Source organism: Myxocyprinus asiaticus, chromosome 41, assembly GCF_019703515.2.
Source record: "Myxocyprinus asiaticus isolate MX2 ecotype Aquarium Trade chromosome 41, UBuf_Myxa_2, whole genome shotgun sequence".
NCBI classification, from domain to species: Eukaryota; Metazoa; Chordata; class Actinopteri; order Cypriniformes; family Catostomidae; genus Myxocyprinus; species Myxocyprinus asiaticus.
Window position 1 is genome coordinate 33118634 of NC_059384.1, and position 72089 is coordinate 33190722.

Sequence of the window (72089 nt, forward strand, 5' to 3'; positions counted from 1 at the left end):
ACATTCTAATTTATTGAGATGCACCTGTATATACAGGGTTGGAGAGTAACAAAATACATGTAACAGGAATATGTATTTAAAATACAAAATATAAGTAACTGTATTTTATTGTCATTTGTGTCATTTAATATTTAGTCCTTTCAGATGGAAAACTTTTATACATATAAATGATGCGATCCAAAGTGCATTTGAACAGCGGTGAAACACTTTCTTATGATGTGTTACATTCATACGAGCAGACAGAGAAGTAAGTTTGAAGTTAGTTTGGAGCAGAAGAAATAGAAATAAACCTTGTGTAAATTGTCAGCTTTATGCTAATCTAAAATGCTATTTCTAGCCATTTTACATGCACATGTTACCAGGCACAATCATATTTTTTGGTCAAGAAAATTCACTTTATAATTTTTTTATTTTTTTTTCTAGTAAGACCTTTGATATTAGGGCAAAAATCATATTCTTGATAATAATTTTTGTATTGTTTTCCTGTAAAAATATCTAAACATCCTTAAAACAAGATTAATTTGATTGATCTTGTTTTAGAAACAACACTGCTTAAGATATTTAGGTTTTTCAGAGAATGTATTTTTAACATGTGTATTTTGTCTTACTGTACTGGCAGAGTTTTTATAGTTAAAACAAGTGAAAAAATCTGCCAGTGCTGAAGAAGTAATCCAAAGTATTTAGAATATGTTACTGACCTTGAGTAATCTAATGGAATACGTTACAAATGACATTTTACAGCATGTATTCTGTAATCTGTAATGGAATACATTTCAAAAGTAACCCTCCCAACCCTGTCCTGGTAAATATCAATATCAAACAATGTGAAAACAAATATAGTGATAATTTGTTTGGCCATATCGCCCAGCCCTAGAAGAGAGGCTGATTTAGAATGCAGTTTTCAGATTGCTCCTATGCCCCTGATTTTTTCTGCTATATTTTTTTCACCACACAATACATTTTTTCAGTGCAAATATGTGTTACAATACTCAGTCTCCTCTGCTCTCATTTTAAAAAGAACTTATACCAATATCTATATTTATACCATGGTCAGCCCTGCACCCCTTAATACTCTTTGAATGGACTCGGGACTGACAAACCAGTCTCAAACCCAAGAAACTCAAGCTAGTTCATGACTAGAGATGCATATGGGCAGTGTTCTCAATATGTACTGTGGGATGGATAAGATCTCCTTGCCTAGTCTTAGTTCCACCTAATGTTTTGTCCTCCTATAATCAAATTATTTTCTTTCTTTTGCTATATTTATTTTTAAGATGTTAAAGGAATTAAGGTAACCAAATGTATTTCTCTGTAAAACTACTTTGGAATGATGTGGTTTCCAATGAAATCCCAATGGACTCATATAAAAGACAATAACAAAATTATAGAAGACATTTACATTTCAATGACTGCATATTCCACTGATAACCCTTTTATTTGGTATCATCATGTACAAAAGGACAATAAGTGCAGTTTGATCAAAATTACATTCACATTGAAACATCACATATTAACGTTTGTTTTGTTCTATCTATAAAGGGACAGTTTACTGGGTAAAATAGTGTACTTCAAATCATGTCTATATAACAAAACAGTGTCTTTAGCATCAACACAAACAATTGCTACTAAAATCAAAGTAATGATTAACTATTGAAAAATATTCAAACCTCAACAGCTCAAATCATTTAGGTTAAACAATCATTTGGAGACATCTCTGCATTTGTCAATTTCTGCAAATGAGAACTTTTCACATTTGAGCTAAATAGCTTCTGTGTGAGATGCTGAGGGCACTGCTTGGTTTTTAAATTATTTAGAAGCCAAGACAAGTCCAATTTTCTTTTATTATCAATTTCGCTCTCATTTACTATAATACTAACTCTGGTAAAGTAGCTGATGAATACTGATTTGATTAATTCAGCTATTCCAATAAACCCTGTTTTCATTATACCAGCACTCATCACTATTAAACACTCAGAGAACGACCCAATACACTTAGAGTTTAATAACTTCAAGGTAAATCCAGTGATCAAAGAAAAGCAAACTGACTGGCTATAAAAACTCATTATAACTCGATTGAAAGGACAAATACAGATATAATGCAAAAACACGCTGCATTCATTAAAGTAATTAAAATGAAATAAATGAAGGTAAAATCTATCAGACTATGATTACATTAATACACATCTAACTGTACTTCAATTAAAATAGTTTATCTGTGCAAATCGGTTACATTTCAAAAATCAAATTAAAACTTTCAAATACCCGAATAAACAATTTGTTTTTAAAATACTCTCTAAAAATAGATGTTTCTGAGTAAAGAATTCAGGACCATGATGTTTCACACCAAGGCTGGCACTGCTTTGTAGCAGTGCTCAAACTGTCCTCCTCATAGCACACCCACAGAACATCCAACAGGTCTGGATCCATGTGGGTTCCATGTCCATTCTCAGCTGATGACACTGCATCAGTGCAGTTCTTTCCCCAGCCACAGCATGGTGCTCTATATTAGCTGTTCATCTCACTAACAGCTTTCTCAACTCTCTAACAACCACTGCTGGGACTGAGAGTCATCACAGATCGCCATGGCAACATATCCTTTGATGCTGAGAGGGTCAATAACAGCCAAACACTGACCCACTGACACCTGATACAGCCAGTTATTTTTCTGAAAGAACAACAAAAAAAGACACAGTCAAAGACAAAGAATAAGCATACACATGGACATTAAACATGCTAATAATGTGAGTAATTTTGCTAAACAAATTGTCTTAACAGCAAGAAGGTGATATTGTTTATTCTCAAATATTTCAACAAAGTGTGAGTGCATGGGTGTAAAAAAGCACAAATAATTTTAATTAAAATAATATAATATTCCCAGTGGGTCAGAAGTTTACATACACTTTGTTAGTATTTGGTAGCATTGCCTTTAAATTGTTTAACTTGGGTCAAACATTTTGGGTAGCCTTCCACAAGCTTCTCATAATAAGTTGCTGGAATTTTGGCCCATTCCTCCAGACAGAACTGGTGTAACTGAGTCAGTTTTGTATGTCTCCTTGCTCGCACATGCTTTTTCAGTTCTGCCCACAAATTTTCCATCGGATTGAGGTCAGGGCTTTGTGATGGCCACTCCAATACCTTGACTTTGTTGTCCTTAAGCCATTTTGCCACAACTTTGGAGGTATGCTTGGGGTCATTGTCCATTTGGAAGACCCATATGTGACCAAGCTTTAACTTCCTGGTTTATGTCTTGAGATTTTGCTTCAATATATCCACATCATTTTCCTTCCTCATGATGCCATCTATTTTGTGAAGTGTACCAGTCCCTCCTGCAGCAAAGCACCCCCACAACATGATGCTCCCACCCCCATGCTTCACGGTTGGGATGGTGTTCTTCGGCTTGCGAGCCTCATCCTTTTTCCTCCAAACATAACGATGATCATTATGGCCAAAAAGTTCCATTTTTGTTTCATCAGACCAGATGAAATTTCTCCAAAAAGTAAGATCTTTGTCCCCATGTCAGTTTTGGAGCATTGGCATCTTCCTTGCTGAGCAGCCTTTCAGGTTATGTCGATATAGGACTCATTTTACTGTGGATATAGATACTTGTCTACCTGTTTCCTCCAGCATCTTCACAAGGTCCTTTGCTGTTGTTCTGGGATAGATTTACACTTTTCGCACCAAACTCGTTCATCTCTAGGAGACAGAATGCATCTCCTTCCTGAGCGGTATGATGGCTGCGTGGTCCCATGGTGTTTATACTTGCATACTATTGTTTGTACAGATGAACGTGGTACCATTAGGCATTTGGAAATTTTACTCTCAAGGATGAACCAGACTTGTGGAGGTCCACAATTTTTTCTGAGGTCTTGGCTGATCTCTTTTGATTTTCCCATGATGTCAAGCAAAGAGGCACTGAGTTTGAAGGAAGGCATTAAAATACATCCACAGGTACACCTCCAATTCAGTACACATCCTGTCAGAAGCTAATTGTCTAAAGGCTTGACATCTTTTCTGGAACTTTCCAAGCTGCCTAAAGGCACAGTTAACTTAGTTTATGTAAACTTCTGACCCACTGGATTTGTCATATAGTCAATTAAATGTGAAACATCTGTTAACAATTGTTGGAAAAATTACTTGTGTCATGCACAAAGTAGGTGTCCTAAACGACTTGCCAAAATTATAGTTTGCTAATATGAAATCTGTGGAGTGGTTAAAAAATGAGTTTTAATGACTTCAAACTAAGAGTATGTAAACTTCTGATTTCAACTGTAGATTTAACCACTGGAGTCGCATGGATTACTTTTATTCTGCCTTTATGTGCTTTTTGAGCTTCAAAGTTTTGATCATCATTCACATGTGATGGGCAGTAGCTTCGCTACACATAGTGAAGCTATTAGCTTAACTATATTTCTGAGTAGCGAGGTTTTTTTTTTTTTCCCCTTTTCTGCCCAGTTTAGAATGCCTATGTCCTCGTGGTGGCATAGTAACTCGCCTCAATCCGGGTAGTGGAGGACGAATCTCAGTTGCCTCCGCGTCTGAGACCGTCAATCCGCACATCTTATCATGTGGCTTGTTGAGCGCGATACTGCAGAGACGTATCGCGTGTGGAGGCCCATGCTATTCTCCGTGGCATCCACGCACAACTCTCAACTCGCGACCACGAGGAGGTTACCCCATGTGACTCTACCCTCCCTAGCAAACGGGCCAATTTGTTTGATTAGGAGACCTGGCTGGAGTCACTCAGCATGTCCTGGATTCGAACTCATGACTCCAGGGGTGGTAGTCAGCATCAATACTCGCTGAGCTACCCAGGCCCCCAGTGAGGTGGTTTTTAAATTAAGTAGCTTTTCAGTAGCAAAGCTATATGACAAAAGCTACACCGCTATATCATACATCACACTGGTTTACTATCGCCAGTTTTGAATCAAAACTAAAGACGTCCTACTCACAAATGAATCAGTTGGTTGAATGAGTCGGTTCTTTACAATGATTGGTCTAGCAAAGCGTTCTGAATCAGGTATATGCAGCTGAATCATTTGGTGCATGCTCTGACTTGCCAAAACGCTCACGGAATATTTTAAAATACGGAAAATAAAGATAACGCTGGTTGCAGTGGATCTACAAATCAATGGAAACCAAACCTGCAAATGTGTTCTATCATTTGCCAGTGATGAAGAAGGTCTTTATTAAGTTCAACACATGTACAGCTTGAATGACACTGAAGGTAAAGACATTTTCCAACTAAAAAAGTATCAAAAGACTTAGTAGCCTACATGAAAACACATAAAAAAAGTACTATGGTATTACCATGTTTTTTGGACATGTACCATTACCTAGGAGCACCATGTTAATACAGTGGTATACGAATAAGGTCATATAGTGAAGTACCATAGTATTCTTTGAATTACCTTTAAGCACCATGTACTTTTAATTGTATATGGATGTGCTCACACACACAAGGAATTTGGCATCTGATCAGAAGATTTCAGTACATACAGAAATACAGCAACAAGACACAGAATTACAGGATAAGATGAATAGTATATGAACAGAGTTTTTATACACAAATGTGCAAAGGAAATTATGTTCAAATGGGTATGGATTTGTAGAGGTAGTAGTATAAATATAAAAAATAAAATGTAAAAATAGTAATTTTTCATATTGAACACATGGATTTGTAGAGATAATAGTATAAATATGAATTAACATGTTTTTTACATGAATATTATATTGCACCACACTGTATACTTGTATGCTGTACCATGGCTTTGATAAACATCATGTGAATAAGTCTTTTAGACGCTTTGTCTATGACAGTATGCTCCGTGCATCTGGTTGAAAAAAAATTATGAAGTAGCTTAAATGTAGCAAGTTACTTTTGGCATGTAGCTTGTAGTGTAACTTGCTACTTTCTCTGAAGTGTAGCTTTTAACTTAGCTTAAATCATTTTTCTGTTGAGTAGTTGTTGACTTAGCTTGCTAAATTTTTGTAGTAGCTTGCCCAACACTGCCATTCACTTGCATTGTATAGACCTACAGAGCTGAAATATTTTCTAAAAATCTCTGTTTATGTTCTGCAGAAGAAAGAAAGTCATACACATCTGGGATGGCATGAGGGTGAGATAATGATGAGAGAATTTAAATTTTTGGGGTAACTATATCCCTGCAATGAGATTTTTTTATTACAGTCTCTGGGTGGTTACACCATGTGACCAACTTCCAACATTTTATGTATTTTTTAATCATTCAAAAAAAACATGAGCGTCACATAATTGACATAAATGTCAATGAACCATATTTAATTGAAATCCTATAAAGTGACAACTTTTGATAAAAATAGTAAATAATGTGATTGCTCTGAAAACGTGAAAAGCTATCTGCACGTTATATAGTAACATTTATAATTTAAACCTTTGATTAAGCATACCATATTCCATTAAATGCACAGAATTAAACTGCTTTTTATTCGATAAATCAAAGAAAAAATTGATAGATTAATAGATTTTCAAAATGTAGATCTAGTGTACACAGATACAAGAGGTAAAACTCTCACCCCCAGTGTCCATTGCTGAGATCCACCTGATCCGTGACACTTCATGAGTCGTGGCGGGTCAGAGGAACGAATCTCAGACATGTCCAAACACAACAGACCCGCTAGAATCAACTCGTGCTCCTCATCATAGGCCCACTCCTGCAAAATAATAAACACAAACATGCCAATCAAAACTTATGGAGCTTAAAACAAGTTTTTGAACTGGGCAGTTATATCTAAAAATTGTGTCATATTGTTGTGACAGTAAAATTACAGACTGTGTTTTCATTCAATATTTTCTGTTAACGGAGTAGCTTTTGAAAAATTAGAAAAATACAATTATAATCTGCAGCCTGCACACTTCTATCATAAGGCACCAAGGAATATTGGCTCCAAAGTTATAAAACTAAGCAAATGAAGAAGACTGAACTACAGAAAAGAGAGTCAGATCATGATGCCCATGATTATCACAGAGTGACAGTATGATGTGGCTTGACCTAGTGATTGTCAATGCTCCTGTTGTACCTGCTCAGGGTCCCGTGGGTCACAGTCTCTCACCACCACAGTGCCACCCTTCTGGCTGGGACGGCCTTGTGCCACCAGACACTTATCAGCCAGCAGATTACGTAGCTGAGAGAGAACAGGAGAACATGAGTGAGCTTTAGTTTTGGAAAAGGAGCCCTTGACAATATTTTAAATGTTATATTGCAGGGTCTTGAAAAAGGTTTTACTGCAATTCATTTATCTTTAATGAATGGTTAATGTTAAAAAGTTGGTGAAAAAAACAAAGTAATGTTTTAAAAGTTTCATTTCAAATTAGGTAAGGTTGTTGCCAAGTTTGATGCATAACTGGACTCAAAATTCACATGTATATTCAACATGAAACAGCATTCGCAACCCATTTTACTTCTGTAACGGGTTTACGTAATGTGTGTACATTTAAGGCCTATTATGTGAGACAAACTGCCAACAAAAGATCTATTTACACCGAGACCAAAGTGAATAACCCCCCGATTATTGTACAAACATTTATTCTGGTTTAATGCATCGATCTTTAATATAAAGTATTTAATGCAGTTTCATTATGTTCTTTCCGTGTTTTTGATTAACAAAAAACACAGATTCTATATTCCTCAAAATGCGAGTCAGATGAGTAAAGAGCTCCGATGCATTCGTCCCATGTCTTCTGTCTCTATATTCATGCATGTATTTTGCTACAAGTATATTCCAAACAAACTCCCAAACCCATTTATTTTATTTATTTTTTTATGTCTGAATAATATAACACAAGATTTTGTGATGTCACCGGGAAAGTTATTTTAGAGACGACGAAAGTTATTACGTTTTGTTAAAAGAAATTAAGACAAACAGCTTTTTATTTTGGTTGGGAATAACATGCACCAATCAATCATTCACAAAGACCAGGAATTTGTATTAATAAAGGGCCACTTTTGATTTCGTGTTGACATTACAGTGTTTTGTTGTTAAAATCCTGTAATTTACCTATATGGAAGAATTAAATCCCCATTTACTAGTACTCCAATTATGACACATTACAGATATTACTATCACGCTAATTTAGAGTTGGAAAAATGACAAGAATCCAAACATGATGCTTTCAAAATGCCATCTTTGCATAATCCAGTACAAAAGGCAAGAGCTGCTCTACTGCCCTCTGCTGTTTAATATGAATTATTAATATGAATTATTATATCATTTCATTTTGCTTTGTACTAAATTTGGTCCAGGGGTTCAGAAACTTTTTGATGGCCAGGACCCCCAAATATGATGATCCCCTTGTGAGGGATCCCCTTTCTAAAATATAATGGCAGCTATATATTTTCAAGTATAAATAAATACTTTATACTGTGTCAGAAAAATAGTAAGCATGATACTATTGCAAAATTAAATAATTGGAAACTAAACACCTGATTTAGTAAACTATAATGGATTTTTAGAAACTCACTCAACTCTACAGGATTCAAACTTAAAAACAGCAAACTAATATTCATGCAGTTGTTTATTGACCATCAGAGCTCTGATATGCTACAAGCCAAGGTGGACGTGAAGGTCAGGGTCTTACTCGACCCCGCTGCAAGACTTTGGGTCTCTTCAAGCCCTTGTTGATGAAGACAGGCTGCTGGGGCTTGTGCGGGGAGGACACCTGCATCTCAGGGTAAATGTTATCCAGGTACCATTTGAAGGAGTGACACTGCTGCCGTTTACGAATGGCTACTCTCTCACTGATGTCTCCATAGTCACGATTCCTCAGCTCAGGACGCAAGGCAAAGTACTGTTCCTGATGCACACACACAAACGACAAAATACCAGTTTAGCAAAATTATGGAATGGTGGCTCTAGACATGACTGGTGAAAAGGATGTCAAATTAGACCCCGTAAAGGACATTTGGGTTCTTAGGTGGCTTATAAAATGGCAGCAACAAAAACATGATAAAAGCCAAACACCAATGTTTAATTAATAGTAATATATTTATTAATAATAATAAGAAAAATAAATTTTCCACTAAGTAATAAAGTCCACATTGAAACTGACTTCAAAAATTTTACCAGTCCTTCATCATTTATTTTTGGTACTTTTCAAATGCCTTTTATGTAATATTAAACAATGAAAATCCATTATGAAAGGGATAATGTACGGTCAGCTGGTTGTTATCGCAAAACAAACAAAAGAGGTTTATTATAGCAATATTACATAATCCGCTAGGCTGTGATTCGGCACAAGGCCACACGTAATCACAGCCGTGCTGATAGATGGACAATACAGCATGATTGCAAGTGTGCTATTGCCTTTATACAACAGTTCAACAAACAAATAAATAAATAAGTATGGAAAAACTAAGGACTCTCCCAAAAGAATGCTGCAGCTGTTAATTTAACTCTATTCCTCAGCTGTAGTGTGGAAGTAATCCGCTTCGATAGTGGAGTTATGATGCCATATGTGCTATCGGAATTATCCTACAAGTGTTTTGTTGTTGGAGAAAAAACATGGAGGAAGCCAGTTTCATTCTTGTATATTTCTTGGGGAACTCTTATTTTGACACAGAAAGCATTCTCTCATCCACAATGTTGAAAGTTTAACTCTCCTCACAACTTGGAGACTAGTATCAGGTAGGTGCCCTGAGCATGTTTTATTACTACGTCTGTCACGACTCTCAGTTGTGATCAGCAGTAATGCTGAAGCTGTTAGTTTAACTCTATTTCTCAGCTATAGTGTAATAGTAATCCAAGCGATCATGGAGTGAGTGACAATTCCGGATGACTTCAAAAAATTTAGTGCACTGACTAACACAGTTTGTCAACGTCAGCTCAACTCGCTCATAGCTCACACAAGACAGTTTTTTGCCATCACATGCTGGCTCAAATCTTTAATGTCACAGGGATAAATAATAAAATTCACACATCTAGCTGCTCTTACATGTTAGTTTGGAACGTCACGAACACAAGCAGAGTGATACGAACAGTAATGTGTCCCAGTGCACTCTTGGAACGCCTCTCGTCAAATCAGACTTGAGGACCTTAACTAACTGTTATATAATTTACGATAACAACAAGCGAGTCACTTCCACCACAGGTTTCTTTCAAACACAATACAGAATTTGAGATGTGCTGGAAATAAAACTGTGGTGAGAATTTTCATGATTTTCAGGAAAAATGACAAACATCTCCTGTGATGCATGTACACACACTGTTGGACATTGCTAGTAAACAAATTAAACAAACCAGAGAGAGTGTGCAAAATGTTTTAATCGAGAAGTCCACAATGTTAAAGTGCCTGAAGTTAAAGAAACACCCAATTACTCTCTTTGTTTAATTATGTAATAAGTACAGTGACATCATTCAGTCCAAAACAATTGTTTGAAATTAGCTTGGCTGAAAATATGAGTCCCTGCTGTTCACCTCTGATTGGAGTGTTGATAGAAAAGCACACACGCCCATCTCACTAATCAAAGCCACACAGGAAGTAATCAGCAACACAATAGTGCATCTGCAGACCACAGTTCTTCACTGATGAAAACAGACTCCAGCAGGTGAAAGAGTCGGAGGCACTCAGAGCAAACACTCTCACTCAGGTGCAACTATAGTGCGCTCACATGGCTGACACAATGTAATAGCATACAATAGATACACTGAAATATTAGATACTCTTTAGAAGTTAGCCTACTGTTTTCTGAATTTGTAATTCTAAAGATATTTTATATACTTTGTCTCGTTTGTCATTTTGGGATATTCCATTGCATGTAGCGTGTTTTTTTTTTTACAGAAACTTCGATTCACAACGCAAGTTAAAGGTGCTGTAAGCGATTTTGTCATGGAAAAGTATGCAAAAATGTTCCTACTCCCTTAAATATATTAATGAAATAAGTGTCCTGAGATATCTCACCGGTCTCTGTGACAGCTGTAGATTTTGTAAACAGCAAACAAAAATGTGTCCATGGACACTGACGCTTTTCACCTGTCAATCATTTTGCTCGTTCTCATAGTGTTGTATTTGAAGCGGATCATTAAGGCTATGATACATAATGTTGTCAGTTGAGGGCGCTATTGTGTCACTGTTGAATTTGACAGCCACAGGAACAAATAATGCTGCTCTTTTGCTCGGTTTTGGTCTCAAAGTTATCTTTTGAGGGTGGGGTTTTGGAATGAGGGGGCGTGGCTAATTCAATGTCTCAGTCACATGAAAGCTTAAATCGCTAAAAATCGCTTACAGCACCTTTAAACAACACAAGTTAGGTATATTATGACTAGCGAGTAACTTAGTTCAAGTTCACCAGTTCATTTGCTTCATTGTCTGTGCAGGTGTAAACTGTAATATTACATACATGATGTGGATATATTAATCTTATGTTTAAATAGGATGTGTTTGAGTGAGGTAATTAACCCATTTCAAAGTGATCCAGTTCAGCGAATTAAACTCCTGCAGCTCAAGTGGGGGAATTCCCAACATACTGGATTATTGGATTAGGTGAATCCATATCTGAAGTCTTCTTCTGTAAACAGATATTTCTCTAGATGTTTCTTCTTTTGTTTATATCTTGCACTATTAATATCTTTCAGTATTATTTTTTCTCGTCATATTTTAATCAACAGTATTCTTTAATAAAATCGTTTAATTATCATCATGATGCATCTTTTTCATCTCATCAAAAAACTCATCAACGAACGTTTTCGTCAGTGATTTCGTTGACGAGATTGAAGGGGCGGTCACGCTAGGCTTTGAGCAAACACATTTTTTTCGGATAACCCAACAGACCAGGATATGATGTCATGCGGGAGGGCTTCTGGTGTCAAGTAAATAATTCAACACAAATAACAAATAACATTAGATTTAAAATGTTAAAATATATTCTCTACTCACTTTCCTGCAACAATAAAGCATGCAACTTTGAAATATGTATAATATGTATTCTTTGTATTGAGCCTAGATGTCAACATGTGACATTCCTATCGTCATATGGATTCACAGGTCAGAGTTTGCCAGACTTGAATGTTTGTATGCAACGGAGTACAACATTTCTTCACATGAGCTTGCATTTCCGGTCTCTTCCATTTGGATGTGTTTGAATTGGAGTGATTAGAGCGTGATGTGTAGTGTGACTGCCCCTTAACACAGCACAGAACTGTTGAGATCTGTTCCAAAATCTACCTAGATGACATTTTAAGGCATCATAGGTACAAAAAGGCATCCCATATATACTTTACAGAGAAAAATCCTAGAATGCATTGTGATGAGCTCAGTGAAAAAAAAAAGAAAAGATGGCAGAAGAGTCGAAATGTTAAGTAAATAAAAAAGTTTTAAATTCACTTATTTTATTCAACACAGAAAAGTATCAATAAAAATAGTTAAATCGTATTAAGAACTGACTATTTTACCCACTTTTTGTGTGTGCTTATTATACATTGTTAGCTTAGTAACACACCGTAGTCAAACTCTATTGAAATCAATTGTGAGTCAAGTCTCTTGTGTGCTTCTGGTGCGGTGTGTTATTTGTGTGGTGTTTTGAGTAGCTGACTATGTAGCACTTCAAATCAGTCAGTATAGAGTTCCATTTAATTACTGAAAACAGCTGCCTATTTAAGGAGTAGTAGGTTTTGGTTTTGCCGATTTCAGGATCACAATTTGATCCAGGCATACCGAAGATGCTCCATGCATGTATGTTTTGACTTTTTCAAATTTTGAGAGTAGACAGTTGTTTTCTTCATTTTGAAAATCATTTATCTGAAATACATGATACAATAATAACAGACCAGCATAAAAAATAACAAAAAACTCATAGGGAATTAAAGTAAAATCATTGCAGACTTTGAAATCAAAATTCAAAATAATACTAATTATTTCAGAGAGGTAACTTGGAAATCAAAATGGAATAGATGAAGTTACTGTTTACAAAAAACAAACAGTAGATGGCGGCACTTCCAGAATCTTTTGGCACCCCATAAGACAGGGGCATCCAAACTTTTTAAATCGCAGGCCACATCGCTGTAATAATTAAAAAAATTGCTAGAAGCTACTAGATTGCCACTATGCATAATCTTTATATTGTACACTTAATATTATGCAAGTTTTGATCAGAATTTGTGCTCTATGGTATGCTTGTGTAGGCCCTACATGTAAATAAAGGATAGGGTATTTCACTCACAAAGAACTGTTATAATGGAACAGTGATGTGTCTTGTACAAAATATTATACTCATTTATTCAAATTTGTTATCTTTTTGATGTCCATTCAGTGGCACGGCAAAGAACATATACTGTAGATCTGCTACTGAGTGTTGGGTTTGACCCATCACAATAATGAGAATCAGATGACATTTTATCACTTTATAAAGTGATGCAAGGAAGTACTCTTTATTTTTCAAGGAATTACTCTTTATAGCTATACAATTAAAACTTCTGTTCTGTTGTTACTTGCGTTACAAATACGATTTTAATTTGAATAAAATGATTGTGCATGTGCAAGTGTTTTAAGTGTTCTCTTCTACAGTACAGTATGTCCTCACTCAAATAGTGCTGGGAAGCCCGTGAATATTTTTTCTTGTTTCAACTAAATATCAGACTGAACCAATTAATTACAGTATACTCCCCAGTGCTACAGAGGACATTCTGGAAGAGTATGCTCGGTTCTTGTGCACTCAATAAACTCTGTTCAGCCGCTCACACAACAGCAGCTCTACTCAGTTGTATGATGTGAGGTATCGGGACATTTTTACAACAACAAGTACATGAGTAAAGTATCTAACCTGATGTCAGTCCTTTAATAAATGCATTATTCTTTCTGTGTGGCACTTCATCATTGGAAATAAGGAGTATTCCAAACTCCTGTTGAACTCTGCCAGTGGATGAAGCTGTTGACGATGACGCACTAGCGGAGACGATACGCTGTGAATAGCAGCCATACGTGATAGCGACATCCAGTGTTCAGAATATGAATTTCTTATAATTTCTCCTTATCGGGCCAAATTGTGTTCTATTTCTAAAGCCGGACTTTGGACACCCTTGCCATAAGAGAACTGCTTTCAATGGGTGCTTTATTCCAATTGAGCTGAAAATGTCCAAAAAGTGCTGTTTGTGGAGTTGAAACATCCCGTTTCCAAAAGATTATTCCATCAGTATCAGTGGATCAGGAAAAACTAAGGATTTGACACAAATTATGATATTTCAGGGGTGACCACCGTTGTTATCGTATCTGCTCTATAAACCTCTTCAACTCTAGTGCAATTTTTGGCTGCTGCCTGCAATTTTTCACATCCATATTTAAAAGCTCACCATACACCATACTTTCATTTTCATATTTATATTTCTACTAGTGCTGTCAGTTGATTATTTTTTTTTAATCACGATTAATCGCATACTTGTTTGTAGTTAATCGCGATTAATCACATATTTTGAAAGTACTGAAATTTGACACTACATATACTTCTTTTCTTGTCAAAATTGACTTATTTCCATCTTAGGAAGAAAACAAATATAATATGTAGCAATATAATGCTTTATTAACACTTTCCAAACAAAGCCTTCCATAATATAAAGACAATGCACTTAAATATCACCAATTCAAGTAACATTAAACGTTTCCCCAGAGTCTAAGTGGGAGTTTGACTAATTGAAAGAACTAGTCTCCACATAGGTTGCATATTCATTGCAATGGGCATTAAATCCCTTAAACTCTCATTAAACTCCTCCACAATATTAATCTGCTGGTAGACTGTGGCACTTTCCTACAGCAATCGTGAAGCTGCTTTCATGATTTGTGCCAGGGCAGCAACATAGCGTCGAGCGCCGCTTTGAACACACCATGCGCCTCACATAGGCTAAAAAAGTACTTGATTTCTGTCACAAGCCCCATCTGAGCTTGTTTTGAACATCAAATAGCGCTAAGAGCTCCATTCTCCATTTTATCACTGACAGGGAAGTGCTGTTAGAGATTCGTTTATTTACTGAGATAACAACCTCCATGGCTCTATCATAGTAGAGAGTGTAATGGTCAACTATCGTGTTAAGACAGTTCCGCCCATAGAATGTCTATGGCACTGCTGCGTTATGCTGTTTTATGCTAAGCTTGTAGGCTCACCTTGGTAGAAGGGCTCTGGCGCTGTGGTGTGTCTGTCAGTGTAATGACTCTGGGCGGACACATTACAAAGGTTTCGCCCTTCACATCAGTGTTTATGCTGTATTAACGGTAAATGCATTAATCGCGATTAAGAAAAATTAACACGTTAAACGTTTTACATTTATCACATGCGTTAATGCGTTAATTCTGACAGCTCTAATTTCTACATTATTATCCAAAGGTGGCACTCATTTGCAACACTGAGACTTTCAGGTCTTATCTTGTTATTTTATGTAACAAATGCAAAACTGATGGAGTTCTGTGAGAAGTTCAGATTCTAAGCTTTCAAATGGTACCACATTTGCATGACTTGTGGATCTGGGGATTTTATTTTTTAATCCTTAAATTATTAGATGCTCGTGGCGGCACCCACAGACCCAGTACCGGGTCTGCTGAGTTGAAGAGATTTTAAGACCCATTAGCCTTGCAGCTGCTGAACTTTTCACAAAGGAATCGGACAAACTCAGGCCTTTTTTGATTTCCAAATTCAATTTGCATCTGCTGTAACAGATATGAGACAAAATATGATTTAAATATTATCTTATACCACACAGGTCATATACCACACACACACACACAAAAAAAAAGCATTTATTTTTAAAAACCATAAAAGCACCATTAATTTAGTCCATATGACTCATACATTTTAAGTCTCTTGAAGACAAACAATAGCTTTGTGAATCTCAAAAGGCTGCATTTAATAAATAAATATAGGTTTAATAATAAATATAAATACATGGTCACCGTCTTTCTGGAATGCTCCATTAAAATAAAAGCCCCAGGGTTTTAAAGTATAGAAATTACAACTGAAATACATTACTATAGGAAAATACATTTTAACATTGACTATTATTATTGTAATTGTTATTATTCTGATTATTACCATTATTAACAATAATAATACTTATGATTATTTTTTATTTTATCATTATTTTTTATTAAATTACAATAATATTTATGTTGCCTGGGTAAAAAAAAAAAAACTGTGATTGAAAAGTGTACTGATATCCTATTACAACTAACGTAAAAAAAAAATGTCCAGATACAATCTGAAAAAATGTGTCAAGAGAACTGGCTTCTTTTCTACTAAAGACTTTCACTTGAATTACTATTAATTTTGCTGCTGCATTATCCAGTAGACTCTTTAAAAATAACGTTTTTTTTTTCTCCCCAATTTGGAAAGCCCAATTCCCAATGAGCTCTAAGTCCTCGTGGTCCGTAGTGACTCACCTCAATCCGGGTGGCGGAGGACGAATCTCAGTTACCTCTGCATCTGAGACAGTCAATCCGTGCATCTTATCATGTGGCTTGTTGAGCGCGTTACCATGGAAACGTAGCGTGTGTGGAGGCTTCACGCTATTCAGCATCCACGCATAACTCATCACGCGCCCCACCGAGAGCGAGAACCACATTATAGCGACCACGAGGAAGTTAACCCATGTGACTCTACCCTCCCTAGCAACCGGGCCAATTTGGTTGCTTAGGAGACCTGGCTGGAGTCACTCAGCACACCCTGGATTCGAACTCGCGACTCCAGGGGTGGTAGTCAGCGTCAATACTCGCTGAGATACCCAGGCCCCAAAATAACGTTTTTCTTAATAGGTTACGGATTTTTTATATAATTGTTTTTTGTTTTCTCTATTTTATAAAGAAATAATGTGTAGTTTGATGTTTTTGTTTCTTTAAGTGCCCCAAACAAAAGATGTGATGCCATTAACCTGGAAAACTTTGGCAAATCTAGTGACTAGTTCTTCCTCAGAAGTGCACCTTGCATCAACCCGGTACCCAGTAAACACAACTCCTGGAAATTGTGTAGAAGTCAGTCAATCAGACTGGAACTGGCGATTTCAGAAGCTCTTGCTATTTTTGTGTGCAACATGCATCAGACGTACATACACTAAAAAATAAATACCAATGATACTATTACACTGAAGCAAACATAACGGCAACAGACAAAGACTAAATCCAAATAGCGTTGCGAACACTACTGACAATGTTAGCCGTGCAGTTATTTTGTGAAATAACCACGTGAAGCAGAGCTTTAATGTGCACTACACAGGTAATTACTTTCTCCTCAAACTAGGTCAATTATGCCAATAACTGTGAGCCTTTGAAGCTCTGCGGGCTGGACGCAGCTGTACAATTAATAAACAGATGAAGCAAATCTCATACATCTCCATTCCGCCCCCATTAAACATATAAAGCACCACACTGTATGCACTGTTTGCCTTCAGCAATGACAATTTATAGCACTTCAGCGGTGAATGTCCAACCCAACAAAAAACAATCAATTTATTGAGTGACCTTAAAGCATAAGGGTCAGTGTTGACATGCTTTTATTTGCAAAAGTGAGAAGCTATGAAATAGTTGCCTACATGGGCCTTGGACAATGTGTACACAATATGTACACTACTAGTCAAAAGATTAGACACACCAGCTCATTCTTTATTCTTACTATTTCCCACGTTCCATGTAAATCTATGGGATATGTTTAACCATTTTATCATCCGCATGATGAAAATTGTACACGTTTGCTTCAGAAAATAATAGCACACCTCTCCTCATCAAAAATTGAGGTATCAATCATGTCTGTAGCACAAAATGGTGAGGGATGAGTTACATGCCAAAGTTTAATATTTACAGTTACAGATTTGTTCAAATTACTAACCCCAAGTATGAGCAATAGTAGTAAAAAGCTTGCCTTACCAATCACCAATAATAAATAAGTAGGCTATTATTTTCTGTATTATTACACGGTGCTCTGGAATACTCTATTCAGATTGGTCAATGGCGCCATCTAGCGGTCTAATATGTCTGAGTAACAACCGCACATCCGGGGATTAAGACATAGCACACCGGTCATCCGGGTATTGCAGTCAAATGGTAATTTTCACAAAATAAACACCAACAGAACTTCAACGCAAGCTGGAGGTGCAAATCAGCTGTTCAGTGATTTATTTCTTCTCACATAATTACATCATTTCAATGCAAATTAATATTTTATGTCCATTTATTTGGTTGGTACCCGTGTAATAATCTGGCAGATAATGTACTTTATCCCTTACTTATTCAACCAGGTGCCTATCTGAACCCTCCTGCTGTCTTTCTGTTAATGATCCTCACCTTATACTCGTCCATCCAGACATGGGCCAGACGCAGTGAGTTGTGGGCCATTGTGTCTTGACCGCCAGGTGACCCATAGGGCCGGCGTTTACGGAAGATGTGTCCGACCCTGGAGCACGGCATTATCAGCAACTGGCCGCCACACATCCAGATCTGATGAGAAAAAAGACATTTCTTTATTTTTAAAACAATGTGTGACCATCCTCTTGCAAAGAGCAACACATTCACATGGCAGAAATTGAAAAATTTGAGAAATTGGTGTGTTTGTTTGTGTGTGTGTATGTGCGTGTGACAGAGAGAGAGAGAGAACTTGTAACACTCTTCACTCATGAAAACACATTGAAAACCAGCATTATTTACATAAAGGGTCTAGACAAAAAGTTTGACATTCCATAAATATAAACAAGTATTATAAAAACCTAAAAAAAAATTTAATATATTAATTTACTAAATGTTGAGGATAACCCTAAGGCATTTTGATCAAATATAAGATTAAGATTCGTTTTTAAGATTCGACACTGTTTTTATCTCTTAAACGGGTCAAAAATGACCCAAACATAACAGGAGGGTTAAGATGCAGAAGACTGCCCCATTCTCAAATCTCGTTCACTTTCACACATTCAAATTTGCCGCGATGGCAACACACGCAAGAACCAATGTGCGCAATTTCTTTTCCTCCACCTTTTTCACCTTGTGTGGGGTCAGGTTCGCATACTGCACTGCTCTTATGTACACCAAGAAGTTCTTGCGTGCGTGGCCGATTCGAATGGGTGAATCAGCACTTACATTTCAGTCTGTTGATCACGCACAGCACCATCAAATAGCTTCAGTAAACTTGAAATATAGTGCACAAGTGATTTGGACAACTTTAATGGTGCTTTTATGTACTTTTGGAGCTGAACAGTCACAATCATGATTGTCTCGCTTAATCTTGTGTTTCACGGATGAAAAAAGTCGTAATGGTTTGAAACGAGGAGAGTGAGTAAATGATGACAATTTTTTTTTTTTTTGGTGAGCTATTATATATTAACAGTGTTCGTGCAAGCACTATCATTTTTGTATTTATTCTATTTTTGGATGTTTCTATAAGTATATAAATGTAGTTAAAATGTTTTTACTCAGCGAGTAAACACGTTGACTACCACCCCTGGAGTCGTGAGTTCGAATCCAGGGCGTGCTGAGTGACTCCAGCCAGGTCTCCTAAGCAACCAAATTGGCCCGGTTGCTAGGGAGGGTAGAGTCACATGGGGTAACCTCCTTGTGGTCGCTATAATGTGGTTCTCGCTCTCGGTGGGGCGCATGGTGAGCTGGGCTTGGATGCCATGGAGAATAGCGTGAAGCCTCCGCACGCGCTATGTCTCCGCGGTAACGCTCTCAACAAGCCACGTGATAAGATGCGCGGATTGACGGTCTCAGACGCGGAGGCAACTGAGATTTGTCCTCCGCCATCTAGATTGAGGCGAGTCACTATGGACCATGAGGACTTAGAGCGCATTGGGAATTGGGCATTCCAAATTGGGGAGAAAAAGGGGAGAATACAAATAAATAATAAATAAAATGGTTTTGTTTATGTTACAGAAAATAGCATAACAATGTAGTAACAAAGTTATATTCAGATTATAATTTCATAATTAAGAGTTAACATTTTTATTATTCAGCAAAGTTGCAAGAATGCATTCAGTTTTCATAAAAAAATTTGGTGGCATGCAGCTGAAATGCAAAAAAAATTTGATAAGATTATAGGGTGGGGTTGCAAAAGTTTTTCCAGTTTCAAAGGTGGGCGTGACCAAAAGAAAATGAGAACTACTGTTCACGCTAAGCTACAGGACATTTACCCGAAAAGAGATTTCCAAGTTCTCTCCTCCCCAGATGTCCATGCCACGGTCGTACTGACCGAGCTCATAAAAGTAGTTCCTGTCCATGGCAAACAGCCCACCCGCCATAGTGGGAGATCTGCAGAGAAACATCATGAAGAGACACTTAATATCACTCCACAAAATCCTACACTTCAATTAATTACACCAATGGTTCTTATATCACGATCTGACCAGTTGTCTCAGTACACTAGAGTGAGCTTGCACTAGCAGACTCCCAATCCAAAATTTGGACACACTGGAATTGTCCCAATTTTGAGTTTCTCACGATCTTACAAAAACCTTTGATCTGAAGGTTTATGCTTAAATGCCTCAAATTATTTTTGTAGAGACATATAAATTGTGCCTACATATGAATTTCAATACAAAAATAGTGAAGGAAAAGCAGCCAACAAGTGTCCAGCATACATGGGAACTGCTTAAAAAACACCTCAGGATGCACCTCATGAAGTTGGTTGAGAGAATGAAGAGAGTGTGCAGAGCTGGAATGATGACTTCAAATACACTCAAATATAAGATAGTTTGGATTTGTTGAACATTTTTTGGTCACAGCATAATAACCATACTTCCAATTGTGTTATTCCAGTTTTAATGAATTTAATGACTATAATGTGGAAAACAGTCATAATGAAAAGTGAGAGGCTGTGTCTTTTGACGGGTAGTGTACACGCTCAATTTGTGTCAACAGAGTACATGTATAAATGAGGGGCACAAGTGCACAGAGTCACACGGACATCATGGAGTTCAGCACCAGTGCCAACCTAATGGGTTTTCAGGAATCCATCAAGGGAAATCGATTCCCAACGGGGCAGTCTATGACCCTGGGGTTAAAGTGTTAGCCCTCACCACCATCCAAAAGAGCCGCTTCAGGCACAGGACATGCAGCAGGAAGCAGCGGTGGGCACATGGTACAGTATCACTTTGGGGTGGGCCGTATGACCAAAATCATATGTCACGTTATGAGTTAACAGTCACACAGGGGTGGGTGATATACCTGTAGACACGATAAACCGGCAGAAATTTGACAACTGGTATACATTTTGGATAATCGACTCTTTTGCAAAATCGCCACTGCACGGCAAGAAATGTGCACAGCGTTCTATTCATGTTACACACACGTGATACACATTCCGTCAGAGAAATGGTGCTGGTTCCTCAAATCCAAAAAACAAAACAAAAAAAAGTGCATCCTCTGTGGTGTGGAATTGCTTTGGCTTTAGAAAAAGCGATACAGAGCAGAAAGCAGCGACTTGCAAGGTTTGCATATCGCTATGTACAGTATATTGCTATATCGTGTATATCGCAATATGTATATATTCATGTGTGTGGTGTGTGCATATCTATCAGTGATCAGGGCTTCATGTGACACAGACAGAATTGAAAAAACATGGACATGGTTTTTCAGGCACTGACAATTATTTGGCCCAAGCAAAATTTAGTGCCGCCGAAGCAAATTCAATGACCTTCATCTCTCGTTCTAAATATGTTTCTCATCTGACACGAGCAGCTGTGTTTCATGTGATTGTTGTGAAGTGCACGCAGTCCAGCAGGCCTCTTGTTTGTGCTCCAGAGACAGGAGAATGCAGAGCGGGATCACTTGTGCTACTCAGTCTGGTTCTCTCAATAACGTGGCACAAACCACAAAACTTATGTGACCCATTTGTATTCAATTGATTGTTTTTTTTTTTTTTACCTTAAAGTGCTATGGAGGAAGTCAAACATCTGAAACGGCTAGACATCCCGACATTCCAACCAACACTCATGAGGAAAACAGCTAAAACAAAGTGTGACACGCCAACAACTGTGTCATGCGAGTTCTACACATCATCGCCCTTAATAAAGTTCTGTTCAAATGATGTTATATATTAGGAAATAAACGGGCTATGTTTGCCTTCAGATATTTATATATTCTCTATAGAGATGACTTAAATCATTAAGAGCCTAATGAAGAGCCTAATGAAGTGTTTATTTGGGATATTTTTTACTTATGTATTATTTTCTTTGCTGCACTGCTTTGAGAAGATGTTGAGTTTCTTGAGGAAAGTTTATAACGATAATAATACTAGTCAACAACATCAGAATGACATATGGCATAATGTGAAATTTATCATTATGGTAAGGTTGATTTAAAACCAAATTGAATCATTTCGTTTTTTTTTTTTTACTTTGTCAAGTTCCAAAAAAAGAGAAAATGATATAAGAGGGAGTAGTTTTCAGTTGTAAAGTATTTAATTCACTGACTGCATTATTCAAAAATAGGCATAACAATATGGTTATTTAATATATAAACCAATTTTTTATTGATTTTTTAGAAAACTTTAACTGTAATGTGATGCATATCATTACCATGAAAATTACTCGTATCATGAAATAAGATTTTGGTATTTTTGCTGAAAATTTTACCTGGAAATAACAATAAATGTGGTAATGCCCATTTTTGGATAATCCAGTGAATTAAATACATTACAAATAAAAGGATCCATTTAACTATTTTCTCTTTTTCTTTGGAAGTTAATGGACAATTATTCCTTACAAATGAATGGTTTGTCTGGCATGAGTGCAGAAACAGCTTCACATTATGTAGCACTTGAGTTCAAAACAAAAAGACTCAAAGTAGTAAAAATGATATACTGTAAAACTGTATAATACTCTATATTCTGACTGGATGAGCCGCATTCAAAGCCATTGTAAAATAGCCGACATACACACAACTGTGACCACACACCAGTTCTACATTACATTAAATGACTTCTACATTAAAGGCTAACTTCTACTTAATGGCGAACGTGCTTCTTTTGGCTTGCCTAAAACTTATGATGAAATGTATTTTTTTTGTAAGGTCATATTTCTATATTTAATTCATTTATTTAAACACTATTTTGATGATAACATTTAAATAAACTGTTGAAATGGAGTTAAGAAAAAAAAAATCAGGTATCGGACTCGGTATTGGCGAGTACCAAAACAAAAGTATAGGTACTCGTTCTCAAAAAAATGGTATCGGGACATCCCTACTAAAATTCTTGACCTAGGAGAACTCAGCTAGTCGGAGAGCATTGATGATTGGTTAAAACAAATCATGGGTGTGGTCTGGATGTTCTTGGAAGTTTGAAAGTTTATTATTCACAATCTCATGTATGAGCTGAATTGACTGTAGGCTAGCTAGGTTTCCTTTCTTATTATTTGAACTCGTCCTTCCTTTTCGTAAAAAAAAAAAAAGAAGCAATAATCGAGGCTTCAGTGAGACACTTACAATGGAAATGAATGTGGCCAATTTTTAAAGGGTTTAAATACAGAAATGTGACGCTAATAATTTTATAAATGCACTTTAATTCCTCTGTTAAAACTTGTGGATTATTTGAGTTGTACAATTTATTAATTCGTCATTTTTACGGTCATGTTGGGTTTTTAGGTTTTAGGAGTTACTGTACATTGTCATGGCAATGATGTTGTAAAATTGGATATAACTTTACACAGAAAAGGTTAGAAAGCGATTTTATAACACAAAAATCATGCAACACGCATACTGTTTACATCTTGTGGCTATTCTTTTTAAACAGTATTTTAACATTTACAGATTGGCAACATTCACTTCCATTATAAGTGCCTCACTGGAACCCAGATTTTTGCTTCTTTTGTCTTTTTTTAGAGAGAAAAGGGGGACGAGTCGAAATACATTTTTGTGGTATTCAATAAGAATGTCACAAAATATCGATACATTGATTATTGATCGGCACGTTATTTTTACCATATATTTGTGAGACATGAAATTAAATTTGAAGCCTAATTTTTACGCTTTCCAATTCACTGTCAGTTAGCATTCCATTTAAAGTAGTCTGGCGTAATAGCTTTGGGAGACCACAAGGGGGTGATATAAAATTTACTGTACTTAATACTGAAGCCAGTCACACACTGGTTGAGAAGCGTTGCATTGTGGGTAGGACAAGGCACAGGTATCACACACAGGACGTGTCGATGCTGTGCAGGTGGCAGTCCACAGTTGTGAATCTAGTCACCATACACACAAAGGTTAAGAAGGTTTTTGTACTTCAAGAAAGAACAAAGTGATATTGATGAGTTTACAGATTAGTGTATGAAACTAGTGTAACTGCGCAAACTGAACGTTTAGAGATGGTGACGTTTATTATGCATTTCTTGGTATGTAGCCTTGAATACATTTCATTCAAGCTGTCAAAACACAATAATTTCGAATTTTGGACTGCCAGACGCGTCCGTCATGCAACCCCCTTTAAGTTTCCCTGCTGCTCACACTTTACTAAAGTTGTGTTGAGAAATATGTATAAAGAGACAAAAACTATTAGAGTTTTTAGCCCTATTTATATCTGAAAATATGCCAATATAGATTGATATAGATTCATCTGGAATTTTTTTTTATTATCGATGTGAAAAAGGCATAGATCACAAGCCTAGTAATCAACACTATGCCACAAATGCTGTCAATTGAGCTTAACCTGTATTGAACCTGAAATACTCCTTTGATGTCATAAATGGATAACGTAGAAGCAGTAGTTGATAACTTTTGAAAGTGGTTGTTCAGAAGTATACTTTTTTTATATGATGAAAACTAATTTTAAAACTACTACTTCCATTGTATAAATTGGGCTTAAGGCAGAAAGTTGCAACGGTGCTTGGCAACCGTCAACAGGATTCCCACCCTTTTCATTTTGATTCAGACTGATTCGCAAATGAATCATTAAGACCAACTTGTGAACCATTTCGACCAATTAACTGAAAGAACCTATTTAAAAGAAGATTTTGCTCACAAATCAGACATCACTATGGCTTGTGAGCAAGTTCTACTCTACATAAGCTCAACACAAGAGCAATATTTAGGTCATGAAACATTTTAGAGCAGAGCATAACTAGGAAATTTTATAATCACTATAGAAATTTCCATGACTTTTCCAGGCAATTTCCAGGTTTTCCAAACTCTGCATAAACAACTCAACTCTGTTTTGTGCTGTGCCCAACGATACATTAGTAGTAAGTTCTTCCTTACCTTGACTTGTTTTGGACATGTCCTGCTCTCTTTTCAGGTGCAAATAACATAACACAGTCCTGCACAAATATATGTACTGCGGTATAAACGGTATTGAAACATTTTTACCGTTGCGTGTTATACCGTCACTTTGGCCAGCCCTAGTATCACATGACATTAACACACAATGGCAGGCTAGTTGTACCTGATGGCTCCATCTGGGCTGTTGAGTTCGGACATGGGCACGGGGTCCCATTTAAAGTGCAAGCCCCAGTTGAATCCCCCCCGCACGATGGGAGAGGGGCTGTAGACCAGTGTGTCTGCACTGATGATGTCAATGACGGGACACACCACCGTTTTTCTGTTTTGTTTGATAGGTGTGAGCAGCGGCTGGAGCCACGCCTCATTCACCTCACAGTGACTGTCCAAAAACACCAACACCTCACCTGAAACACACATAAAGGGCAAGGCAAGAAAAGGGCAAAACGAGGATTACAAAACATAGCTACAGCTCTTAAGTCTGATTGGTTATGCAGCAGACTGCTTCAGCCATTACTATATTAACAAAATAGCATGGCTTCTCAAACAGCTTCAAAAATGTTTCATCCGATTAGATTTTAGAGCTGTAGCTATCCGTTTTACAATTAAGTGCCTTATTGCTTATATCAAACAGCTAAAATTTTCATTAAAGGTTACTTTGTGAAGCAAATTGGTTACAGGTCCACTACAGCATTCTGGGCTGTCTATTGACATCTGTGGTTAAAAAAATAAAAATCGCAAGTTACTTGCGGATGTACATTTCCAGACAAGGCAAGAATGTGATTTTGAACACAAATTTTTTCAGGATTGGCTCTATAATGGTATTTTGGTCATTTCAAATGAAAAATGAAACTAAAAATAATCTGTAGTACTTTTGACCTTCCATAGCATCCAAGACACAGTCCCTGACATGTAAACTAAGGATAACCAGTTGGTCTGTGAACCCATAGTAAGTGTACTGCAGTGGCTTTGGATAACAGCGTCTGGTAAATGACCATCTAGAATTATGTCACACCTGAAGCGTGAGATGCTCCGATCATTCTCCCGCGGATCAGACCCTCCCTCCTCTCATTACGAACCAGCTTCACCTTTTTCTGCAGGTGCTGCTGAATGTAAACATCCAGATCTTCCTTCAGATCATCTGTCAGTCACACAGAGCATCACATCACATCAGGATTACTAGTTTACACACAATGGTGTTCTAAACAGGGGCTCTATATGCATTCTTTGCTAGGCCAAGGCAGAATCTGCAGGCATTTTCTGCACTGATTTAATAGAGAAACTTTACAGAATGGGTTTCAATATGGCAAAATGTGTTAAACTGCGCTGAGAGTGCTCTTAGAATTCACAGGATTTCTAAAGGCAACATGAAAAGTATTCACAACTTCTGTAGTGTGTCGTATCAGGAAATATTGTAGGGCTATTTCTAGCTGATCCAACTCCAGCAATTTTTAACTGAGGAAATATTTTTAGAGCAAAGAAAACTAGAAAAATTAATATTCACAACAGAAATATAGATTTGATTAATTTCCAAGACCAGGCCTAGAAATCACAATCTTGAAATTCCCTGATTCTACACACATGGAAAAAAAGTATTTTTCTTTAGAATAACATGATGAATAGTCCTTTTTTCACACATCCCGGTCATCATTTCGAACTCCTATAGCTGTGTATCAGAACTTTCACCTGCATTCTGTCAATGGATGGTTGTCAGTTTAGTTCTATTTTGGTTGAACTTGACAATAAACCTCAATGTTTTAAAATGTTTATTTAGCTTGACACGGCATGTTACTATGTTTCTTGTCTTCAATTTTGATGTACAAAAGTATCTGATGTGGTAAATAGCGAGGAAAAATGAGGAGCCACACTGCTCATGTTAAAACATAGCAAATTCAATTCCGAAAAGAAAGCAAAGTTTACTGTTAACAGTGATTTTTGATGATGAATTGATGATGTGTTTGCAGCATGTTCACTTAACATTTGTATTTGAAATCTACTGCAGTTGCTGGTTTTTTTAAAGGGATAGTTCACCCAAAAATTAAAGTTCCCTCATCATTTACTCACCCTCTCTCCCAGATGTGTATGACTTTCTTTCTTCAGCAGAACACAAAGATGTTTTAGAAGAATATTTCAGCTCTGTAGGTCCATACAATGCAAGTGAATGGTGACCAAAATGTGAAAGCTCCAAAAAGCACATAAAGGGAGCATAAAAGTAATTCATTAGACTTAAATGGTTTAAATAGTCTTCTGAAGTGATACAATCAGTTTTGTGTGAGAACAGACCAAAATGTAACTCATTTTTCACGATAAATCTTGACATCAGCAGTCTCCTTGACTATCATGATTTCAAGCTCGATTACACTTCCTAGTGTCATCTAACGCTCTGCCCATGCGTCAAGTTCTAGGAAGTGTAATCGAGCTTGAAATCAAGATCGTGGCTAGAGACTGCAATGGCGGGATGTACAGTGAAAAATGTGTTACATTTTAGTCTGTTCTCACCCAAAATCGATTAGATTGCTTCAGAAGACATGGATTAAACCACTGGAGTTGTATGGATTACTTTTATGCTGATGGTGTTTTGGTCACCATTCAGTTGCATTGAATGGACCAACAGATCTGACAAATTCTTCTAAAAATCTTCATTTGTGCTCTCCAGAAGAAAGAAAGTCATACACATCCGGGATAATGATGAGAGAATTTTCATTTTTGGGTGAACTATCCCTTTAAGAGCATTCAACATGCAGTAAAGAGACTTACAACTTGAAGTAATAAGATTTATTACTTATTTATTAATATTGCATTCGTATCAGATGAGGACCCAGTCATATACATTTGTCAACGGCGAACACTTGCCGAAAAATTCCATTCAAATTGGGAGGGTAACATTTTTAAACTTCTTTTATTTCATCAATTTAAAGTTGGTCTTAAAACATACATGGGGATAATCTTAAATAGTAAGGTCATGAGAGCAATGCAAACATTAGGCTATCACTGTTTATTCTTGTACAATATTTTTGGTTGTACTTTATTTTACAGTATGTGTACTTTCAGTATATTTACAGTGTACATGTACTTAATATGGGTTAAGTTTAGGGTTAGGGTTAGTACCTAGTATATACTATAGTTGTTGTAATTATATAGTATGTAAATGTAGAACAGTACTGTAAAATAAAGTGCTACCATATTTTTAATAATGCATTTCTTTATAATAAAATGTTCTATTGTGTGTGTGTGTGTGTGGCATATGGCCCTGTCATGTCAGACTCTGAACTGCACTCTTCCTCCTCGAAACCACAAATACATGCAGTCAAAAATCCATTTGTCTCTGTTTTATCATTCCTGGGAAATCATTGGAAACTGAGGTAAGGTTGTTTATTTTGGATTAATCGTAAGTTAAAAGCAACAATAATTCCATCCTGTGATCCCTCCCATTGATAAAGGATGGACCAGAAGTTTCTTTACACAACAAACGTCCAACAGGGTGGACCGGAACTAGGCTGCATGTAAAATGTCTACTCTGTACAATAAGGTCACAGACATTTATTTGCAAAATGACTGGGGTCCATTTTAATTTCATGTTGTATTTAAGCATGGTTTTAGTTGTAAAAGCGATTTTTTTCTTTCAAATGGGACAATCACAAAAGTGCATGAGCTCATAGACCATTATCATAGACTAGATCTCGATTCAGCGGACCAGATTAGATGTCAAACGGGACACGTTTACAGAAGTAAAGCGGCTTGCCCAGTTCACTGTGGTCATCCACCAGTATGATCTCATGGAGCAGGTAGTTTGGTGTGCGATCCAACACGCTGTGAACAGTCCTCAGGAGGGCAGAGAACGCCTCATTGAAGAAACAGATGACTACGCTGGCCGTGGGCAAGGCCATGGGATAGCTCCTGTCTCTGCACCTGACGGGAAGACAGCTCATGAGTTGATTTACAGGAGTATTACACAAAACAAATTGTACCTTCACCTCCATTTAGACAACACAGCATGTTTTACACTAAACCGTTTGTGCACCTTGAGCTCATAAAATGTCCAATCCTTCAACTAAATGACACCTAAGTCATTCTTTAACTCTTTCACACTTAAATTTAACAGATTCAACACAGCTAGTGATTTGAGCAAGTCATACTTGTCATTCCTGGTGTCGGCGATGTCTCTGTGGTATCCGAGGCGGTTACTGATGAGCACGTTGAAGGCGTGTTTGTGATAGCCCATGTCTCGTACCTCTTGATCCTGCTTGTTAAAAATCATTCCTGCAATCAGACAAAAAAAGCAACTGGTAAATGGATGAAGAAAAGCAATTGCTAAATGCTTTTTAAAATGCAATTTAAAAGGTGCATTTAAAAAGGATTTATTAATGGACTGTTTTATTGCTAAATAAACTCAGCAAAAAAGAAATGTCCTGCTTTTATTTTCAGCAAACTTAACATGTGTAAATATTTGTATGAACATAAAAAAATTCAACAACTAAGAAATAAACTGAACAAGTTTCACAGACATGTGACTAACAGAAATGGAATAATGTGCCTGAATAAAGGGGGGGTCAAAATCAAAAGTAACAGTCAGTATCTGGTGTGGCCACCAGCTGCATTAAGTACTGCAGTGCATCTCCTCCTCATGGACTGCACCAGATTTGCCAGTTCTTGCTGTGAGATGTTCCCCACTCTTCCACCAAGGCACTTGCAAGTTCCCGGACATTTCTGGGGGGGAATGGCCCTAGCCCTCACCATCCGATCCAACAGGTCCCAGACGTGCTCAATGGGATTGAGATCTGGGCTCTTCGCTGGCCACGGCAGAACACTGACATTCCTGTCTTGCAGGAAATCACGCACAGAACGTGCAGTATGGCTGGTGGCATTATCATGCTGGAGGGTCATGTCAGAATGAGCTGCAGGAAGGGTACCACATGAGGGAGGAGGATGTCTTCCCTGTAATGCACAGCGTTGAGATTGCCTGCAACGACACACAGCCCCAGACCATGACGGACCCTCCACCTCCAAATCGATCCCGCTCCAGAGTACAGGCCTCGGTGTAACGCTCATTCCTTCAACGATAAACGTGAGTCCGACCATCACCCCTGGTGAGACAAAACCGCGACTCATCAGTGAAGAGCACTTTATGCCAGTCCTGTCTTTTCCAGCGAAGGTGGGTTTGTGCCCATAGGTGACGTTGTTGCCGGTGATGTCTGGTAAGGACCTGCCTTACAACAGGCCTACAAGCCCTCAGTCCAGCCTCTCTCAGCCTATTGCGACAGTCTGAGCACTGATGGAGGGATTGTGCATTCCTGGTGTAACTCGGGCACTTGTTGTTGCCATCCTGTACCTGTCCCACAGGTGTGATATTTGGATGTACCGATCCTGTGCAGGTGTTGTTACATGTGGTCTGCCACTGCGAGGATGATCAGCTGTCCTTCCTGTTCTCCTGTAGCACTGTCTTAGGCGTCTCACAGTACAGACATTGCAATTTATTGCCCTGGCCACATCTGCAGTCCTCATGCCTCCATGCAGCATGTCTAAGGCATGTTCATGCAGATGAGCAGGGACCCTGGGCATCTTTCTTTTGGTGTTTCTCAGAGTCAGTAGAAAGGTCTCTAAGTGTCCTAAGTTTTTATAACTGTGACCTTAATTGCCTACCGTCTGTAAGCTGTTAGTGTCTTAATGTCCGTTCCACAGGTGCATGTTCATTAATTGTTTATGGTTCATTGAACAAGCATGGAAAACATTGTTTAAACCCTTTACAATAAAGATCTGTAAAGTTATTTGGATTTTTACAAAATTATCTTTAAAATACAGTGTGCTGAAAAAGGGACGTTTCTTTTTTTGCTGAGTTTATAAGTACATTTTAAAACATGAATTAAATAAACGCATTTAAATGTGTCTATTTATTTGTCCACTCCTGGGCTTCCATACACTTGTCTCTGACACATTTAGCAATTTGGTAAACAAGTACACTAACTTTTAAAAAAACAGTGATGCCACAAATGTGGGACAGTCATTATTTTTGAAAAAAATTATAGAAATAATTTTCACACAATAAATGGTTGTTTATTGTTTAGATATGCATGTGATAATTTGTATTTTTGTAACTGATTTTCATAGTTTAATACTGAAAGCGTGGGTCCGGGACAAGGCTAACAGTAAAATCTATAAATAAAAGGCATTTAAAAAGTACCAAAAATAAATGACGAAGGCCTGTTTTACACAAAGGAAAAAAGATGAAATATGTTGTTTAATAAATATCAATTCCAGGGACATGAAAGCAGCCGAAGTTGAAGAAACCCATAATTGTTTAAAGTTAGCACTGCTAAATAAATAGGCTTTACATACCCTATATTTAACTTTACCTCATATGTTGTTGTTGACATCAAAGGCCAATCAAACTCTACAGTATTTCTGTCATCTGTCACTAAGTAAATGCTAGCCAAATAAGACAGATGCAAACATGGACAGGTTTTATGACATGCCCTCTTCCTCAAAAAACAAAACTATGCAAGGTAAAAGTAATAATATAGAACTCTCACTACATTAAATAAGCATTTCATTATGTGAATTACTGGCTTCTGAAAGTATGAAACCTTTGAAATTCAAAAGCACATATTAATTAATAATAAGTAGGGATGCACCGATATGTAATTTCTGGGCCGATACCATTAACCGATAATTCACAGCTCATTGTGGTCAATACCGATAATTTTTAGATGTATTTTAAGTTTTAATCTTTTAACCTGGAATTGCTAGTTAATTAAAAGCTACTCATTTGAAAAATAGGTGTCATTTAAAAGCTTGAAAACTCTTAACTGCTGCTATTTAAGGTTTTCCAGATGTAACATGATCCAGAAATGTGCCTATATTACAGATATATGATGATTTGTATGAGAAATAAATTACAATACACTTGCATACATTTTAAGGTGCCCATTTATATGAGTGTTTACTAGGGTTGCTAGTAAGACTTTAAGACCTGAACAAATAAAATTAATACCGAATGTCCATACAGAACAAACCCACACAATCTCAAAATAAATTATGCATCACATATTCTTTTACTTATGGCACTTTTCCACTGCACATTATGGTTCGACTCGACTCGACTGCTCGCTTTACTTTTCTGAGCTTGCTTTTCCACTGCAGTTTAGTGCCGCCTCAACGTGGGTGGGATTATAGGCTGATCGTCATAGTTGCGCCACCTCTACTGCCGTGAGATCATCTTAAACACGACACAAACATTACTGACCATAAACAATAACACGACCGCTAGCTGTTAGCTACTAGCTCATTGTGCTGCATAAAGCAGTTGTTGCATGGTGATTTTACACAAGTGTAACAGTTTAATTGTCCTGGTTGTTTTAGAAGCAAGCTTTCCAGTAGCTGGTCAACTAAATAAAGTGAAGCTTTCAAGCAGAATATAGACTTAACGTAACAAAACGTACCATCCTCCATCGTGGACTCCAACAACGCTGTGGCTGAGTCCAGGGCACTCTCCCTCCCATTGCTCACCGGTCTATTGCCATAGATAGCGTCCATTTGGTTGAACCACTTCCACTTTCTTCTGTTTGAACCACTCCGGCTGTTGTGGTCCTTGATGGATCTGTAGTCACTTTTTTAACTTTTCCCTACACTGTCGGTAGGTTCGGTGGTAGCCGTGTGTGGCCAACAGCTGAGACACTTCCTGAAAGACTTTGTCGTTTCGTTCATCGCTAACGAGAGGAACATTTGCACCTCATTTATTGACCACGCTGTGGTTTTGCGCACAGCCATTTCTTTTTACAATTCGAAAGTCGCGTGAACAAAAATGATATTGCTGTCGCTGTTGCTGACTGAAACTAGCGGGTTGATGTTCCGTGTCGCAAATCCAGTGACGCTGGTAGTAACGATTCTCTCTGACCAATCAGTGATCTGCAGGGTTTTGATGTCACATTTAGTATCGGCTCGGCTCGCTTGGAACCTCGACCGAGGTGGTACTAAAACAAGTACCAGGTACCAGGTACTATCCACAGTGGAAAACCCCAAAAAAGCGAGCAGAGTCGAGTCGAGACGAGCCGTACCGTGCAGCGGAGTGGAAAAGCCCCATTAAAAAGGCTGTGGCACGCATTCGACAAGGCCTAGTTAGAACTCGTAACACTGCACATCATACTGAATTTGGTTTATGTATAAATATATAAAAAATTATGAATTAGAGGTCGACCGATATTGGATTTTGTTTTTACCAAGTGTTATCTGTGCAAATGACAATAAAATGAAATAAAATCGATATATATATATATATATATATATATATATATATATATATATATATATATATATATATATATAATGTGTAAAAAAAAAATTCTTTATCTTTCCTTCCAAATTGAAATGAATGCCAGATGAGGTTTATTGTTCAACCAAAATAGCAACAACAACCAGAAAAAGAAAAAAAAAGATTTGATGCATGATGCGGGACTTTTTAACTATAAACAAGCCTGAAAAACACAGGGGACTCTTATTTTGAAATGTCTATGCTTCACTGCTTCCATCTGCTCATTCAAACAGATAAGGGAAATAAAATATGCATTTTATAAGGTATTACAATATAAACACTTTCAAGTAAACATTGGCATAAATAATCAACAGTAGATTATCAGCGATCACTTGTCATAAATGTCCAGTATCTTGAGTTCCCTGCATGCTTTTAAATTTGAAGCCCGCCGCACATGCAGCCAATATGTTTATTAAAATAAATCGCAGCATTTTAAATAATCACATACAAATTTTATAATTACATTATGGCCATATCATGATTCTGGTCTTTACATCTCCAAATTTAAGTGATTTTTAAATGATAATTAAGACTTATGATATACCATTTAAGAAAATTGAACTTAAAATATTTTAAGACTTTTTAAGGACCCGTGGGAACCCTGTTTACGGTAATCCTGATGAGTCTCTCACAGAGAGAGAATAATTAACTTTTAACAGATGTAATAAATGCATTAAACCAAAATGAGGCGATAAATTAACAGCATGTAACGAACATTAAACAACAATACACACACATGAACGTCTCATTCACAGAATCTTATTACAGTGCTCATCTGTGACACTTCCAATGTATAACTTAAGAAATGTGATCACAATCATAATGAGAATAGGTAAAAACATCAGACAGATCGAATAGTCATGAGTTATAACGTTATACAACAAGCATATTAGTTTCATGCACAAACTACTGTCTCTATGTTCACAAATGGCACAATACTTTCAAATGGAAGTGTACACATGAGTTTCCAAACTCCACTAACCCAGCTCTGGAGACAGGTCTGGTTTGGCATGACCTCTGCGGGCCTGACCTTCGTCTCTGTGCTGGGCCGCCGGACTGCGGGTGAAGCGAGGCTGGAAACGGTGCTGCCCCTGGATGGGCACATTTTTGAAGAACATGCGGCTGTTCTGACTGTGGTTGAAGTACAGGAAGAGAAGAATTGACCAGGTCACAGAGGTGAAGAGGCAACCATAGCAAAAGTAGCGCAGAGTAACGCTGCCCATGGTAATGCTAGCATCCTCTGTCGGCCATTATCAGGCCCCTGAAACACAAACATTCAGAATCAATACTGCCCTGCTATGGCAAAACACAGTAACTACACATTTTGTCTAGAGGAGGACTGGTTTCCCCAGCAGAGTCAGGTTTCTCACAAGATTTGTCTTCCTTCTCCTACTTAAACATCTTAGGGAGCATTTACTTTCATTGCCACGGTCACTTTTGGCTTGCTCACTGGAGCCTTTAAGACATTAAGGCATGATTTTCTGTAAAGCTGCTTTGAAACAATATGTAGTGTTAAAAGAGCTATGAAAATAAAGATGGCGTGACAAATTTAAGATATGATTGAAATTAGGTCTGTGATCTGTCCTGTGACTAAAAGATTTGGCTCAACTAAGCACCGATTCAGAGAAAACAGAGTAAAACTATTTTATAATCAACATTTGACTGGACTGTATGATTATATATAACGTTCTACCATCATTAGAGATGTATAAACCGGTACAAATTTTGCTATACCGTTTATACCGCAGTAGATACATTTTCAAGCAGCTATCAGTAGGACTGCTTTATATCATTTACACAAAGTGAAGAGCCGTAAACTGAAAATACAGAGCAATACGCATCCTAAACATGTTAATAAGGGGGGTCATGTTATGGACCATGCGCAACATGGACGGGTTAAGCTGTTGGGCACCATCTCCAGGACGTGAGCAGAGTCCAACTTGGGGTAGCAAGTGGGGTGGCAAAGCCAATTTTTAGGAAGGCAACTGCCACCCTGTGCCACCCTCCTGGCCCCACCCCTGTTTAGGGAGACCGAATCGATTGAATCATTAATAGTGTGTCATGTCCACTTTGTTGGTTGCAAGTCTCTGATTGGTGGATCACTCTCTTTAGGATCATGGGTAGTGTAGTTCTTAACCAGAAATTCTCCTATTAAACAACTTCTAAAAAATTACGTTGAAATAACGCAGACTGATGGATTCAACAGAAGCATAAACCATCATTTAACAACCTCAAAGCTCACAACAGGTCTGTCTTTAAAGGTTTTTAGAAGTAATCGTTAAAAATCTCTTCACCTATAGAGGAAATGAATGGGAATTTCACTTCCAGAACCAGACTATTGTGCTCTATTCAATGGCTTATCCAAGAGTAGTTCTTATCACATGGTTATTTAATCAGGGTCCAAAATTAACACTCGTCAAGCACCAAATGCGGTTACATTTTCTATTTGTCTGGTGAACTGCGCAGGTGCTTCCTTTCTGTGTCAGCTTTTAAAAGTAATGATCTAGTTGAAAAGAACTGTTTTTGTGTTTTATGTACTAACATTTTTTTTTTTTTTTTTGTAATAAGTAAATAATCTAAAAAATATATAATAATCTAAATGAACTATTAGGCAATTACATATTTTATAAATAATAAAATAGTTACATTTATAAAAAAAAAGAAAAAAAAAGAAAAGAAAAAAAGAAAAAGCTCACTTTTAAACATTCATACAGTTTTTTTTTATTTGTCTCATGTCTGTCAAATCTAATTTTTAAATGCAATACAATAATACAAAAAACTTTCCTACAAGAAATCTATTTTCACATACCACCATGGCTGGTAGGATAAAAAGTTAATTCCAGACCCTGTATTTAATACACAAGTCCATTTCTCGTTGAATTTTCATCAAAAATGTCTTGATATATAACCGTTATTGTGATCTGCAAAACATGGTAATGTATCCTCTCTAAGGGGCCGTTTACACGACAACATTTTCAACTAAAAATGGAAAACTTTATATGTGTTTTGGCTGTTCGTTTACACGACAATGGTGTTTTGGGGCCTGAAAACACAAACTTTTGAAAATGGGTTTCAAAGTGCATGTTTTTGAAATGATGACGTCATGCGCACGCAAATTACGTGTTCAGTCTATGTGTTCAGTCTATAGGCATGCGCACGAGTACTTCAAAACAACGTGTTGGGCCTCATGTATTCAGATAGAAGACAAAGGCAGGCCTAACACAGTCGTAAAAACCACCCGAGCCTCAAGGAACCGGGTCGGAATTAAAGGACGGATGAACACACATTCTGTCCTCATGCGATTCAAGTAAGAGGTTTACGTCTGGGCAGAGATAGAATATTATAGCGTGTTATTCTTGTGTTTCAAGGTTTTTTTTGCTGGAATGTCCGCTCATTATTAATACTCCGGGTATTAATTATCACGAATTTGTTTGCTGTATTGTGGTCCAACCAAATTGGACTGTTGTGCATTTTCGCCATCGCGGGTGAAACCGGCAAACTGAGTTATCCATTAAAGAGTCAAAGAACGCGGGACTTTTACGAGCCGTCCACTGCGTCTCTGAGTGATAAACTTTAGGGCCGTCACTTAATTCTCTCTCTCTCTCTCTTGTACTAACCACACACACACACACACACACACCTTATGTGTTATAGGATTATTTTGGTTACCATATCTAATCATTTCACTGTTTAGTTTGTAGTTGTAAGTCAGAAGTTTATTGACCACACTGTATTAATTATTAATTGATATTACTGCATAAATAAACTTTGTTTATATTACAAAGAGAAGTGTTTTGGTTTGTTTTGCATACGCTTGTGTCATGCTGACGGGATGTCAGTGCTCGGATTCAAGCCTTCATTCACTGTTTTTTTCCTGAAAATCGATATTCTTCGGATGTCGATTTTCCTAAGAAAACAATCTAATATTGAGACTGTTATACTATCTGGTTGTTAGTCCCTGATTCCAGGGTGGTGCCCCGTCAATGTTAATCCTTATTAATATTCTATTGATTTTTGATAATTGATAATTATCTTTGATGATTGTTGAATTTGAATGATCAATAAGTTAGTGTTAATTAATGTTTCATCGATGTTAACAATTAACGATTATCTTTGATAAGTGTTGATTTAAAGGATTAAAAAAGCTAACATTGATTCTCATCAATGTTCTATTGATTTTAATAATTAATAATTATCTATAGTAATGATAGTAACATTGATCTAAACAACCAGTAAAGCCCTACAAACGCGCGAGACATTCAAAACTACAACGGCGGACTACAGGACTGTGTTTGTGCTGCTCAAGATTTTGAGTTTATTGACGCTTCTCCAGCAAAGTAATTGTAGAAATAAAGCAACCTCATCGTCCATCCAGACAAAATTGCTCGATGCTTTCGCCATCTTCATTGTTTGTAATCACCGCTCTGTGGAAGAACGCTTATGTGCGCAGGCGCGTAGTGTTTCTTTACAAAGTGACATCGCCAACTACTGGCCTGGCATGCATAATACAGGGTTTTAAGTCGTTTTCGCGGATCCGTGTGAACGGGGATCGTTTTGACAACGTTGTCGTCTGTACGCGAAACTTTTCAAAAACACAAAGGAAAAACTTTTCAGTTTTTAGTACATCATTGTCAAGTAAATGCACCCTAAGAACAGAAACACAGACATGTGAAAGGAGGGATCAAGTCTTCAATGGGGTACTGGCCATCTGTTTTCTAAAAGCTTTGGTCAATCATTAACATGCACTTTAAACTTTGAATAACGAGATGTCAAAAAATCCAGACAGAGAGAAAATCTAAACTGCACATTGATTAGTCTATCACCCAGACCTGGGCAACTTATGGCCCGCGGGCCGGATCCGGCCCTCCACATGGTTAAATGTGGCCCGCAGCTCATTTATCCTAAAAGCGTTTTTTTTTCATTGGATATTTCAGTTATCTTGCATTGGGACCTAACATGCCTCCACAAGCGTTTAACATCCTCAGGGTTGCCAGATAAGAGATGCAACACCCCAATTTGAGATTTATACTTGCGCAAATTGGAAATATTCCACCTAAAGCTATACTTATTTTGTGCAATCTGACAACCATGTACAAGAGTGTGCTCTTACTATCTCTGTCTTTCCCCTTTGAACAAACTTAACGATCTCTAGGGCAAAATTCTTCTTTTAAATTGCATGTAGTGTCTGTGTATAAATAGTCAATGAGTTTGTTAGCTCTCACGTGGATGCACTGAGCAGGCTAGATACTGAGCCATGGGGAGCAGAAAAGAACTGCGTAACAAGGTAATGGAACTTTATAAAGATGGAAAAGGATATAAAAAGATATCCAAAGCCTTAAAAATGCCAGTCAGTACTGTACAATCACTTATTAAGAAGTGGAAAATTCGGGGATCTCTTGATACCAAGCCAAGGTCAGGTAGACTAAGAAAGATTTCAGCCACAACTGCCAGAAGAATTGTTAGAGAAACAAAGAAAAACCCACAGGTAACCTCAGGAGAAATACAGGCTGCTCTGGAAAAAGACGGTGTGGATGTATCAAGGAGCACAATATGAAGATACTTGAACAAAAATGAGCTGCATGATCGAGTTGCCAGAAAGAAGCCTTTACTGCGCCAATGCCACAAAAAAGCCCGGTTACAATATGCCCGACAACACCTTGACACGCCTCACAGCTTTTGGCACACTGTAATTTGGAGTGACGAGACCAAAATAGAGCTTTATGGTCACAACCATAAGCGCTATGTTTGGAGAGGGGTCAACAAGGCCTATAGTGAAAAGAATACCATCCCCACTGTGAAGCATGGTGGTGGCTCACTGATGTTTTGGGGGGATGTGAGCTCTAAAGTAACGGGAATCTTGTGAAAATTGATGGCAAGATGAATGCAGCATGTTATCAGAAAATAATGGCAGACAATTTGCATTCTTCTGCATGAAAGCTGCGCATGGGGCACTCTTGGACTTTCCAGCATGACAATGACCCTTAGCACAAGGCCAAGTTGACCCTCCAGTGGTTACAGCAGAAAAAGGTGAAGGTTCTGGAGTGGCCATCACAGTCTCCTGACCTTAATATCATCGAGCCACTCTGGGGAGATCTCAAACGTGCAGTTCATTCAAGATGACCAAAGACTTTGCATGACCTGGAGGCATTTTGCCAAGACGAATGGGCAGCTATACCACCTGCAAGAATTTGGGGCCTCATCGACAACTATTACAAAAGACTGCACGCTGTCATTGATGCTAAAGGGGGGCAATACACAGTATTAAAAACTAAGAATATGCAGACTTTTGAACGGGTCATTTAATTTTTTTCTTTGTTGCCATGTTTTGTTTTATGATTGCCATTCTGTTATAACCTGCAGCTGAATATGAATCCCATAAGAAATAAAAGAAATGTGTTTTGCCTGCTCACTCATGTTTTCTTTAAAAATGGTACATATATTACCAATTCTCCAAGGGTATGCAAACTTTTGAGCACAACTGTATATGTATTTTTTATTTGTGCAATTTAGAAATGTTGAAGTCCCCTCGCACCTGTATGTTAATCTAACTCTTGCAGTAATCATTTATCATAGTCATGCAGCCTGTGTTATTCAGTTGCGGGCTGAATGGAAAGTCAAACCATTGAAGAGACCCGCATCATGACCCTTTTAGCGTGTAAATGGGTTATGCTTTTAGAATAAAATAAGTAAACTCGCCCGCATTGCGACAAACATTTTTATTAAAACAGACCCCTGATGTTGAGAGTGTTAAATTGAATAATAAATTAACAGGGAAGTAGAGATGGTAAAATAAATAATTTATAAGCTCAGCCTTTATTCAGTTTTTTTTATGCCTGATAGGAAGGAATCTACCTTTGTAGAGCAATACAATACTTTAGGCAATTGCAGAACAGTCCCATTAGTCACATATACACTTCAGAATACTGAGTATACAACTATTTCTGGGCTTTAAAGATACAAAAAACAAATCAGTGCAGAACATTGTATCTCAAAAGGAGTACAACGTGGCCCCCAATGCACTACTTAAAACCCGATATGGTCCCTTTACCAAAATAGTTGCCCACCCCTGCTATAACCTAACCTTAACTCTATCCTTGAGACACTCAGCATTTTAACTATTTGTCGGGCCTCATGTATTCAGATAGAAGACAAAGGCAGGCCTAACATATTCGTAAAACCTGACTGAGGCCCACAAACAGTCAAAAATCGTACTGATAAAAACCACGCCAAAATCAAACAAAGGGAGTCCAAAACAGACTACAAATCCCACGAAGCCTTGCTCACTAAAGGATCGAACTCTCAACTCCTATTGGATGAGGCACACAACAGAACGGCCCTCAACCATGACATCATCGGGAGTAGAAATAACTCTGAGACCCTTCCGGGCATTGCTTCCAGCAACTTTGCTCACCGTGTGTATACGCAGCTTATCGCTGCTCTCAGGTGTAGCCTCGTGGCACAAGGAAGTAATGTACGACTTGAGACTGTGACCATACAATCTCCATCTCGCTGAACGAGTTGACATTACTCTGTGTTCCACCGAACACTCTAACGGATCCGAAGGAGTCTGCCGAGCAATCCGCATCTTCATCCGTTTGCCTGCAGAAGCGAAGAGAAAAGATTTCTCTTCCCTCTTCAATCAAGTCGACGTCGCTGATTTCTCCGCGGGCCCGCCGAGAATCAACAGCCGTACCGCCCACCGACAGAGCGAAGAAACGGCCTCCCGTCATCACCCGAACCTCGAGGGACCGAGTCGGAGTTAAAGGACGGATGAATGCACATTTGTCTGTGTCCTCATGCGATTCAAGTAAGAGGTTTACGTCTGGGCAGAGATAGAATATTATAGTGTGTTATTCTTGTGTATCAAGGTTATTGCTTGTACAGTTTACGGACCGCCGAGTCCGCTCATTGCTGCTAATAATACTCAAGGCATTACTTTAATGTACGGTTATCACGAATGAGATCTGCTGTGTTGTAGTCCAACCACATTGGACTGTTGTGTATTTCCGCCATCGCGGGGAGACCGGCACACTGAGTTTATCCATTAAAGAACCAAAGACCGCGGGACGGTTTACGAGCCGTCCACCACATCTCTGAGTGATAAACTAACAGTTGCTTTCTCTCCCACGATCGCGAAACTGGCATTGGTGCCGCCACTTTATTCTCTCTCTCTCTCGTACTAACCACACACACGCGACCCCTCACAAACATTCTCGCACACACTTTTGGCTAGTAGATAACTTCGTGATAAAGCTCAGCTTTGTCCCTAAGTTATCGTACAAGCGGAGACACGCGGTAAACGGGAAGACGCCATTAACTTGCTTCCTCCGCCCACATTCGCGGCCATATTCTCTGGCCGAAAATCTCACGCGACGTACTCTCCACGAGAGTCACGTGCGCCATTTTGTGCGCAACACTCCTTACACACACACACACACACACACCTTCCTCTCATGTGTTATAGGATTATTTTTGTTACCATATCTAACCATATCACTGTTTAGTTTGTAGTTGTAAGTCAGAAGTTTATTGACTGCATTGTATTGATTATTAATTGATATTACTGCATAAATAAACTTTGTTATATTTCAAAGAGAAGTGTTTTGGATTGTTTTGCATACACCTGTGTCAAATGATGACAGGGGATGTCAGTGCTCGGATTCAAGCCTTCATTGTTTCTTTTCGAAGGTCGATATTCGGATGTCGATTTTCCTAAGAAAACAATCTAATATTGAGACTGTTTTACTATCTGGTTATTAGTCCCTGACTCCAGGGTGGTGCCCCGGTGATATTAATCCTTATTAATATTCTATTGATTTTTGATAGCTGATAATTATCTTTGTTGATTGTTGAATTTGAAGGATCAATAAGCTATTGTTAATTTTAATCAATGTTCCATCGATGTTAATAAATAATGATTATCTTTGATAATTGTTGATTTAAAGGATTAAAAATGCTAACATTGATTTTAATAATTAATAATTATCTTTAATAATTATTAATGATTGCTAATAACCAAACTTGCTCCTAAACGTGGCACACTAAATTTAATGAGTTAGATTCTATTATTTAATTTAAATATTCATTAATAACTAAAGAAATAATTATTAATTATTTCTGATAGTAACACTGATCTAAACAACCAGTAGAACTTACATATTCCTAATGGTCATTAACAGATAAGTATACCATACTTCTTGTGGAGAGATTTAACACTGTAAACTCAATACTGACCAAAGCAGTAGTTTGTAGTGTCAAGGTCAAAAAGGTCAAGGTGGGAAAAAATGTTTCATTTTTGGATTATCTATTCATTTGCAGTGAATATAATGGTAAGGGGGTGTTTAATAGGGGTGTAAACATTTGCTCTGTCAACCATTAGATTATGAATCTTTACCTAATGCTTACCATGCATCGTGAAATCTCAAATTTGGTCACAATTCAATCCGATTAGATGGTTTTGGAACAATTCATAATTACTATTTTTTTTAAATAAGCTGAAAAAAGATTAAAAGTTTTTACTAAACATTCTTTATTTGGACAGCACAGACATGTACCAGACTTGAGCACTAGAGTTACAGATGGTTTGGCTTATATGTGTGGCTGCATATATATAATGTTACATGCATTATAGATATGAATTATATGTTATAGACATGATATGGTACATATAGAAGTGTTATATACATTATAGATATCCAATACTAGTAAAGAATAACAATGTCTGATGCAACATAATGACGATGCAAACACACACACAAACAGACGGTATGTAAACTGTTGAATAAACATAACAGATTTAAATATGTAACGTTAAAGGGGTCTTGAAAGTTTTCATGACAGTCTTTTTTATAGTTTTATTATCTTCCCTGAGGACCACTGGTAATGTAAGGGCACCAAAAGTCATAATGTAGTAATATATGATAATTTTCCACCCTCTCTCTGGCCCTCTGACTGAAACGCTCAGTTTTGGCCTAAGCGCCTCCTTAAAACTTCAACGTAAACGCCCATTGTTCTGATTGGCTAACATCGTGCAGAGCCCCAAATACATATTTGAAACTTAATCTCTAGAGAATGAACAAATTCCACAACATTATAAAACTAAATTTCAGTGTTTACACAACGCACACTGTATAAAGCACAGCAGCGCCATAAACTATCAAACAGTCATGACATTTGAAATATTCATGAATTAAACTGTTTACTCACAGTTCTGCATTGGGTCCAAGTGTTTTAACTGCCCCATACTTCAATAACAGTTCCTTTCTAACACTTGAATCGTATTATGACTGGTTCACAAGGAATCAACACACACTTACAGTATCATCCTGCACCAACAATTAAAAATAGTGCAGAAGAGACCAGCCAGGTCTCCTAAGCAACCAAATTGGCCCGGTTGTAGGGAGGGTATAGTCACATGGGGTAACCTCCTCATGGTCATAATTAGTGGTTCTTGCTCTCAATGGGGCGTGTGGTAAGTTGTGTGTGGATTGCGGAGAGTAGCATGAGCCTCCACATGCTGAGTCTCCGCGGTGTCATGCACAACGAGCCACGTGATAAGATGCGCAGATTGACTGTCTCAGAAGTGGAGGCAACTGAGACTTGTTATCCGCCACCCGGATTGAGGTGAGTAACCGAGCCACTACGAGTACCTACTAAGTAGTGGGAATTGGACATTCCAAATTGGGAGAAATGGGGATTAATAAAAAAATTAAAAAAACTGCACTGATGGGAAAAAGAACGTGTCCATGATGTGTTTGTGCTCAAACAGCAAGAGGCAGAGCAGCTGAATAAAAGAGAATAGCTTCTCCTTTTTAAGAGTAGTAACTTGGCATCTTTTAAAAGCGGCGCTAGATACATGACAACAGTCAACAACATCTATCTAGTGCATGTTTCTAAACAAAAATCATTCAAAATAGTGCAGATGGGTCCCCTTTGGTGTTCAGGAATAGTTAGGCCACACCAGGCCTGTCTGTCCTGCTCTCTCTCTCTCTGAGTACAAACTGAGCACCAGTGGGCGGGGCCAAGGATGCGATGATGTAAAGTAGTGTTGATGTTGTTGCTGTAGAGGTGGTCATGAACTAATGGGCCCCCTATTGACAAAGGGAAGTCGCAAAAGTAGAAAATTAGGTGTTTTTTTATTTTTAGCTTGGTTTCAATAAATGCTTTTATTGCATTGGGAATAAAGTTTTGAGTTCTGAAATTTACAGTGCGTTTTTAGAGTGGAAAGACCTCTAACATGTCAAAATATCAAGGAAAATCTGATTCCTAATGACATTACCCCTTTAACATTAACTGCACCAATAATTATAGATGAAATAGGTTGTGTGCAGGCAGATAAGATCCATGTTTAAATTGAGCAGGGTCATAGATTTATAAATGTATCTATACATAGCATATAAAGGTAGTTTTACATGGGATGTGGTAACTGTGGGTTCCTATTAATTTTGATATAGGGAGGCGGCTGAATGGAGGCGGAAGCTCCGCTCACGAGACAAAGCGCAAGATAAAAATGTTTGATCTTTTCACGGCTGCGTGTCATTGACCAATCATAGATGACTGTAATGCACAGACATTTAGTTAACTGGTTAGTTCCCATCAGAACCGTCTGAAATCGCTCCATATTCCCTATATTCTGTGGCATTTACTATAAAGAGAATAAAGTCATAATCGAGTCATTCTTCAAACACATCCAAACATTCCAAGGCCTCAGTAAAATAAGAAACCATCTTAAACATGAAACCATCTGAATCATCATATGGAATTACAGCAGCGCTCTTGTGCATGTTTAATTCATGCTTTAGGGTCCTCAAGGCCAACACACAGGCTCAATTTTCCACTGCACTCAAACATCAACATTCACACTGCAAATAATGCTTGACAACATGGATAACATCATGCCCTATCCATCTGAAAGACATGCAAAGATGAAGGACGTGTGCTCACTGAAAGTGGAATGGAACAATTACTGTCAAACCATCCACACACTGAACTGATTCAATGCTATAAAAAATAGTCTAGTGTTGTAAAACTGTGTTGTATTTCAAAGGATACTGGTTGATATTCATGCCAATTTGACCAATAAACAGTTTCCCCTAGTCATTTTCAAAATCTACCAACAGCTGTCAATGAATACCGCTTTCTTCTTTTTTTGTAAATTATGGGTAAATGTTATCTGAAATAAGTGTTCATTCAATATGTCTCATTTTCTGCCATTAAGTTGAATTGTATGTACTGTATATATCAGCATTATATCAGCCATCAGCCAGCCACCCTGCTCTCTAGTTCTAATATTATAAATAGTGATTGTCTAGTTAGACTGATATATGTCATATTTATAAGGGATGCACTGATATGAATTTTTTTGGCGATACTTATACCAATTTTAACAACTTTTTTGTTTAGGAATTATACTTTAAAAATGCACACAGATGAACAAAAGCCACTGTAATGTTCTAACAATAAATAATTTCCATTGAACATAGATTGAATCTGTTGAACAAACAAAATGGCAAAACTTAGAGCCACAATGAAAGATAAATACAAGATAAAAAAAGAATAAAAATCGATTAAATATATATGTGGAATAATTGATGACAGACCGTTGAATTATTGAAAAATAATGCACACCCGAGGTGGTAATGCAGTCAAGACACACAGCAGGTGTGCATTATTTTTCAATACTTCAAGGGCCGGAGTCAATTATTCTGCTTATTCCATGGTTACCACACCTTAAGACATCGTTCAGGTTTTTATCTCAAGACATTTTCTAAACATCCCTAAAACGCTCTTGTGAGTGGAACTACTTTCTTCCACAATGGATTCAGCATCTTGCTTTGATACAGTCCAAGCCTTTGTTGCTAATTCGAAAACGTCACTTCAGAACTAGCAGCGGAGGATTGCGAGGCTTGCGCTGCTTTACTGGAGCACTTACTGGAGTAATGAGGTAGTGCGTTTGTGCGTGTTTGTTTGTTTTTGAGGGAAACTCAGAAACTGAGAGAGACTGCCTGTGGGATTTTCTTTATTTGTTGCAGCTCTCGTCAGAAGTAACATCGCTTAAAAATTGCCGAGATGTAAATTTATGCACTTCTCAGCAGCAGCGAGTGTCGCCATATTTCCGATGTAAACCTTAACAACTGTTTTCAACCCCACTGAGATGCAGGTGTGCGCTGACATGACGGCTCTGTTTTTCGCTCGCGAGTAAATGTGTGCATAATGCGTATATGTGTGTGTGTCCACGTGTGTGTGTGAGAGGGGGAGGGGGAGTACAAGGGTGTTTCCCAAAGATATTTCGGATAATATAGGAACTGTTGTAAGTTTATCTAGCTTTGATACAGCTCAAGCCTTCGTTGCTAGTTCGAAAACATCACTTTAGAACTAGCAACGGAGGATGCGCTGCTTTATTGCAGCTCAATTTGGTGGTCGTGAAACGAGTCTCAATGTGTGTGTGTGTGTGTGTGTGTGAGCGTGTGTAAGAGCGGGGGTGACGTGAGAGCTTTTCAACCGAAACTGAAATGTAGGATATTATAGACATTGTTTGACGTTCTTAACCGATTTACTTCAACCAATGTCTTTGTTTATATTGTTATTTTTCTGTGGTAACATGTACAGTGTGTGTGTGTGTGTGTGTGTTGGGGGGGGTTTGGGTGGTTTACGAGGACATTTTTTTAGGTTACAAACTGGTAATTACAAGGGTATTATGCTATAAATGTGGTTTATGAGGACATTTCTAGTGTCCCCATAATTCAAATCGCTTAAAACAAACTAAATTATATTTTTTTGAAAATGTAAAAATGCAGAAAGTTTTTTGTGAGGATTAGGTTTAGGGGATAGAGTCTATGGAGAGTCCTCATAAGGATAGCCACACAAACGTGTGTGTGTGTGTGTGTGACGAGAGAGAGAGAGAGAGAAAGAGAGGGAGCCCAATCACGCTTTTCAATCTAAATTGAAATAAATTTAGGTAAAATTCTTATATGATGTACTTAACCAATGTCTTTGTTTTAATTGGTTATTTTGTTGTGGTAGCCTGTATGGCTCTTTGAAATAACTGAAATAATTTGGCGAAGTGATATGGAACTGTTATGCGGTCAAGACCTGGAACTTCTTCATAGCCGTGCGTTTACTTGAAAAACAATTGCACACCTTAGAACGTCCGTCAACCAATCAGAATCAAGCATTCAACAGACCCGTGGTATAAATAAATATATACACACACCGATTAGGGATGGGCACGAGTACTCGGACAAGGCAGCAATGATCGATCATGAAAACGATGATCGATAGTGATCATGCATGATGTGACTTTTCACTTAATTCGAAATCCAGTGACAATTACCTGACAACTAAACACACAAATAAAGAGGGAGCATATTTTTAATTTTGAGATTGATTACGTTGTGGTTTTGAGGGGTACACTGATTGTCAGAAACGTCTCATAGCAACCAAATTGATAAACGATGCTGCAATGCTATCGTTACGATAATAAAAAGAGAGTGTAATTAACCGTGTTTTGAACGCCTGTCTTTGCAAAACGTTTGCTAAACACGTTTTATTATCATTTCATGTAAGAATTTTGACTCATTAATGGATATTATTTAATAAAAGTAAATGTTTGTCACTGACCGTAAACCTCCCTGCCCTGCGTGAAGTAACACGCACCTGCATCTCGACGAAATGGGAGTTGAAGATTTCTGCATGAGTTTCCAAAGTGTCCTTCCTTTGCACTGTCTCCAGTTGAAAGGTGCAAATTCAGACTCTCCGAGTTAAATGGAACGCTTAATGAATCACAGCAACAAAAATACATAGCATCACCGCTTTCCTCACAAGAGCGAACATTTGGACACACACACACACACACATCAGGCGTGTGTGGCAGTGGACTCAACATCTGAAGCAATGCATATACAGCAGGTGAGTGTTTCAAACAGCTAGACAGAGTGCAGCTAAATGGAACACAATGCAGCATCTTCAAACTGAACTTCAATTTAACGCATATTAAAAATGCAATGATTATAGCGTCTCCTGTTATTTGAAAATAGACGGTTCAGACGGTCACTAAAAAAACTGGTGCGCACTTACTAAGATTACTACGGTAACCTGAAGGAAGAACAGACAGACGCGCATTATGCACATTCTTTCATTGAGTTGGGCAGTGAATCTTCACATAATGATAAAATATGATGCATTATATTTTGAATCTTTTGTACATTTTGTAACACATTATTTTATAACAGCCTATAATAATGAATAGACGATACACTGGAACAAGGCACAATGCAGCAACCATAGATATTTGTCAGACATGTTATTATATATATTCAGTTATGAACATGTAATTGCTCCTCGAGTACTCGACGAGTACTTAGTAATTAGTCCAAGTACTTGAGTAGACAAACTGACCAAAATGCCCATCCCTAACACCGATCAGCCACAACATTAAAACCACTGCCTAATATTGTACCCCCTCGTGCTGCCAAAACAGCGCCAACCCGCATCTCAGAATAACATTCTGAATATGATATTCTTCTCACCACAATTGTACAGAGCAGTTATCAGAGTTACCGTAGACTTTGTCAGTTCAAACCAGTCTGGCCATTCTCCGATGACCTCTCTCATCAACAAGGTGTTTCCGTCCACAGAGCTGCCGCTCACTGGATGTTTTTTCGCACCATTCTGAGTAAATTCTAGAGACTGTTGTGTGTGAAAATCCCAGGAAATCAGCAGTTACAGAAATACTCAAACCAGCCCATCTGACACCAACAATCATCCATGCGATTATCTAATCAGCCAATCGTGTGGCAGCAGTGCAGTGCATAAAGTCATGCAGATATGGGTCAGGAGCTTCAGTTAATGTTCACATCAACCATTAGAATGAGGAAAAAATGTGATCTCAGTGATTTGGACCGTGGCATGATTGTTGGTGCCAGACGGGCTAGATGGCGACTAGATTTTAAATTATTTTTGCAATCAATTATTTTTATTCGCATTTTAGTCGCAGTCTGGAGCCCTGCTAAGTTAGTGAGGATAATCGGGAAGAAAAACGACTTCAATTTACTAGGTAGCATAAAGATTGGACTGTGGAGCAATGTAAAAATGTCATGTGGTCTGATGAGTCCAGACTGACCCTATTCCAAAGCGATGGGTGCATCAGGGTAAGAAGGGAAGCGCAAGAAGCGATGCACCCGTCATGCATAGTGCCCAATGTACAAGCAACTGGAGGCAGTGTTATGATCTGGGTTTGCTTCAGTTGGTCAGGTCTAGGCTCAGCAATGTTACGCGGCAATAGAATGAAGTCAGCTGACTACTTGAATGTACTGAATGACCAGGTTATCCTATCAATGGATTTTTTCCTCCCTGACGGCACGGGAATATTCCAGGACGACAATGCCAAGATTCATTGGGCTCAAATTGTGAAAGAGTGGTTCAGGGAGCATGAGGAATCATTTTCACACATGAATTGGTCACCTCAGAGTCCTGACCTTAACCCCTTTGAAAGTCTTTGGGATGTGCTGGAGAAGACTTTAAGGAGTGGTTCAACTCTCCCGTCATCAGTACAAGATCTCAGCCAAAAATTAATGCAACTTTGGATGGAAATAAATGTTATGACATTGCATAAGGTTGTTGAAACAATGCCACGACGAATGCACGCTGTAATCTATGCTAAAGGCGATTCAACTAAATATTAGAGTATTACTTTTTTTTTGGCCAGGCAGTTTATACAAGCATTCACACACACACACGTTCACACACACACACACTGCTGATATAATACTGATGCAACTGTCCATATATTAAAAAAACTGTAAAAACCCACATCATTTGATCACTAAACTCAACATATTTTTCCCCAAACTCCCTTGCACCCAAATTCATTCATCTAAAACCAGAGAAAAACGTAATTTATGAACCTAGACAGCGATATTAAAGCTGTAACACATTTAAATAGAGCTAATTACATATTCACTGTGATCCACTACCGATATCTCCAAGACAGCAGGAAGTCAGGTGTAAACACGAATCACCAAGACTGAGAGGTAATCACCAGAGTTTAACTCATTTAGTGTACTGAAGACAAAATGTAGCTTTTATCTAATAAAACAGAAGTATGGAGCGTGTTCCTCCTATTAGGCAATTGAGACATCAGACAATTTAATACTTCCATTTCCAGGCATGCAACAGTGAATCACAGAACATGACAAATTCACAGACATGCAACAGACAATCACGTGCTGTGTCTCAAAACGTAGAGTCAGTCCATTGTGCCGAAAGATGCTGTGGACTCGAAACGCGACAAAAACGTTACTTTGAAACGCGCCCAAAATTCCTACTGATCTGTAATGCTCCTATGACGCCCAAACATACTGTTTGTTTTGGTAGGTAGCTTACTAGGTTCTGAGCAGGGCCATCACGAGCAATGGGCTCGCTAGCTGGCCCAAACAAACACTTAAAAAAGCATTGTATCATAAGCCGTCAGTCTTCTTTCCCGCTGTAATGTGCAGTAATAATGTTAGTATTTTATTGTGACTCACTCGCTGATGCAGACGTGGTTCACAGCTCCATTCCTATGCGCTGCCCGTCACTCGCTGGTGATGATGACACACACACAGCGCCGCTGCGTCTCAGTGACTCTACTGCCGCCTGCTGGCCGAACTTCAAATCACAGCCTAAACGCATATTTAATCGAAGCACGGACAAATACACTTACAATGAACAAATGTTTTTTATTTTTTTTACAGTTTGTAATCTTGGTTAATGTTAATTTATCAGAATACTATTGTTCATTTTTAGAGTTTGTTTAAGGGCTACAACTGAAAAAATAATATATATATATATATATATATATATATATATATATATATATATATATATATATATATATATATATAAACTGTTGTGGTGAGTGCTAGTCTGCAGCCAGACCATATTGGATGTGGTTGAGGAAGCAAGAAGTTGATATTCAGTCTAGTTTTGGGTTTCAGCTCTTCGAATGGTAGCAACCCAAACCAAGGAATGTTCAGAATGGTTTCTAAGCAATCCAAGCACACAAAAAAGCTCCTGGACTAATGTGCCTTAAAGGGATAGTTCACCAGGGAAAAAATGAAAGTTCTCTCATAATTTACTCACCCTCACGCCTTCCCAGATGTGTATGACTTTCTTTCTTCTGCTGAACACAAACGAAGATTTTCTGAAGAATATCTCAGCTCTGTAGGTCCATATAATGCAAGTGAATGCATGGCGACTAAACTCAGAAGCTCCAAAAAGCACATAAAGGCAGCATAAAAGTAATCCATAAGACTCCAGCAGTTAAATCCATATCTTCAGAAGAGATATGATAGGTGTGGGTGAGAAACAGAACAATATTTAAGTCCTTTTTCACTACAAATCTACACTTTCACATCTGAAAGTGAAACTAAGCAGGCAGTGAAAGTGAAATTGGAGATTTAGAGTAAAAAAAGGACTCAAATTTTAATCTGTTTTTCACTTGTACAAAACGTGGTTTTTGCCATCAAGTTTGTTTCATTTGATTTTATTGGATGTTAATTGCTTAAGACCGCCTTCACACATTATGCAGGTTGTTATTGGAATTTAGACAATTGGTCAATCAAGAGCGTTGAGCAATGCAGATCGAAAAGAGATGCTGAATGCTTTGCTATGAAAAATGGGTGAATTAACTGCTCAACCGGCAAGTTATATCATTTCATTTTGCTATAGAAGTGTTTATATTTTGTTTATGTGTTAGAGTGAATGTTTGTATTTGTCAGACATCGTTATTCGTCTGGGTTTATTTCCCTTTTCTGGTGTCCGAGTGATATCACAGCTTTAAAGCTTAATTACGAACATTCACTGCACATCAGTGGACAGTTTGTGAGCTGTGTGAACAGATCGCTTTGCAAATCAATGTGTGGTATGTGCCACAATTCTGCGCATGCAAAATTGTATTATGTGCGTGCAAGATTTTATTTTGAGCACACAAAAATGTTCTGTGCACACAATGATATTTTGAGTGCATTAAAAGGTATTTTGTATGCGCGTGAAGTCAGTTTTGTAAAACAATGTATCTTTTTGCAAAGATGAATTTACTCTGAGGAAACAAAAATCAATTTTGCGCTTGAATAAAGTTTATTTGAATGTGAATTTGCACAGATTTCAGAAATGTATGTAACTCCACTGTTTTTTGCGTGTATACGTAAAAATAGTATAAGTAATGGTATAAGTAAAAATACTTTTACTTTTAGAGTAGGTTTAAAAATGGGTACTTTTTACTCTCACTCAAGTACATTTCTAATGAAAGAAATATTGTTACAGTGGGCGCATTCCTGTCGTTACATAACTGGGTTTAATTTTAATTAATGTGTAATTTATTGAGAGATTATTGGATGGGGCTTTTACGACAGCGGAAGTTCACACAGCTGCGTGCTGTCACAGACTGTCACTCAAGCCGAGTCCATCACTGCTGCAGCATCAAGCTCTTCTAAGTGAAACATTTTCTTCGCTCTGCACAGTGAAAAAATTATAGTTTCATCATGCAGTGGCTTCATTTAACGAGTTAAAGTACAACATGACAACAAGCACATTTGATCTGCTCATTTCCTTGTTTTATCCCAACATACAATTAGGCAAGCACTATATCGATCTCTAACTGCAACAGTGGTTTCTTCTCTGAGAACTGAAACAGACTCACTTAATCTAAGTAACCGCCCTATTATTGGACACTTTCACTCATGGATTAAATTAATCATGGCTGACTGTGAAAAGTGCGTTTCTAAAATGGATCATCTGAAACTGAAAACTTTTGTGTTTGAAATTGAATGATGCTGCATACATGCAACTAGGTGTCAGTGTAAGTCCAAGACAACGTGCATAAACAATTACTGAGTGCACCTTTAAAGAACTGTTGTTTATGTTGTCTTTGAATTGTAGTTCACTTAAAGCTGTTGAGAACACTGTTGAGATCTTAAAATATTACGTCAGTTTATAAAATTGTTTAAAAAGTGGCAAACTTACTGGGTGAACTGGCATCTTTTAGTTATTAAATTATGATCAAATACACTGACGTTTTTGTTCTGCTAAGGTGTTCATTTGGTGATATTTCTCCTGTTCACACACATCCCTGAAACAGCTGACGAGGTTGACTGGTTAAAACTAACCATGGATGTGACGTTATTTACAATTGCCTTTGCCAACCAATGAAATTGTAGCTAGCTCCTCTTAATCTCCTCTGTCTCTGTCTCCTCTTTCACAGTATCTGAATTTATTGCATGGCCAAGAATTTGTTGTCAATTGTCAAGTTGTCAATGTCCGAATCAACACACACGAGGTGGAACAGGCCTAGCACTGCCATTTTGGTTAACTGAAAAATGACAGAAATAACAGATTACACCAAAAACATTTGACAGTTCTGATTTAATCAATGTTTTGTTGGTCAATGTTTGTAAAACTGTATATTAATAAGCTTACTGATTATTTGATTTGTCAACTTAATGCTGTCAATCACCCGAGAGTTAACCTTTCTTGACATCACCCTCAAAAACTAGTCATTTTAAAATTTTCACGGGTGGACTCATTTGATTACGATACCGTTTCACTCAGAACTACGTCACAATATGGAAGAAAAGTCAGTCGCAACTTCCGTTTCATGCCGACTTTAAAGGAATAGTTCACCCAAAAAGAAATTCTTTCATTATTTGAAGTGATTGCATCGCTTTTTTAGAGAGAGAGATTTCATTTCTTTTTTTCTCCTTTTCATCGATTTTACTCATTCTAAATGATGGCTTCAGAATTTTTTTTAAATATAAATGAGTTTTAAATGAATAAAAGATCCTTAAAAAAATAAATACAATTTTTTTATAATATCTGGTTGATTAACTGTATACATCCTGTTATAATGGGGCATGTGACTGTTTTCACAGTCAAACTCTTGTTCAAAAGCAATTATTAAAAACCTGTCATCAAGTAAGTGATTATGATTAATCCTGAATAAAGATCAGGTGTTTCTGTGGGATTTTTCACTCCCTGCATGTGACAAAAATATCCTGTATTCTTAAAATGTCTGGCTATGGGGTAGTGTTAGCAAAGAACATCCAGTCCAACTTAATGTCATCAAAATATACAACCAGTCACTCAAAACCATGTGGTAAAGTGTATTATGGTTTGATAAGACCAGAACTTTTTGATCATAATTCTAAAGATATTCTTGGCATAAGGGCAAGACACATTACTGTGAAGCACAGTGGTGAAAGAATAAAATCTCGGGCTGTTTCTCTTCAGCTGGGACTTGGGCTCTACTCAAGATCATGGTAAGAGTCATGGATAGTGCTAAATACCACTTTGTTGCAGGACTCTTTCTTGCACAAAACCTGCAGGACTCTGTTAGAGTCTCATCTTCCAAAATGCTAACGACCCCACGCACAGACCCAAGGCAACAAAGGAAATGTAGATTTTTTTGTATCTAAATAACTGCATTTTTAACATAGGTGTGTAGACTTTTAATAATCACTGTAAATACCATCTACTAAAGAACAAATCTGTCACGACTTGTACATCTTCTAAACAGACCTTACCTCAGCGAAACATTTAACATCAGAAATGTATTTAGGATGCCTGAAAACTACGAGAGTTGTTCCTGTAGGCCTTTACATGTCAGACCGGATGGCAACTCTCTGAACTGACTGACAGGCTGCTTGCTTTCCTCTTTATTTCAGCCAATATTCTTCCATTACAATATGTCAATCAATGCAGCTCCATCTGCCAGCGAAATTCTGAAAGGAGATTGCACAAGTCAATTTAATCAGATCAAAACATGGCGACATTTTCGCCTATATAAAAATACAAAAGGTACCACTTAAAGATATTATTAAAATGAAAAATACACAAGGTGTATATGGGTTGTATCCATAGACGTAATTTTAGGTAGGAATGATATGGACATACTTTCAGAAAATCTGAATGTCCCAATCAACATTTGGGCAATTTTACCACACAGAAAATATTTTAACTTTATACTATGTTTTTTATTTTTATTTTTTTTATTTTAACAAGGCCCTTAGTATAATTATTAATGTGTAAATTATTGTTCTGCCTCTTCTGTAGGTCTAAACTGTGTTGTCACATGGCACTTGTTACTTTTCTCAGTGCTGTTCGGTATGCACCAATCACATTCGATTGTAAGATATATACATATACATATATATATATATATAATTTTCTGGAGAATACGCGGGTGGATTTCCATATTGGTGTCTTACGCCCAATCCTTGAAATTAATAGATTTAAACAAGCATAGCCTACTTTTCATATAGCCTACAAATATTTCCTGTCAAAAAAGAGTTTTGCATGCAGCCCAATGGAGGATTCTGCTTTTTCGGCCAGTTAAGGCCCTCTTGAGGAAGATACCTTAAAATTTGGCTGATTGTGTCTGAGGTCCAGGATTTTAAGATGCCAGTATAACTCCCAAAAAATGTTTTATTTTACACATTGGAGAAGAACATCGGGATAGATTGAAAAATAATATTTTGTCAAAAAAATAAGGCATTTGTGATTTAAAAAAAATCATTTAAATATGCACTATATACACAAAATTATTAAGCAATAACAAACTGCATGGGTTGAAATTCAATTGCTTCTATAAAAGTATCAGTGATAATGGCTCACTCCTTCCCACATTTGAGGACAATTAACAAACATTGGCCTTTATCTGAATTGTTCATCAATATTCATAATTTTGCATGCTGAAGCATTCTTGATCTCCAGCTCCACTTCGACAAGGCTGTCCAGTACTTCACTTTCCTTTGTTTCTACTAAAAACAAGTATTAAAGTGATTCCAATTACCAGACAAAGCAACAGTTTGTCTTTCTACTACACAGCAAAATCATCAGTGTTAAAGTAGTGCACTTTGTAGTGCCCGTAAACTCTTCAAGCGATTGGCCATTAGTGATGACAGCATTTTGCAGCCTTCAAGTGGACATAAGAAGCTCCTACCTTCAAGTCGGACGTTCGTTATTATGACATGTAACACATTCAAGTGGGAAACAAAATACGGAAGGAGCAAAACTTACAAATACCCAAAGAATGATGGCAAAAGCTCTTTTTTTCTGTTGTAGCTGTGAATAAACATAGCTAAATACACCTGCATCACTTTCACATGACCTATATGATTATTATTAATGCACAGTTTCAAACAAAGCATTGATTCATTTGCTTAAAACCACCTGTGAAGGCTGTGATTAGTTGACTGTCATATATACTCACTGAGCACTTTATTAGGAACACCTGTACACCTATGTATTAATGTGATTATTTAATCAGCCAATCATGTGGCAGCAGTGCAATGCATAATATCATGCATATACGGGTCAAGAGCTTCAGATAATGTTAACATCAACCATCAGAATGGGGAAAAATGTGATCTCAGTGATTTGGACCGTGGCATGATTGTTTGTGCCAGACAGGCTGGTTTGAGTAGTTCTGTAACTGCTGATTTCCTGGGATTTTCATGCACAACAGTCTGTAGACTTTATTCAGAATGGTGCAAATAAAAAAAAACAAAAAAACATCCAATGTGTGGCAGTTCTGCAGACGGAAAGCCTTGTTGATGAGAGAGGTCATGGAGAATGGCCAGACTGGTTCGAGCTGACAGAAATGCTTTGGTAACTCAGATAACCAGTCTGTACAATTGTAGTAAGCAGAATAGCATCTCAGAATGCACAACACGTCAAACCATGAGACAGATGGGCTACAACAGCAGAAGACCACATCAGGCACTTTATTAGGACCAAAGTGTTCCTAATAAAATGCTCAGTGAATGTAACAAATTAATACTACTGACATGAAGCACTGAAATCTAAATAACTTTACAAAATCAACGATTTCCATTATTTTCATTACGACACACCCCTTACAACGTCATAACTCGGCAACTCTGGTGTCATCTAGAATCTAGAGATTCCCACTCATAAATTTGACTTCGCTTGGTCATTCATGTGCTCGGAGTCAATCCTTTTTTACTATAAAGATCCACTTTCACTTTCAGAATGTGAAAGTGGAGATTTATAGTATAAAAAAAAAAAATCTTAAATATTGTTTCTCACCCACATCTATCATATTGCTTCTGAAGACATATGTTTAACCACTGGAGTCCTATAGATTACTTTTATGCTGCCTTTATGTGATTTTTGAAGCTTGAAAGGTCTTGACACCATTCACTTGTATTGTATGGACCTACAGAGCAGAGATATTCTTCTAAAAATCTTCATTTGTGTTCTGCAGAAGAAAGAAAGTCATATACATCTGGGATGGCAAGAGGGTGAGTAAATGATGAGAGCATTTTCATTTTTGGGTGAACTATTCCTTTAGCAATTTAAAGGAATAAATGAATAAATAAAAAATAAAATAACCATTAGTTAGAAACTTGTTAGCAACATTTCTAAAGCATGTAATGGTTTCAAAATTCACATTTGAGGTATGACTGTGTGTAATTTATGTTGTAGAACAAAACTGGAAGGTCTCTTCAAGTAATCAAATTACATTACCTACTGTATAAAACAAACCCACCTTTTTAGACACTGTCTTTTTTTTTTCCACTAAGGTCTTGCAACTGGATGATTTCCAGAACTCTAAGACTACGTTTACATGACAACGATGTACTAAAAACAGAAAAGTTTTTGACAATGAGGTTGCTTTATTACTACAAGTCTTGAGCAGCACAAACACAGTCCTGCAGTCCGCCATTGTAGTTTTGAATGTATCGCGTGCTGTTTTGAAGTACTCACGCGCATGCCTATAGAATGAACACATAATACGCATGCGCATGACGTCATCGTTTTCACAAATTCGCGTTTTTGTATGTTTACACGGAGACGATAAGGGCATTGTTTTCAAAAACTTGCACTTTGAAACCTGTTTTCAAAAGTTTGCGTTTTCAGGCCCCAAACCGCCATTGTTGTGTAAACGAACAGCCAAAACGCATAAAAAGTTTTCAGTTTTTAGTTGAAAACGTTGTCATGTAAACGGCCCCTAAATCTGTAATTCAAAATATAATTAAGCAATATTTAATAACAGTCACCTTGATAAATGGAATGGCCAGATTGTGAGTGTGAAACTGCTTTATAGGGACATTCTAAAAGCAGCCAGATTTCATGAAATTTACATGACAATGACAACATTTTTGCAAACCAAATTTACATGCTTCATAACACATTTGGCTGCAGTTTCCCATTAAAATGTCCAGCGGGGGGCACCAAAAGTGAGTGAAATTACGTTGTAATCAGATGAGGTTTTTAAGTTGAATATTAGATGGAGGTTTCAATGAGTAAAATGTACCACCTTAACCTAAAACTTTAGTCTAAACCTAACAAATAGTTTCCTAAAAGATAAATGAGAGTTAAACAAAACAGATATCCTTACACTAAACCAAGCAATGCAAACCATGCAAATTTAACATGAAAAGCACATTTACTGAAGCAACCACGTCATTTTGAGTCACTTCTATGGCAATTTCACTTCACTTTCACTAAGAGAGACCTTGGCTGGGCTTGAGGCTCAGTCTTCAAGCCCAAAGTCCAACACTCTATCAGGTGAGCTACCCCAGAAGCTAACCATGTTGGAATAAGTGTGTAAGGTGGGTCTGTAATGCAAGCGCTAAAATGTATCATTTTTCAAATGATGCATGAGAGTTAAATCGTTTTGATATCGTAGCATAGCAGTGTGAGTAATAGAGCGAAAAATATGTGTTTATAAATTAATAATTAGCCATTGTACTCATGATTTGTGTGAAAATTAATAAAACGCACAGTTGTTGTAGTGCCTCTAGTGTTTATTTCACCAGGAAACTGCAGCAAAAACATAAAAAGTGACTTGTAAAACTTACAGTAACGGTCTGTAACACAGTTCAGTGGAAAAGAGGAGGCGAGAACCAGCTTGACCAGTATAAATGATAGTTTAATAATAAACTTAACCAAAATGACACAAACATAAACAGGTGTCGGACAGCTGTCCGTAACACTCTCTCTGTCGCACTGCTGTCTCCGGTTGGCCTTATCTCTCTCGGGCTTCATCGGCCTAATTAGGAGCCGCACCCAACCGATCGAGCAGTTCGTCAATTACAACAACATATCGAGACCCCGCATTGGGTATGCGTCAAATTAATACACTGAGTTGACTTTCCAGTAATCAACACAGAACAGGACTGACCCGTCACCCTTAGGTACAAGAACAACCGGGCTCGCCCAATCGCTGTGTGATTCTTCTATTACCCCCATCTCAAGCATTGCCTCTAATTCGTCCCGAATCACCTTTTTCTTGTGTTCGGATACGTGGTATGGCCGACTACGCACTACCACTCCCAGTGGGGTCTCGATATGGTGTTGTATGAGGTTAGTCCGACCAGGAAGAGGAGAAAACACGTCCGCAAACTCTTTTTGCAACCTGGCCACCTCCGTGAGCTGGGATGGTGAGAGGTGGTCTCCACCTCTGGCCCGAGCTCTGCCCTCTCTGGAACTACCATCGCCATGGACACGGGGACCTCCTCTCTCCACAATTTGAGGAGGTTGAGGTGGTAAATTTGATGTGCCCCACCTCTATCCGTTCGTTTAACTTCATAATTGAGCTCCCCGACTCACCATGTAACCTCAAAGGGGTTTCCGGGGGGCGGGAACAGGTCGAGAGGGAGGAGAGGGAGGGGCAGAAGGGGGCGTTGAAGAGAGAGGGAGATTGAGACTTCGACTGCTCGCCGGCTTCGGGGTAGGCTGCCATGTGGGCTTTGGCCGACGTGGGCCGATGGCACTGGACCCATTCCGCAGTCTTCTTGGGAAGGCGAACGGTCAGCTGTCAGTTTGTAAGATTCAGAAACCCTTGTTATTAATGACACCTGTGGCTGTTAAGTGAACAGCAGCCAGCTACCTGTTGCTCATGCTTACGCTCGTGCACACACTCCATAGGGACGCGAGTGAGCGAGCATCGACCAAAATGACAGATGAGGTAGCATAATTAAAATTACACAGTTATGGTTGTTTTACTACAAACTTTGAGACTGTATGTTATATTTGACTCTCCAGTGCTGGAACAGGGCTAAAACAAAGTGTGGATATAGGTCTGGCTATGCGAGACTGTAGTTTGAAGTATCACTTTTATGATACATTGACTGCATTTATACGATAGCCTATGTCGGCATTAGCTAGCTAGCCAGCTTTATCAATAGCTATTAGCTCAATTTGGTGGATGGTGACAGTAGCCGTTTATAAAATAGACTGTACATTATAAATATGTTGACACAATTCAGTATTGATGTGATTCCATCACAACTGTCATTTTGATATATCAATGCGCTCTTGTTTTATAATAATAGAATGTATATATTTTCTGTATAACCAAGTTACGTTACACTAATGAATGGGTCTTTTTGCATTATCTTGAACATTGTCTAGCATTCATTTCATGTGTTATTGTAGTTTAGCTAAAATTACACAGATCAATCCTTATGGCACTATATTTCACATGCTTTGCAGTTATGTAAGCTTACCTGTCCAATAAGAAGAACACCAACTCAGGGATGGTTTTGATCCCCAAAACCAAACGAAAGTCCCTCCAGGAATCAAATGCTCTGCCGATGTTCACTCTAGTTTTCGCTTAACCATGATCACATTCCTGCTTAGCCAGATGGGATTTAGTAGATAAATGTTTTTTTTTTTGGCTTACTCAGAGTTTGTGTAGGACTCAGTGTTGTGCTGGGAGCCGGACGTTTGCTGGATTCCATCTCTAAGATAACGTTACCTAGTGTTGCAGTTTGTTGTCACTGTTGAATAGCGGAAGAGAAGCACTGAGGCAAGGCTCTCGGGAGCGCGCATAAATGTCATATCCTTTGGATTTTCCCGGCAAAAGCGACCCGCTCCCTTCACATAAAAATCAGTCTACAGGCTTTAATCGGCAACCTAGGAAGTCTGGGAAGGACTAATTTTTTTTAAGTTGCTTTACAAGCCGTTCACACATTGGCAAAAAAGGGCGAATATTACATGAAAATTGTTACATACTGCACCTTTAACAAGTGAAAAATTAGCTATTAATACAATCATCCAACTAAATGAAAAGGCAGGGAAGGAATTTATAAATATAAAATGTTTTGTACAATATTAAGATACCATAATATAATGTGTTAAATTTTATTCAAAAATAAATTTGATATAAAATAAGGAATAATAATAAATATATGAAATAATGACAATGAATCAATAACCAAAAATGTCACATTAAGCTTAATAACAAAGATTTTGTTTAATTACATAAAAGCTTTTTTTATAAAGCTTTTCTAATAAGCCTTTTAAAACTTTTTAATCTGTTTTTATCAGCAAAAACTAGGCAAAGTGATATTACTGGGAAGAGGAAAGTTCAATTAATAGTGACAGTGTGCAGAAAGCTTACAAATAGCCAGTTATGACAGAGATCCTGATAAAAGGTGAAATGATCGTTATCGGGATCAGTATCGGCCGATCAGGCGACAAGAAGATCAGTGATCGGTATCGGCTGTAAAAATCCTGATCGGAGCATCCCTAATTTTAATTACATTTTAAGTTAACATACGTCGTCGGTTTTTAGTGTCATCAGGACCTTGAGTGACGACAAGTTGTTGAGGGCACAAATGCAATATCTTTTGTTCTTAAATGTAATAATAATGCCCTAAATGTATTAACATTTGTTCTGAAATGTAAAGGCCCTAACTGCAAACACTTTTGGTCCTTAATATCATTAAGAGGTACTTTTGGTTCTAAATTTAATAAAGTCTAAAATAACAAACATTCAACGTTCATCTCAGAGCAACACCGAGGATTTTTAAGCATTCACTGTACTTGAGGCACACAGTATTTGATCTCAATAAATTGTCAGTTAACCCATTTTATAAAATGATATTTGTAATGTATTAAAAGCTAAAGCGCTGATGTGTAAAAACAAGGTGCTTGACATTTGATACTTTACATCTTAAAAAAACTTAGGGCCCATCCTGCATCCCACACTCCACCTTGTAGGGCACAACTCACTTCTAGCTCCAAATAATTTCCTGCAGGGGATGAAAACAGTTCAAGCAACAGAAAAAAGAAAAAAAAAAAAATGCAGAATGTAACCTAAAATGGGAACAAAGTCCCTTTCAATCGTTCCGGGTTGAAAGTGTTATTTTTAAATGCTAGTAACCAGTTAATAACCGGTTAATTGCATTCCAATCATTTTTTCATGAAACCAAAGACCAAAGGGTTTATCACAGTACATTTCTGGAATTACATCACTTCTTGTTGCCTGAAAAAACAAGTCTTCTCTCTTTTTAGTTGAACATGATAAACGTGCTTTGATCCTCAAGGATATAAGACCTTTTTAACAACTATATATGATTACTTCATATACATGCACATTATTCCAGATACAAAGACAAATATTACAGGTAAAAATTACATTTCTCAGTTGTTTCCAAGTCTTCACTGAATTGTTGTTAGATATCATGCATTAATACAGTTTTGATGCTGCTAGGTTTTGACTGAGAAGCAGATCTGTCATTACAATAAAATTATCCATAGTTTATTTTTTTTATTTTTTTTATTTAGGCCTTTGTGATAATGTTCAGTTTCATAAGGCTTATTACAGCTCTTTAGTCAAGAGTGTGTGTGCTCCCTTCTGTTTTACCCCAGTGTTGGTTAATATATCAGTAAAAAGTTGATTAAGGAATTTATCAGCTCCAGAAGAACATGGTCTCTGCATGTGCTCTTCGTGGGTACAACAAGGTTTAAAAAAAAATTAATTATTCAGCTGCATAAGGTGGCAATTAGTCCAAATGCTCCTCATATTTTTGGGGATATACTGAACATTAAGAACACACTTATTGAAAAGGCAACTGTATACTATGCTTATGATATCTCTGCTGATAATTCTGCCACATGGGAAAAAAACGGAATCGCTTATTTTGGGTGAGGAGAATCACTTATTTTGAGCTTGTTTTTCCAGACCAGGCCACTTGTTTCTTTTGTAAGATCTGGCAACACTGCAACTGGTATAAGGGAGAGCATTATAAACCATTCTTTTATTTCATTCTAACAAGATACCATTCGAAAAGGAGGCTGTGGAAGGCTGGAACCAGAACAAAACAAAAAAACAGTTTCTGCTCAGAATGAACCGAAAAAAAAAATATTTTGATTTAAGTCCCTGATTTCATGAGGTAAACTACAGTAGCAGCCCCACCCTGCAGGATTCCCTAGGCTGGGGTCAGACCGTCAGACAGCTGGTAGTCCCGCCCTGAGACCCTTAGCTAGGAACTAATCTAAATCAAATGACAAGCACCTCGGAGTGACGCCGGGGTTAAAAAAAAAAAAAAAGAAAAAAAAACTTCAGCTTTTACTATACATAATACAAAATAGTCTCTAATCAGCCATGGAAGGAGCTCATGTAAATGCATTAAGAGGGAAATGGTCTCAAACTGTCCTAAGGCCTGTTCACATCAAATCCGGGACAATTTTATGAGACGAACTTCCGATGAAAGGTCCATACACACAGTGTCCGTACAAAATGAAACGATAAACTGTTTCACCCCTGTACAGTAGGCAGTGCTGTTGTGATTCTACAAACATTTATACCAGTCTCCTGCTCTGCCCAGCTGTCAGTGCTAGAGATTAATATAATGAATGCTGTTAAAGCATTTATTTACCTAATTTGGCATAACCATTATGTTCTTTCCATGGTGTTGATGCATTTTGAAGAGTATCTAATCTGTGTTTTTTATGTGAGTGTTTAAAGAGCGCTGTTGCATATTTGCACATGTATTTTGCTACAAGTACACTATATTGCCAAAGGTATTCGCTCACCCATCCAAATAATTGAATTCAGGTGTTCCAATCACTTCCATGGCCACAGGTGTATAAAATGAAGCACCTAGGCATGCAGACTGCTTCTACAAACATTTGTGAAAGAATGGGATTGTGCAGCTGCAGACTGAGTCTGGATAAATGACCAAAAGTTCCAAGTGTATCTGTCTGTGTCCCAGAAGACTACAAGGAACACCCACTTCATGACACGCCCACTACACGTAACCCCCCCGCCGGATCATAAAGCGATTCTATTGGATACAAGAACTTTTTAAATCCTATACAATCATTGTATGATCCATATTCTCTTAACTCTTTAAAAATGACAAAGAAACATGTTTAAATTATATGTCATATATCATATTATTAAACCAAATATATTAATGGTAAACTGAATTTACTTGTTTAATGTGAAATTTTGTGGAAATGCTCTTTACTGTTTTGCTGAAGGTGTTTGTACAATTTCTGCTTGTACAATAATAATAAAAAGATATAAATGGTAAAATTAAATTTCTCTGTTCTGTTTTCTCCAGTTAGTTCACAAGCTAATCAGTTAGCCCATATCTATACGTAGATACCGCATTCAAACGCTCCGGACACGTCAATGCATCCGCCATCTTGGAACTGTCAACATTTCAGCGGCTTAGAACTCACACCAGCCACAATAATGTTTTTCACTGAAAATGCCACAACATTGTGCTACTTACGATTGTAAGAACTGCAGAGATATAAATTCCGGACGAAATGGGATAATCTTACACAGGTGAGAATGTGAAGCTTAAGAAATCAGAAATCTTGGCTTCTCTGATAATGAATCATATTTATAAGAGCTGCAACCGTTTGATTTATGTTTAAAGTATTTTTATTATCAACAATGTTTACAATTATTTAACGTTAATGACAAACTAAATCTTGTGAATAAGACTGTTGCAGACACACAGTCAACTGCTTTTGTATGTTTATGTACGACTTTGACCTTTCCAATATGGCAGATGGCTAACGTATAGTGGCCAGAGATGTTCTATACAGAGATAACAACCTATGCATTTTTAACATTAGAGAGAGGGTAATGGTCAACTAGGTTGTTATGATAGTAAGTCACCATTTGCGGATACCATACAAATGAATGGGGAGAGCCATAAACTGATACCTACCGTTTGCAAAATTGTCAGTGTTTTCTCTTATAAAACAACAATTTGATTGTAGTAAACTCCACACATAGTTCATTCCAAAATTATTGTTTAGTGTAAAACATGATGAAGATTAGCGGACAGGCGGTCAATTCATTCATTTTTTTTTTTTTTTTTTTTTTTGTGATTAACATTTTTATTGATTTTTTCAAAGCAAACAAAACAAACAAATCATATATACAATAAATCAACATTAACTCCCACTACTACCCCTCCCCAATCAAGAACCCCATATATATATATATATATATATATATATATATATATATATATATATATATATACACACACACACACACACACACACACACACACATATATATATATATATATATACATATATATATATATATATGTGTGTGTGTATATACAGGTGCATCTCAATAAATTAGAATGTCATGGAAAAGTTCATTTATTTCAGTAATTCAACTCAAATTGTGAAACTCGTGTATTAAATAAATTCAATGCACACAGACTGAAGTAGTTCATGTCTTTGGTTCTTTTAATTGTGATGATTTTGGCTCACATTTAACAAAAACCCACCAATTCACTATCTCAAAAAATTAGAATATGGTGACATGCCAATCAGCTAATCAACTCAAAACACCTGCAAAGGTTTCCTGAGCCTTCAAAATGGTCTCTCAGTTTGGTTCACTAGGCTACACAATCATGGGGAAGACTGCTGATCTGACAGTTGTCCAGAAGACAATCATTGACACCCTTCACAAGGAGGGTAAGCCACAAACATTCATTGCCAAAGAAGCTGGCTGTTCACAGAGTGCTGTATCCAAGCATGTTAACAGAAAGTTGAGTAGAAGGAAAAAGTGTGGAAGAAAAAGATGCACAACCAACCGAGAGAACCGCAGCCTTATGAGGATTGTCCAGCAAAATCGATTCAAGAATTTGGGTGAACTTCACAAGGAATGGACTGAGGCTGGGGTCAAGGCATCAAGAGCCACCACACACAGACATGTCAAGGAATTTGGCTACAGTTGTCGTATTCCTCTTGTTAAGCCACTCCTGAACCACAGACAACGTCAGAGGCGTCTTACCTGGGCTAAGGAGAAGAAGAACTGGTCTGTTGCCCAGTGGTCCAAAGTCCTCTTTTCAGATGAGAGCAAGTTTTGTATTTCATTCGGAAACCAAGTTCCTAGAGTCTGGAGGAAGGGTGGAGAAGCTCATAGCCCAAGTTGCTTGAAGTCCAGTGTTAAGTTTCCACAGTCTGTGATGATCTGGGGTGCAATGTCATCTGCTGGTGTTGGTCCATTGTGTTTTTTTGTAAAGCAAAGTCACTGCACCCGTTTACCAAGAAATTTTGGAGCACTTCATGCTTCCTTCTGCTGACCAGCTTTTTAAAGATGCTGATTTCATTTTCCAGCAGGATTTGGCACCTGCCCACACTGCCAAAAGCACCAAAAGTTGGTTAAATGACCATGGTGTTGGTGTGCTTGACTGGCCAGCAAACTCACCAGACCTGAACCCCATAGAGAATCTATGGGGTATTGTCAAGAGGAAAATGAGAAACAAGAGACCAAAAAATGCAGATGAGCTGAAGGCCACTGTCAAAGAAACCTGGGCTTCCATACCACCACAGCAGTGCCACAAACTGATCACCTCCATGCCATGCCGAATTGAGGCAGTAATTAAAGCAAAAGGAGCCCCTACCAAGTATTGAGTACATATACAGTAAATGAACATACTTTCCAGAAGGCCAACAATTCACTAAAAATGTTTTTTTTATTGGTCTTATGATGTATTCTAATTTTTTGAGATAGTGAATTGGTGGGTTTTTGTTAAATGTGAGCCAAAATCATCACAATTAAAAGAACCAAAGACTTAAACTTCTTCAGTCTGTGTGCATTGAATTTATTTAATACACGAGTTTCACAATTTGAGTTGAATTACTGAAATAAATGAACTTTTCCATGACATTCTAATTTATTGAGATGCACCTGTATATATATGTATATGTGTGTATGTATGTGTGTGTGTGTATATATATATATATATATATATATATACACACACACACACACACACACACACACACACACACATACATACACACATATATATATATATATATGTGTGTGTGTGTATATATATATATATATATATATATATATATACACATACGTACATATATACAGTACATATGTAAATACGCACACACATACACTTTCTCATACACATATATACATACACATATAATAAACATACAACTCTAAACTATATTTCTCTCTCCAGAGACCTACTCCGAGAGCCCCCCAAAAACATCAAATATTTACCCCATTTCCCATTAAAAGAATCCCATATCCCCAGCCTTCTACATATTACCTCTTTGAAGGCTGCCACCCTTCTCATCTCCTCGCACCACTCCCGAATTGAGGGTGCTCCCACCAACTTCCAGCCCCTTAAAACAATCTGCCTGCCTATCATCACACTGGTGAGGACCCAATCTTTTATGTATTTATTGCCTACGTTGATGACCGCCTCATAACCCAAGACACAGAGTCTGGGGCAAAACGAAATGCCCAACACGTCACATACAAAACTCTGTACCTTCAACCAAAATTCTTGAATCTCAGCTCACCACCAAAAAACATGGGCCAGGTCTCCATCCTCCGATTGGCAATGCCAGCAGGTGGTTGGGTCTTTAAGACCAAGCCTATACAGTCTAGAGGGGGTCCAATAGAATCTATGTAGAATCTTGAATTGTATAAGTTGCACCCTTGCATCTCTTGATGCAGTCTTGATGTTTTTTAGAATCCCAGCCCACACTCCATCCTCCAACACCAAATTAAAATCTTTCTCCCATAATCTCTTGACAGAGGTTAAAGCTCCGTCCCCCAGACTCTGAACTAGCAGGGAGTAATACACTGACGCCTCATGACCCTTTCCAAAAGCAGTAATCACCACTCCTAATCTGCCACTTTAGGGGGGTATATGCTACTCCCAAAAATAGAACAGATCAGGTGGCGCAACTGTAAATACCTAAAAAACTGAGATCTGGGAATCCCAAAATGTTGAGCCAAAATGCCAAAGGATCTCAACACTCCACTCTCATATAGGTCACCGAGTGTATTAACCCCCCTCGCAATCCACTCTCACCAGCAGAAGGGGGACTTATCAATACATAATTTTGGGTTCAGCCATATGCTCGAGGCAGCATTCAGATAAATGTCTGAATTAAACACTCTGGACACTTTTGTCCATACTGAGTGCAAATGCAAAATAATGGGGTGCAACTTAGCTTCTCCGGTTAGTTTGATAGAAAGGCTTTGTAATGGCGAAATAGGGGCAAAGGACATATTGTTCAATACAAAACCAGGGAGGGGCTCTCTCCAATGAGCCAAATGCCTGAGTCCAAACACATAATAAAAATCTTGGGTAGGCCTAGCTCACATTTGTCAATCTGCCTATGCAGCTTACTGAAATGTAACCTGGGATGTTTACCATTCCAAATGAAGGACTTCGCTATGCTATCAAATTGCTTGAAATAAGAGAGGGGGACATCTACAGGGAGAGACTGTAGCAGGTAGTTGAATTTTGGGATACAATTCATTTTAATAACATTAACCTTCCCAATTATCGATAAATGTAATGAAGCCCACCTGTCCACATCGTTCGAAAATCTTTTTATTATAGGGTCAAAATTAACTCTAACTAAATCAGACAAATTTGCTGGGAATAAAATACCCTAATACTTGATGCCCTGTTTGGGCCACTGAAAGGCGCCTGGCTGGAAGGCCGCTACTGGACAGTACGCTGTCAGAGCCAAAGCTTCAGATTTAGCCTAACTGACTTTGTATCCTGAGAATTTGGAAAAGGAATGAATAATTCTGTGGAGGCAAGGCATAGATCTGGTAGGGTCAGAGACAAATAATAAAATTAAAACATAATCTGCGTAAAGCAGAAGCTTATGCGCCATACCTCCAGCAATCACATGGAAAATCCTCCTCCTTTCTTAAATGGTTCCAGGGCAAGACAGAACAATAATGGGGAAAGAGGGCAACCCTGCCGAGTGCCCCTATTCAGAGTAAAATCATCTGAAATTAATCCATTTGTTTGTACCGCTGCTACAGGGTGTCTATAAAGTAACTTAATCCAGCCAATAAATGTACTCCCGAACCCATACATTTCCAAAATCTTAAAAAGATAATCCCATTCTACCATATCAAATGCTTTTCGGCGTCAAGTGAGATAGCAGCGACCGGAGACTGATCATTCGCTGCTGACCACATGATATCAATGAAACGCCTAATATTATCAGAAGAGCTACGACCCCGGAAAAATCCCACCTGATCTATATGTATAAGAGATGTCATAACTTTACTTAATCGGTTAGCCAAAATTTTTGCCAAATTTTTGTACATCTAGCTGGATCAGGGAAATTGGACGGTAACTTTAACACTCGCTTGGATCTTTGTCCTTTTTAAGAATCAGACTGATCCGGGCTTGTGTCATGATTGGAGGAAGCTTTTCATTCTTTAATGATTCTGTATATACTTCTAACAAACTTGAAGCCAATTCTGTAGCATAAGAAGTCATGAAGTGGGTGTTCCTTGTAGTCTTCTGGGACACAGACAGATACACTTGGAGCTTTTGGTCATTTATCCAGACTCAGTCTGCAGCTGCACAATCTAGCGCATTTGTGGTGCTAATCAACTGACAAAGACTAGCAAAACCATCTGGCCCCAGAGCCTTGCCTGTAGGTAAGGCCTTAATTACCTCGTCAAGCTCCTCCAAGGTTATCTCAGAATCCAGAGAAGTTTTTTGCTCATTCGTCAATTTAGGGAGTTCTAATGGTTCCACAAATTTTCTAATATCTTCATCAGTAGACGAAGATGTGGAACTATAGAGATCGATATAGAATTCTTTAAAGGCATTATTAATATCAATGGCCGAGGTAAAAATTTCACCACCAGCAGATTTCACTGAGGGAATGGTAGAAAAAGACTCTCTGCTTTATATATCTAGCCAAAAGCTTCCCTGCTTTGTCCCCTGACTCAAAGTATGACTGTCTTGTCCTGAATAGCCAAAATTCCACTTTCCGCGACAAAATAGTATTATATCCGTATTTCAATCGGGTCAGTTCTCTGAGGCCATCAAACGACATTCTGCGCTTCAGCTCTGCCTCGGCACTTTTAATATTCCCTTCCAGCTCCACGAGTTCTCATGCTTTGGATTTTTTGGTGAATGAGGCATACTGTATGATCTGACCCCTAAGAACCACCTTAAGTGCCTCCCAAGCCATGCCCACAGAGGATACTGATGACCAGCTGGTCTCCATATAAACATTGATTTCAGTCTTTAACATTTGTTGGAAATCAGGATTTTCCAAAAGGGATACATTAAAGTGCCAACTATATGATTTCTTTTCTCTATATGTGGCAACACCTCTAAACTCACCAGGGTGTGATCTGAGACAAAAATGTTTCCAATTGAGCAATCCACAACAGATGAAATGAGGGACTTAGATATATAAAAAAAAAATCTATTCTAGAATAAATCTTATGGACTGATGAAAAAAATTTATAGTCCCTACCAGATGGGTTCAAAAGTCGCCAAATATCTACAAGACCAAGAGTTTTACACATCCTGTGAAGCGCCAATGTTGCTCTAGGGGGCTTACACACTTTTGCTTCACTATGATCAAGGACTGAGTCCATCAAAAGATTAAAGTCTCCTCCCAATATTATATCATGAGGTGCCAGCGGCTCGCAACATCCCTTCAAGATCTATAAAAAAAAAGCCCTGATCATCAGCATTAGGTGAGTAAATATTAGCCAAAATCAACCTTTGCCCCTGAATTTTAACAATAATGACTCTTCCTAATTTATCTTTAATCTGTTTGAGAAATTTGAATTGTAGATGTTTATTTATCACTATAATGACTTCCCTGCTCTTACTTGAGCCAGCACTAAAGAAAACATGTCCACCCCATATCTTCCCAAATTTTCCTGCTTCCTGTGAGGAGAGATGCGTCTCTTGAAGAAACAGTATATCATATTTCTTACGTTTAAGAAAAGAAATAACCTTCCTTCTTTTTATGGGGTGCCCCAACCCATTAACTTTCCATGTGGAGAGAGACAACCTACTCATAATAACATTTGACATTTTGATATAATAGAAAAAAACAACAACAAAAAAAACACCATGACTTACTCAGTCCGTCAACTTTATAAAGGACGTCCTTTATGTGAGCATGTCTCCCCCAGTAGATCCACGAGCCGGGACTCTGTGAGCTCGCTTGATTTCCAGCTTATGGCCTGTTATGTCGAGCAGACTCTGGAAGAGCTCATCCAGGAATTTCACCATATCTCTGCCCAGAATATCTTCCACCATATCTTCATGCTCAGGAATTCCAACAGTTCGTATATTGTTCCTTCGGCTCATATTTTCGAGATATTCCAGTTTTTCCAAAATATGATGCAGGTCTATTTTGGACACGGGTGGATTAGCGGATAATTCCCTTTCTGATGATTACAAATAATCAAACCGTTTTTCAGTTTCTCCTACTCTTGTAACCAACTCAGAGAATTTTGTTTCCATCGCCGTAATCAATCGA

General features: G+C 37.8%; 1 protein-coding gene across 3 annotated transcripts; it reads right to left on the bottom strand.

Annotated features, from left to right (window-relative positions):
* Positions 1-1416: 1416 nt before the first annotated feature.
* Positions 1417-51119, bottom strand: LOC127431852 (polypeptide N-acetylgalactosaminyltransferase 11-like). 3 transcript variants are annotated; one of them, XM_051682461.1, is made up of 12 exons: positions 51026-51119; positions 34483-34761; positions 29332-29455; positions 28938-29104; positions 26211-26336; positions 25362-25602; positions 20119-20236; positions 18284-18436; positions 8615-8830; positions 7057-7161; positions 6553-6690; positions 1417-2665 (listed from the first exon to the last, which is right to left on the bottom strand). In XM_051682461.1, the coding sequence occupies exons 2-12, from the start codon at positions 34721-34723 to the stop codon at positions 2534-2536; spliced, it is 1761 nt and encodes a 586-aa protein (XP_051538421.1). In that variant the 5' UTR covers positions 34724-34761; positions 51026-51119; the 3' UTR covers positions 1417-2533. The 3 variants fall into 3 exon arrangements, with proteins under 3 accessions (XP_051538421.1, XP_051538423.1, XP_051538422.1); XM_051682463.1 differs by lacking the exon at positions 25362-25602 and having other exon boundaries at positions 20178-20236; XM_051682462.1 differs by lacking the exons at positions 34483-34761; positions 51026-51119 and adding an exon at positions 32632-32845.
* Between the last annotated feature and the right edge of the window lie 20970 nt (positions 51120-72089).

Bases quoted from the DNA above. Each gene is read 5' to 3' on its own strand.
- LOC127431852 (XM_051682461.1), bottom strand. From the start codon at position 34,723: ATGGGCAGCGTTACTCTGCGCTACTTTTGCTATGGTTGCCTCTTCACC. The intron at 29,456-34,482 runs GTTAGTGGAGTT...GTCTGATTGCAG, and splicing joins AGACCTGTCTCCAGAGCTGG to GAATGATTTTTAACAAGCAG. The intron at 8,831-18,283 runs GTGAGGATCATT...TGTGTGCATCAG, and splicing joins TCTGGATGGACGAGTATAAG to GAACAGTACTTTGCCTTGCG.